Source organism: Erpetoichthys calabaricus, chromosome 3, assembly GCF_900747795.2.
Source record: "Erpetoichthys calabaricus chromosome 3, fErpCal1.3, whole genome shotgun sequence".
Taxonomy (NCBI): domain Eukaryota; kingdom Metazoa; phylum Chordata; class Cladistia; order Polypteriformes; family Polypteridae; genus Erpetoichthys; species Erpetoichthys calabaricus.
This window is the reverse complement of record NC_041396.2, coordinates 240,357,842-240,429,930: the sequence shown is the minus strand read 5'-3', so window position 1 is coordinate 240,429,930 and position 72,089 is coordinate 240,357,842. Positions and strand designations below refer to the sequence as shown.

The following is a 72,089-nucleotide window of genomic DNA, read 5'->3' as shown; positions in this document are numbered from 1 at the left end:
TTCCAAAAACTTATAGTAGGTGAGTTGTTATTGAGACCTTTGACATTCCAGCTTACAAAGTTTGATGTTTGGTTAGAGAGACACTGCTTTTAAACATTTGAGGACATTTTGTAATCTTAAGTAAAAGTAGTGTGTTGTTCCATAAATTAGCTTTAACCTTGATTTCGTATTACTGCCAGGTATTATATCTAAGAAGATTATTGTTATGTTGGCTCTTACAATTTTGCCATACTTAGTGCTATGATTACTAGGTATACTAGGTATGCTAATTGTAGGCTGATACTCCATTAAGCATCAGAAGTTAAAATTCACATGAAAATTTACACTATAAGATGCCAAGAGATGGCAATAGTGCTATATAAATAACATTTATTATTATTATTATTAATATTAATTGTCACACACATGCGCATGGGGGACAGTTTAAAGGCTTAAATAGTGTTATTTGTCAGGCAGACCAGATGTTGGTGCTCTCACCTGATCCACTCTCCTCTTAACCCTCTGCAGCCCAGCCAAAGACCCTGATTCTTAATGACATCACCATTGATCCACCCACTGTTAACATAACTTCTGGCCAACCCCGATGACATAATTTCTGCTACCCAGAATTCCCCTTCCTGCCACATCAGTTCCTGTTCCGGCTGTCCTGACTCCACCTTTTCCTTCTACCCACCATATTTATAGAGCAGTCTCAATCTGTTAGTCATTTCAGTTGTGAACTTCGTTTTGTAAAACGTGTTTTCTTTCCTTTACTGTTTTTGCAGTATACTGGGTGGCCATCCCCAAACCTTTTTCGGTCAGCTGCCTGGTATTTTATCACATGTTATTATTATTATTACTATTATTATTATTATTATTAAAAATGTCACTGGGAGATACTTTCCACAATTGCAACAAATTGATGATGGATCTTTGCTTTTAATAGCTGATTAAAAATTATCCACCTCTTATTTTATGGTGTCTAGGGTAGTTACTACAATCTAATCCTTGAATACTTTTTACTAGCCTTCTGACATGAAGAACTGTTTAGTGGAAAAGGCTTATTAAAAGTGGGTTGCTGTTCCTGATCAGCAACATCGTTCAGACATACACACCTTGTACCAAAGGATCTAAATGTGTCATTAAAAACCTGCTTTAATATTAATGTGTATTGCAACCAACATCAACATTGATATTGAACTCCTGGATTTTTTTTCATTTTATTGCCCTTTCTTTAGCTTAAATCAGCATCCATCAAACTAGGTCATGTTATTCCAGCCTTTTAGTGTTTGAATGTTTTGGATTACACAAAAATATTATTCTCTTTTTGCAGTTATAAAGTATGACCAATCTATGTCTTCTTATGTCTTTTTTTAGCAAATCCATTACACTTTTTCTTAACTTTTAGCAGAGTGGCTGTTGCCTGTCTTAACACAAGTGGTGCTAATCATTCCAATTATCAGTGGTCTATTTCTAACAGTCTTTTAATCAATGGTCCATTTTCATTCACAGAATATCTAGAATATATTACAGTAGAAGTGGCATTTTTGTGCATGAAAACAAAGATATTGTTGCTTTTCTGGTGTCCATCACTTTGCCAAGTTAATTTACATTTACTTATTTGGTTGATGCCTTTATCTTAACAGTAGAAGCACCACTAATGGCACCAATTGCCGTGTTTTTAAATCTTTAATTATTTTATTTGCGTACGTGTCCTGAACTGTTGCACTTGGTGTTGTTGTAACTCTGTAATTCTATACAGAAAATGTGATTGCTGATATTTTCCTTTGTGTTTTTTTAACATGAAACACCTCCTATTGCCACCACAAGCAGTGCCGTGGGATATTATGCCGAACAGGTTTGCAACCCTGAAAAGTTTTTTTTTTTTTTTTTAAAATGCAGGCTAACATAGAAAGTAAAAATATACGTGAACAATATATTTTTGTGTTCACTCAGACTGTACTATTTATGCAGGGTATATATAATTTTTGGGGGTAGGGATAAGTTACAAGGATGCTGGGCTAATGGTTCCAATGGTGAGAACAAAATGATTCAGATGTCACTTGGCGTAGCCTTGACAATCTCAAAAAGTGTGTCGTGGTTCTATTGTTGCATCTTTAGTTGTATCTATTTTTCCTCTCAATTAAATACACATATTCAAATTGCCATCCTATTTTTTAAAATAGAGGCAATTTTATATACTGTGATATATGGCCGGCTTGTCATCCCGGCCAATACCCCCCGGCCACCAGATGGAGCTCTCCCTGCAGCATGGAGGTGCCCCAGATACCAGCAGGGAATCATGGACGATGGAATTTTCCTTTACAACCCTGCTGGATACCACAGGGGCCAACAGAGGACGCTGCAGGGAGATTCAGAGAGTCGTTTGTGCCCTATAACCCGGAAGTACGTGTTAGTCACAGCGACAATGGAGATGACATACTTCTGGGATGAAGAAGAACAGTTTTTATCTGACCCGGAAGTGTTCCTAGTCACATGGACAGACAGAGTGAAACACTTCCGGGTCAAGGACTATAAAGGATTGTGGGAAATCTCAGAGCGTTGAGCTGAGCTGGATGGAATGGTGGCAACGTATCTGGGAGTGTGGAGGACTGATTGATTAGTGTTTGATTATTGTTATTGTGTATGAGTATTGTGGAGAGGTGGGTGCTTGGTGCACATTATTATTATAAAATAAATAAGTATTGGACTTTTACCTGGTGTCTGGTGTGGTGTCCGAGGGTTCAAGGGAGCGATAGCACCCCCTACATGTCACAATACCCAAACAGTCAGTTTAATCAGAGCGGTGCTTAAAAAAGTTTCCATTATGTGTGTAATTTCAATAAAACTTTTATGTTATTATATTACAGCATGCCATATACAGTATTGCTGTAAATGATAGATTGCCATGATATCTAAAACATTCATAGGGTTATCTGTTTGATTATTTTCTTTGTTGAAAAAAATAAATAAATAAGAGTGCAAAAAACTAGGTAATAAATGTAAATCCCCCTTGCAACTTATCAACTCAATCTCTGTTAATGAATAGTACTTCTCTTTCCAAGGGGAAATGTATCCCTTGAGATACTTTATAATATATAACTTTACTAAGTAAAATAAATGAGCAATCCATCACTTACATTGGTGGTCAAGTCATACAGACAAACAATGCAATCCAAGCTTACCATTATGGATAGACATCAAACTGAGGTATTTTTTTTTCAGTAAAATAGCCAGGAAGATTAAACTATCAGTTGTTTATACAGTATGATATTGGAAATGTTTTATATCAAATAATTTATATTGTGTTTATTGCAGTCTAATAAATTAGAATTTACAGGTCTGTTACAGGTCTTCTACTCTGATGTATTTCATCCTAATTTTACTAAATTCATTTTGTAAATAAATATAATAATATCAACACTTTAAAGAATTAATGTACCATGCAAAAAAAAAGCAATTTAGTATCTGTTTTCAAAAATAAAATGGTTGGCTTTTTTATAAATTCTTTTGCTGAAAGTTTCAATATGCATTTATTTCTAATAGCTTGCAATTTTGGTGGAAAATGTAACACTATATTATTAGACAGTATATGCTGAAATACTGGACCACCCTATATATAAATGCTTGGAGAGTTTACAAATACTGAGATAAAAAATCATTGTGTTTGATCAAATGGGAAGGACAACAAATGTTGCAAAAAAATTACTTTAATTTGACAGTATGCACACTTAAACAGGTCATTCTCTGCCTCTCTATTAAATCCACATAAGTAAATTCAGTATTAAATTTTAAATAGTTTAATTGATTATTTGCCAATAAAAAGTAATGATGTGGACAAACTTTATACACACAAGCAAAATGACTAAAGACATATGAGGCAGATATGAAATAGTGGGCAAGAATTAATTAAAAAAAGAAGTGATCTTTGTAATATGTTGCATGTGTATGAACATAAATAACCAATTTAAATGTTTGAATTAAAAAAATGTATAAATAAAGGAAAGTATAGTTTTTTAGGTACACATTTCAAGATTGCCCTAAGATATCCGTGGGTTGTGGTACAGTATCACTGACTGATATTTACTCGACTATGTTGACCTGTTTTGTAGAACACTTTGGATAAAAACATCTACTAAGAGAATAAAGGTAAATATACATATCAGTACATACACACAGACTGAAGAAGATATTAAACATGCAGGCAATCATGGACATATTTATCACATTGTATTTTTACAGCTTTGACCTGCACAGAGCAAACTAACTGGAAGAATACAAGCTATAAATTCAGTCTATGATCAGTGAAAAGTCAAAATAGCAGGTAGTAAGTTTATTATATAAATGGAAAATTTCATGAAAACGTTCCTCAGGGTCCTGAAAATGATAAAATGAGTCAAAAAGTCACACAGAAGCAAGGAAAAAAAACCCATCAAACAGGCACAGTACACACACAATTCTTATTACAGCTGTGCTGGGTCTGGCAACACAACTGGTTACATTTATTTCACATCAGTTCTTCAGTAGTAGGGTGTTGTACCGTGTTAGCCATGATAGATGCAGTGAGAAGTCAAGAAAAAGGACACCTTTTTATGGCTAACTGAACACATTACAATATGTAAGCTTTCTAGGTGATTGGGGCCTTCTTCAGGCATTGATGTTTTATATAAAGCATTTTAAATTACTCACAGTTAAACTTTTAACTTTTGCAATTAAAAAACATTTCTTCAGACAGAATCAGTGGTAAAAAAAAACAGTACACCAGCACTTTTAGGGACAGGGTATGCTCTCATTTTGTTTGCCTTTTCACATTTTGCAGACTGCCTTGAGAGGTTTTAAAAAAATCACTTTTTAAATATTTAAGATTTTTTAAAAATAATTTCCTCTCACTAGTTTCTTTTCTGTCATTTTCTGAACATATTTTAAATTGATCTGCCATCCACTGTTAAATTTCCCTTTGTTCTATAGCTGGATGATTTCAGCATTATTTATTGCCATATACCTAATCACACAGGTTCTCATTGCCACTGAGTCTCTGATATATAAAACAGCTAGAGCATCAAGTTTATGGAAAGCCCCAATAAAAAATCCACCTATTGTCACTGACGAAATTCTATACTCATCACTGTAGTGCAACATAGAACTAGGATTCAATTAAAGTGAAAGTAAAGTAAATTATACTGCTTTAACTTCCCGCTTCAGGTATTTTAATATAACTGATACCCAGTCATTAGTGACTCTGTAATGCACTGAAACAGTTTAGAAAATAAATAACCTAGTGAAGTTTGCTATTCAAACTTTGTTTTTAGAAATATTATACTTGCACCCAACATCTTTTCAACCTTGTTATAACTTTATGTTCTTGTAAAAATGAAAAAAAAAATCAGTTTGACCTAGATTGAATTAGAATTTAGCAGATGCTTAACAGTATGGAATTCTAGTCACGTTTAAATATCTTTAACATATTACATGGGTATTTTAATATAAAATTAAAATCACATAATGGAATTATTCATAGTATGTAGTTAGTTATAAGGAAACTCACTAGCAAACATTATTATTTTTAACAGATACTATAATCTGTAAAAAAAAATGATATGATGTATAATTTTACTTGTAAATGATTTTAATATCTAGCTACTATTTTCTCATTTGTACCACAGGGCAAGAGAATAGAAACAGTGGACTACAACAAAATGAATATCAGCTACATTTTACCTCCAGATATTGTTTATTTTTGCTATGAGTCCATAAATAACTCATGTTATAAAGAATTACGTCCTCCCTACTTTCCAACTTTGCTATATACGGTCATGTGGACAGTAATCTTGCTGACTATTTTTGGAAACCTCCTGGTCATCATTTCTATTTCACATTTCAAGCAGCTTCACTCACCGACAAACTATCTGATCCTTTCTTTGGCTGTAACAGACTTATTAATGGGTGGATTTGTAATGCCACCCACTATGTCCCAACTTATTGACGGCTGCTGGTACTATGGAGAATTTTTTTGCAAATTTTATTTTGGTACTGTCATTATGCTCTGCACAGCATCAATTATTCATCTTTCTGTTATATCTCTTGACCGCTATTACGCAGTATGTCATCCCTTGAGTTACAAAGCTGTAATTACTGTATCAGTCACACTTCATGTTATTTTAATTAGCTGGATTTTGTCAGCTTTGACAGGATATATAATTATATTTTTAGAATTAAACATGAAAGGCATAGAACACATATACCGCAATAGGTGCATAGGCAGTTGTATTCTAGTGCAAAATGAAGCTTCCGGACTTGTTTCTTCTTTGCTGTCTTTTTACATTCCTGGATTCATTATGATATGTATTTATCTTAAAATTTTTAAAGTAGCAAAAAGACAAGCTAAGTCTATTAAGGATTTGTCTCAACACATCCAAACAAATGAACAAAAGAAGGATGCAGCTTTGCAAAAAAAAGAAACAAAAGCAGCCAAGACACTTGCCATAGTTCTTGGGGTTTTCCTCGTTTGTTGGCTCCCATTCTTTTTGTGCAACATAATTAATCCAATTTTAAACCACCCTGCTCCACCAACTATGACAGATGTGCTAGCGTGGATTGGTTATATGAACTCTACATTTAATCCACTTGTTTATGGTTTTTTTTATACCTGGTTTAGAAAATGTTTGAAAATAATTGCATTAGGAAAAATCTTCAAAGCCGATTCATCCAGGACAAAACTGTTTGCCGACTAAAACAATTAAAATAAATATTATTTCATGATGTAGTCTTGAGTAGAAAAATGCAAAATTCAGTTATTTATTCTTTTTCTAATGTTCAAAAACAAAACTTAGCAAAATATAATACAGTGATGTCTAAAACTAATACATAATACACATTAATATTTATTTGAATATTATGCTGAAGTATTATAAATAATCTCATAAACACCACGTTATTGTCTTATATTCTGTCTGAATGGTTTAGCTTACTTTTTGTCTAGTATTGTAAAAGTCATTACTTCAAAGGTGTAACATGTTTCCATATCTGTTAAAAATTGAGATAATTCTTCATGACATATACAGAGAAAATTATGTTAAAATGTTACTTATAATCTTGTCATAAAATGAACTCTACAACAATGAAAAATGTATCTTTTATAAATTAAATACATATAGTTAAATAATAATAAAACCAAAGTAAACAGATGTCCTTTACAATAATGCATGCTTCTTCATAATGCTATCGTCAGTGTGGTGCTAATCCTTGAATCTTGCCCTTTGTGAAAGGATAAACTCTGGTTCACAGCAGCCATACAATTGACAAGTAGGCTTAGAAAGGACAGGACAATGTCAAATCTCGGTCAGAGTGCTGGCATGTAATCAAGAGTGACATGAAGAAGATTGAGGTGTTCCGCGATAACTGCCTCAGTAGAATTTGCCATATCTTCTGGCCAGTGAAGATCTCAAATATTGAGTTATATAAGAAGATAAGAAGATCAACTCGCACAGTGTGGTGATGGAGAAATGGCTTGGACATGTCTTTCAGATGGACCAGAACCGTATCCCAAAAGTAGTTATAAGTTGGACACCACCTGAGAAAAGGAAGCAAGGAAAGCTGAAAACAAACTGGAGAAGGACTGCAGAAGCTGAACTGAAAGAATTACACCTGCCACGGGGCAAAGCACAATATGCTGCCAATGATAGAACAAGATGGAAGCAGAAACAAAATAAAAGCAGAAAAACAAAGGCAAGAAAATAAATGCAGCAGATTAGAGAATTCCCTGATTGGGATAAATATGCTAGCAAGAAAGTGTTTCCTTCTGTTTTTTCCATCTATTTAAGGAGAATTACAGACTTAGGAATGGTTTAACAAATGCCTTTCACTGGTGTGAAGAGCATGCAAGACTCTCAATGGCTCACTCAAAAAATTCTCACCGCTTCTGCGAGGTGGTGAGAAGCTTTCAATATAGTCTCATTGTGTTGACAGACATCGAAATACTGCTCAACAGAGACAAAGACACATCACAGAAGCACATTAATGTGAAAGTAAGTAAGGAGGAAGTAGTAAAATATTTTGTTTAAAAAAATGAGACAGTTACATTTATGGCAAAAAAAGAAAACAGAAGGTATGGCATGAAGGCACATGAGAACTGTGACCCTGATTAAAAAGGAAGAGCAACATCTTCCAGGGTTAACAGCAGCAGAAGATCAGGTTCCTTTCTTAAAGAGACAATGATTGGTATTTTCATGATTAGATACTAATCATGCTACCATAATGACGAATATGCAGTTTTTACCTACTGTTTCTGTCTCATTGACATTGCTTTAACCCCTTTACAACTCATTAGAAAAGTATCCTGGGGCAATTCCACTTTTGTTGTTATAGACATTGCATGTTCCTCATACTGTTGCCATTATGTCATTTCCCTTTTCCCTTAATACAGTTTTTTTACACATATGTAATGCAAACATCAATAATTTAATTACTGTAGTTATGATTTGCATCTAGAGACTGGAGGTTAAATTTCATGTGGATTTTAAAGGTACTTAATTTACTACAATTTCCCTGAATTTATATTTTGAATGCCCTTATCATTCTCTACTCTAACTTTCATTGTTTCTCATTAGATCCCTGTTTTAAACTGCTGCTTTAATCAAAACTTTACACAACATACCCCTCTTAAAGGGAAGGCTTTTTGAGGTGTGGTTTTCTTTTACTGGTGAGAGATTCCAGATTCTCAGCAGTCTTCTCACAAGCCTCTGAAAAACAGACAAAAGATCTGAAGAGAGAGACTAGTGAGCAAAGCACATATATGACTCTCTTTGTTCATTATCAGGAATCTGATCCATAATCTATTACCTCTCATAGCTCTTGAAAACCTCCTTGAACCGTGGTGGAGGGGTTTGCGTGTTCCAATGATCCTAGGAGCTCTGTTGTCCGGGGATTATGCCCCTGGTAGGGCCACCCAAGGCAAACTGGTCCTAGGTGAGGGATGAGACAAAGAGCGGTTCAACAAACCTTCTTTGATGAATGAAAACTTTGGATGGCCTTTTCTCTCGCCCGGACGTGGGATATCTTCTTAAAATTTTAATTTTTTGGTGTTACTGACATTCATTTAATATGTAAGTATAACAATAAATTATACAGTTTTCTTCTTACATACACCAACAAAACATACTATTACATAAAACAAAATAATCAATACTAACTGATGCCCGCCATAGCATACGGCGGTGTAAGAATAGGAATGCAAAACGGTGAGAAAGAAATTCAGAAATCAAGAAGAAATAAATACTTCTTGAAAGACACAGTGTGCATGTAGAATTTCCGGCCAAGCAGGATTACATGTGAAAGTGATAAATAAATCAGGCTTTCCGAATTTACGTACTATGGCCATGGCATCCTGATAGTTTTGTTGCATGTATCTTGGACTTCCTGGAAATGTGGATGGTAATATGATAATTTTGCCTACACGTACGTTATTTTCAGCGTTTGCTTGCAGTGCGTCTGAAAGTCCTTTGTATTCTTCCACACGCAGATCTTGTTGATGTAATCTGAGATAGTTGAGACGCGCACCCTCTGTTTTAACATACGCATCTACGACGTACTGTTGGAATAGTTTGCCGTTGGAGTGCAAAATACTAAATGTATTCCTCATTGCTAATCTGTATGCGTAAAATTGGCATTGAGTAAGCCTTATTTGCTTGGTGGTTCTTTTATCAGGAACATGTAAATCTTTGTGCCAGCCAATGTCTCCGCAAGGGAATAAAAGTGGGTAAACCATGGGATCGCAGTTCATATTGAGCGTTGAAATCTGTTTACAGGAGTTGCCTATGGAATAGATGCAAATGTCCCTTTTGGAAGGCTGTTCGCCATCTTCTCCGACAAAAATCGCTGCAACATCGGTGTGACATGTCGGGGCATTGTATCATCATAAATCCTGCCTAGGGTTTTCCTTGAAAACCATTCATACAGTTGCTGTTGGATTGGACTGAGTGATTTCATGCATGTGTTTGTATGATTTAGTGAAGGGGATGATGGTTCTGAGCATGGAATCTAGCTGGAGAAGTAAATTTTCGCTGCATACAGAGTTTGCTTTATTTTGTAATCGTACTTCAGTAGCTTGCGCTGAGTCAAAAACATACAACTGTCCATATCCTGGAGAGGTAGAAGTGTTAGTGTGTAGTGGAGAGTTTTGGTGATAAATTTGTCCATGTATTTTAAAACAGTATGGTCTGTGGCCAGGAGGTTGAGTTATCTGTGCACCCATGGAAGCAAACGCTAAAGAAGAGTTGTATTCTTGAATGTGTTCACGACAATTTTTAGCTTCTGATGTTTGCTGTGTAAGAAGCTGTTGTAAAGACACAGGTGGCTCCCGCAAAGGTGGTAAAGCTACTTTACCGTTGTGGCAACACCTCGAGTACTTGTTGGATGTATTACGCTCAGCAGGCCAGTATTGTGCATGACATGGAAAAAGACGAATTGGAATCGAGAAATGCTGTGTCAGGTGCGTGTGGGCGGGACCGGTTTTGAAGTGGAAGCAGGATGAACCAGAAGAGAAATATATAAGTTAATAAAGAGCTCATATTAGAGAATATACTGAAATGGGATGGTGATGTTAGTAACAAAACACTCCCTTCATAACAAAACTATAATGTGTTTTTTTCCATCTATAAAAATAGAATTTCAGTCATAATCCATTACTTCCTTGTAGCTCTTGAAATATTTAACAGCATTTTGCCATCTCCCAATTACTAAATATTCTTAACAATGGCATCTCAAAGACAGGTGAAATAAAATATAATAATAATAAAGCAAAATGAAAGAGAACGCACACAGATGAGTACAGCTTTTAAAATACAAAATGTACATTAATTTCATATTGAAGGTCCAAACTTTATCCCACCTAGAAATGATCTCAAAGGCTAGCAATATTACAAGGTAATATCATTGTGATTGTCTTAATCTTCAACTTCTTTTTTTCAGCCACTACCCAGTTTCAAAATAAAATTTTACTGTGTATAGTAGTATTTACAGCATGCGGTATACCATCCCAAGGTCCTTTTGAAAGAAAACAACAATACACAGTACAATACAAAATCATTCAATACATGGTCAAGAACAAGGAAGCAAGCTTACAATAATTTAAATACTGTATGTACAGATTAGTTGATAGTACATGAGCTGAGATGTACTTTTTTAAATAATAATATAGCAAAATCATAATCAGTACATGTGGTAAAAAAAAGAAATCTGCATTGTTGTCTGCATATTGATCTGGCAAAATTTTACACTGGATCTCCTTCCTGATTTATCCCTCCCCTCCCCATTTATCCAGGCTTGGGACCAGCACAAAGAAACACAATTGGTTTGTACATTCCCTGTGGCAGTAAAAAATATTCAGGCTATAAAAATTAGAAAGATGTTTGATTTGTAAAAGATCACTGCTGCAGGATAGAATAAAGTATCTAAACCTATCCTTCAAATGATAAAAAGCCTTTTCTGCATCTAGAGATATAAGTGCTTCAGAGATCTCCACTTTTCAGGAGTAATATGCCTTCTGAAACAAAGTGTCTTCAGAAACAGTTATACTAAGTTAAGAAAAGCCAGAACAGTAACATTTGGCTCTCACATCTAGAATTTATTTCTATTAAGAGGCAGATTACTTAGTTCAATTTTAACTAACATGGTCGGCACAAATAATGTTCCAAAGCAGAGGGCTTAGTTTCAATCATTGAAACTCCATTTTCTTTTTTCATGGTTTATATGGAAATAAATGTTAATTTTTATGATTAATTTTACTATGTCTCATAGTATATAATGTTTTTAAACCTACAAGAAATACTACAAACAATCGATTCTTCATATATATTGAATTTTGAATTAGGGTTTGGATTTTGGGTAGTTCATTCTACTTGTAGTGTAATAAGTTCATTTCAGATTTATTGTCACGTGTGTTATCGATCAACCAGTGTTCTTCTCCTGGATGGAGATTCATATTTTTCCATTTGTTATTTATTTGCATTATTTTGCTTTTTATTAGTTTTATGTATGATGTATGCACTCATGACGGTATTACCATGTTTCATGTAGTTTTTATCTGTATACAGGGCCATGTGTCCATTTCCACCAAAGGACTGCCCGCAACACTGCGGACCTAAAAACTGCGGAAACAAGCAGCTCCTTGTGGTTCACTTGAATGTGCTTACTCGTATTGTTGAGTTCTCTTGTGTTAATTACATTATGTTGATTCTATGGATTTTTTGACAATTTTGCTCTGCATTTTGATCTCTGTACCGGATTGTGTTTTTGGACTGGTTTACGTAGGAAATGGCTATTTTTAGGCCCTTGTTTGGTATCTTTGTGCCCCTTTTATTTTATGCAGAAGTACATTTTTGGTTAATAAATCTTTAAGTTATTAAGATTCTATGATTTCCTTTGATTTCGTGATTTCCTTCCTATCATTAGAAGTAGTTTCTTGGAGTCTGTAAAGATTTTACATATACAGTCTCAAACCCATTTAATCAAATTTAGGTTTTTGGGAGGACTTAGTTCTAAAATTAACCATATACTTCCTAATATCTACAGTACATTCTGAGTAAAAACTTCCAGTTTTCTATTAATTTCCTAAATACCTGAAAATTGCATAACCTTTTATGCAAAACAACCAACAAAAACAATCCTGCTATGTACTACTGCCTAACTACGTTAAATGTAAAAAAATGTAAAAAAATGATAATCCTGACATAAAAAATGGGTGGTGTACAAAGCAATCAAACTGAATGCACTGTATCATATGGAAAGAAGAACATGAAATTCATCCATCCATCCATTATCCAACCCGCTATATCCTAACTACAGGGTCACTGGGGTCTGCTGGAGCCAATCCCAGCCAACACTGGGTGCAAAGCAGGTAACAAACCCCAGGCAGGGCACACACACACACACACATCAAGCACACACTAGGGACAATTTAGAATCACTAATGCACTTAACCTGCATGTCTTTGGACTGTGGAAGGAAACTGGAGTACCCAGATGAAACCCACACAGACACGGGGAGAACATGCAAACTCCACACAGGGAGGACCCAGGAAGCGTACCCAGGTCTCCTAACTACGAGGCAGCAGAACTACTCACAGTGCCACCGTGCCGCCCAACATGAAATTCAATTGCAAATAATAAATAAATCATTCACATTGAAATACTTTTTTTTAGACTGAGTACTCGAAGTGTTATATTAACAAAAAAAAAAAACTATTTCTTCATCCACAATTGAATCTTGTGGAGTGATTACTGCTGACTACTGACTGACTGTTATAAGCTGTGTTCATAGCCAAGTTGACTTAATGAAAATACATTTTTCTGTACTGACATTCACGTCAATGCATGCAAATATATAAAACAGTGGCTTGTACAGAGGGGTACTAGAGTTGTACAGAGTACAGAGTTGGCCATTATGTGTGTAATCTAATCTGTCTGACTACTTTACACGTTAATCATTGTCCAACATTTATATATTACACTGTGCAATAGTTTAAGTTATGTTTCAATACAACTTTCATATCAACACTTGACTGTGTGCCTTATGTTATTGTTAAAAAACATTGCCACGACATTTAAAACTGTTACAAGTTTATCTTATTTTGTTTTTTATATTTGAAAAATACAGAATGCAAACTTCAGGTAGTACATTTAAACCACATTGCATCTGACCACCATAATCTTTGTTCATTTCCCAGGGGAAATAAAACCCTCAAGATACTCTATGATATACAGAGTATATTAGAGAGTGAAATTATTAGCAATGTATCACTTCAGTTTGGTACTTAAGTCATATAGCCAAACAATGCAGTTCATTCTTCCCATTATGGAAAGACATCAAATTGAGGTATGATAGTTTTTTTTCCTTTAGTTAAATAACTACTGAGTTTCCTAGAATTACATTTTTTGCAAATTAGTATATCTAAAATATATTACAAAAATAACACAGTTTATTGTAATGTAACAAAATTAAATAAAACTAGAAAAAAGTACAATTCTGCTTCTCTGATGTATTTCATCCTACATAAATTTCACTAATTTAACTAAATCCTGTTTTTAAATAAATTTGAGATCTAAAATTTAAAGCAGTAAAGTACCTTGTATTGTATATAATATATTATAAATCATCCTTCGAAATATGACACTAAGCAAACTTGAATAATTAAAATAATGTTATTCTAGATATAGATTTGAATTTTTGAAAAGGCTTTATCTACTTTTAAATTATAAACCTGTCATTCCTCATTGCTTTAGACTCAATAGGAAAAGCAAATCATATGACTTTTGAGTTATCTGTTTTTTAAAAATGCAGTATGACTTTTTTCTAAATTAATTTAATAAAATTTTAAGCATGCATGTATTTCGTATCTGCGGTGGGTTGGCATCCTGCCCAGGATTGGTTCCTGCCTTGTGCCCTATGTTGACTGGGATTGGCTGCAGCAGACCCCCGTGACCCTGTGTTTGGATTCAGCGGGTTGGAAAATGGATGGATGGATGTATTTCTTATAGGTTGTAATACTAAAGAAAAAAGTTAAAACTGTAAATTTAGTCAATATATGCTGAAATACTGTATTTAAATATTTCGGCAGTTTCTAAATAATGAGTAAAATATCATTGTGTCTGATCAAAACTATGGGAAGCACAAAACAAATATTTTAAATTGACAGTTTGCACACTCTAATGGGTCATTGCTGCCCCTCTGTCTTTAATGCAGCAGGGTAGAGGTTAATAAAATAAAACTTATGAATAAATTTCGGTAGTATATTTAAAATAGTTTAATAGATTATTTATCAATAAAAACTCATCATGTGGGTACATTTTTCCAAAAACATGCACCATGTTTATCTATGTTAACCATATCTGGAATTGTGGGCAAGAATTAAGGAAAAAAAGTGACCGTTGCAATTTAATGTATGTGTATGAACAATCACAAAAAAAATAATGTTGAAAAATTAATTGCTAAAGGAAAGTATCGTTTTATGGCACACATTTTCAGGATCGCCGAAGAAACCTGCAAATATGTAGACGCAGACTGAAAAATGTATTGAACATGCAAGAAATTAAGGAAATATGCAGTACATTGAATTTGTACTGAATAAAGTATCAACCTACACAGATCAAACTAAATGGAATGAATACAGACTATAAATGTTGTCTGGTTTTCAGGTCAGAATGATAGAAAGCAATTTTTTTTTACACTGGAGACAGTAGTGTTGTATTGAAACAGTCAAAAATACTATCTCTTGAATATTTTAGACTAATCATATTAGTAGGCAAAGAAAGCAAATGTGTGAAATTGTCTTAATTTGTATTTATCACACAACAGTTTTTCATAAGATGTACTGTTAATATGCAGAATGTAGTAAACAATTTCTCAGTGAATGGTGCAACTTATTGAAGTGACAGTAAGAAAATTACATCACCCTTCTGATGTTTCACTCAAAGCTCTTTGTATTATAACTCATTGCTAAATTTTTAACATTTCCAATTAAATACAATGTGTTTAGAAGGAATGCACCCAGTGCTCATTTCTTTAACTGTTTATATGAGGCATACTACACTGAGAATTTTAATAAACAATGTTTTTTTAAACATTTAAGTTAATTTTCAAAACAATTCCTTCTAGCTAACTTATTTTAAACTTATATTTAGCTGTGATTAACTCTCAAGGTTTCCTTTTCTTCTGCAGTCAGATTATTTCAGCATTTTGTATTGCCAGATTCCTGAGCTAATCACACAAATTCAACTTTGTGCTTCCTCTCGCTCTCATAGAGGTGGCATAGAGGTGGTTGACTTTCTTTTTATAAATATTATTCTACCACCCAACATGTTGTGTACTTCTTTGTAATGTTAAATTCTTCTAAAGAGAAAAAATGCTCAATTTAAAATAAATTACATTAGAACTTAGTAAATGCTTAACACTATGGAATGCAACTTAGATAGCTTCATGATTAATACACAACATAGTAGTCCATATTTAAAAAAACATTATCTATAATGTTATAATTAAAATCACATTACTGAACTATTTAAAGTATGTAGCTAGTCACAATGAAACTCGCCCTGAGACAAAATATTATTATTAATAAATACGTTAGTGTGTAATTAGGACAGGACATAAAGTGTAATCTTACTTGTAAATGATTTTTAATAACATGCTACTATTTTCTCATTTGTACTGCAGGGGAAGAGCATACAAACAATGGACTGCAACTCCAGCTGCACCTCAGCTCCACAAACCATCCAGTTCTGCTACAATTCAGTAAATAACTCATGTTATAAAGAAAGCCGTCCTGCCTATTTTCGGCCCTTATTATATACCATTACATGGACAGTAATCTTGCTGACTATCATTGGAAACCTCCTGGTCATCATTTCTATTTCACATTTCAAGCAGCTTCACACACCAACAAACTACCTGATCCTTTCTTTGGCTATAACAGACTTATTAATGGGTGGTTTTATAATGCCACAAAAAATGTCCCAAATTATTGATACCTGCTGGTATTATGGAGATTTTTTTTGTAAATTTTATCTTGGTACTGTTATCATGCTCTGCACAGCATCAATTATTCATCTTTCTGTTATATCTCTTGACCGTTATTACGCAGTATGTCATCCCCTGAGTTACAAAGTTGTAGTTACTGTGTCAGTGACAGTTTATTTTATTTTAATTAGCTGGATTTTGTCAGCTTTAACAGGATATACAATTATATTTTTAGAATTAAACATGAAAGGCATAGAATACATATACCGCAATAGGTGCATAGGCAGTTGCATTCTAGTGCAAAATGAAGCTTCTGGACTGGTTTCCTCTTTGCTATCTTTTTACATTCCTGGATTCATTATGATATGTATTTATCTTAAAATTTTTACAGTAGCAAAAAGACAAGCTAAGTCTATCCAGGATATATCTCAGCACCTCCAAACAAATGAACAAAAGAAGGATGCAGCTTTTCAAAAGAAAGAAACAAAAGCAGCCAAGACACTTGCCATAGTTCTTGGGGTTTTTCTGCTTTGTTGGCTTCCATTCTTTTTGTGCAACATCATTAATCCAATTTTAAATCATCCTGCTCCACCAGCTCTGACAAATGTTCTTGCATGGATTGGTTATATGAACTCTACGTTTAATCCACTCGTTTATGGGTTTTTTTATACCTGGTTTAGAAAATGTTTGAAAATAATTGTATCGGGGAAAATCTTCAAAGCTGATTCCTCCAGGACAAAACTGTTTGTTGACTAAATAAAATAAAGCAAATACTATTTTGAAATGTAATATGGAGTAAAAAATGTTAAATTCAGTAATTTATGCCTTTTTTCCTATTTACATTTAGTAATACAGAATTTAGTAAAGTATAATACAAGGATGTATAATCGTAATAAATAATGAAAATAGTGTAGGAAGTTCTGTGTATTAACAGTAATTTGAATATTTTGCTTGAGTATTATAAATAATATAATCTTATAAACACCACATATTTTCTTACATGCTCTCTGTGTGGATTAGCTTACTTTTTGTCTACTATTTTACAAGTAATTATTTCAAAAGCATAGCATGTTTTCATACATTTTAATGATTAATTTTTCTTCATAGCATATATGTATAAAATTTTGTTAATCTTCCTTATGATCTTGATATAAAGTAAGCTCTACAAGAAAAAGAACTGTACCTTTTATAAATTAAATACGTTTAGTTAAATAGTAATAAAAGCATGATTAGCAGATATCCTTTACATTAGTTCATACTTCTTTATAATCTCAATGGCAATCTAGGGCTAATCATTGCATTGTGCCTTTGGGGCAGGAGAAATTCAGGCTCACTGTGGCTCTAAACTTGATAGGTCTTTGAGAAAATGGAAGGTGAAGGGTTGTTTGAAATTTTATTTAATAAGAAGCCTATATTATTTTTTTCTTCATATGTGTATCTTCTTAAAATGTTTCATTTTTTGGTGTTACTGACATTCATTTAATATGTAAGTATAACCATAAATTATACAGTTTTCTTCTTACATACACCAACAAAACATACTATTATATAAAACAGAATAATCAATATAAATTAATAAAGAGCTCATATTAGAGAATACACTGAAATGGGATGGTGATGTTAGTAACAAAACACCCCCTTCATAACAAAACTATAATGTGTATTTTCCATCTATAAAAAGAGAATTACAGTCATAATCCATTACTTCCTTGTAGCTCTTGAAATATTTAACAGCATTTTGCCATCTCTCAATTACTAAATATTCTTAACAATGGCATCTCAAAGACAGGTGAAATAAAATATAATAATAATAAAGCAAAATGAAAGTGAACGCACACAGACGAGTACAGCTTTTAAAATACAAACTGTATATTAATTTCATATTGAAGGTCCAAACTTTATCACACCTAGAAATGATCTCAAAGGCTAGCAATATTACAAGGGAATGTCATTGTGATTGTCTTAATCTTCAGCTTCATTTTTTCAACCTCTACCCACAGATTCAAAATAAAATTTTACTGTGTATAGTAGTATTTACATCATGCGGTATACCATCCCAAGGTCCTTTAGAAAGAATACAACAATACACAGTACAATACAAAATCATTCAATACATGGTCAAGAACACGAAAGCAAGCTTACATTAATCTAAATACTGTATGTACAGATTAGTTGATAGTACATGAGCCGAGATGTACCGTTTAAAATAATAATATAGCAAAATCAGCATCAGTACATGTGGTAAAAAAAGAAATCTGTATTGTTGTCTGCATATTGATCTGGCAAAATTTTACACCGGATCTCCTTCCTGATGTAACCCTCCCCATTTATCCAGGCTTGGGACCAGCACAAAGAAACACAATGGTTTGTACATTCGCTGTGGCAGTAAAAAAGATTCAGGCTATAAAAATTAGAACGATGTTTGATTTGTAAAAGATCACTGCTGCAGGAGAGGATAAAGTATCTAAACCTATCCTTCAAATGATAAAGATCCTTTTCTGCATCTAGAGATATAAGTGCTTCAGAGATCTCCACTTTCCAGGAGTAATATGCCTTCTGAAACAAAGTGTCTTCAGAAATAGTTATATTAAGTTAAGAAAAGCCAGAACAGTAACATTTGGCTCTCACATCTAGAATTTATTTCTATTAAGAGGCAGATTATTTAGTTTAATTTTAACTAACAAATGTTCCAAAGCAGAGAGCTTCGTTTCAATCATTGAAACTCCATTTTCTTTTTTCATGGTTTGTATGGAAATAAATGTTAATTTTTATGATTCATTTTACTATGTCTCATAGTATATAATGTTTTCAAATCGAGTCAGCATTAAAGATGATGCATTTTTAAATGTATAATGTTCACAGTAAACTGAATGTTTGAGAATTATGTTTTTAAATGTATATTTTTTAATGGTTTATATGGGAATCAAGGTTAATTTTTATAATAGTTTTACAATTACATTTATTTGTTTAGCAGATGCTTTTGTCCAAAGCAATTTACAAAAGAGGTCAACATATTTGAGTAAACATCATCCTGGTGGAATGTTTTGGAACGAATGTTATAGGACAAGTTTACAAAATTGATCACCATAAGTGAAGAGCTCAGAACAAAATACAAGCTAGTTATCATTCCTTGCTTATGACACCAAATAGCTAATATCAGTTAGACAGAAATACTCTAAACAAGAGATTCTTCATATATATAGAATTTTGAATTAGGGTTTGAATTTTGGGTAGTTCATTCTACTTATAGTGTAATAAGTTCATTTCAGATTTATTGTCACGTATGTTATCCATCAACCAGTGTTCCTCTCCTGGATGGAGTTTAAATTCCTGTTTTACATCTTTTTTCAGTTTTCCATTCATATTTTTCCATTTGTTATTTATTTGCATTATTTTGTTTTTTATTAATAATAATAATTCATTACATTTATATAGCGCTTTTCTCAGTACTCAAAGCGCTATCCACACAGGGAGGAACCGGGAAGCGAACCCACAATCTTCCACAGTCTCCTTACTGCAAAGCAGCAGCACTACCACTGCGCCACCTGTGAGGATTATTATTATTATTAGTTTTATGTATGATGTTATTGCTATGTATCCATGCTGGTATTACCATGTTTCATGTAGTTTTTATCTGTATACAGGACCATGTGTCCATTTCCACCAAAGGACTGCCCTAAACCCTGCGGACCTAAAAACTGCGGAAACAAGCAGCCCCTTGTGGTTCACTTGACTGTGCTTACTCGTATTGTTGAGTTCTTTTGTGTTAATTATATTTTGTTGATTCTATGGATTTTTTGACAATTTTGCTCTGCATTTTGATCTCTGTACCGGATTGTGTTTTTGGACTGGTTTACGTAGGAAATGGCTATTTTTAGACCCCTGTTTGGTATCTTTGTGCCCCTTGGATTTTATGCAGAAGTACATTTTTGGTTAATAAATCTTTAAGTTATTAAGATTCTTTGATTTCCTTTGATTTCTTTGATTTTGTGATTTCCTTCCCATCACTAGAAGTAGTTTCTTGGAGTCTGTAAAGATTTTAGGTGGGACAGAAAGAAAAAATATTGGTCACTAATGGCTTGATAACACTGTACATCAATTTTGAACCCATGAGTTTCTCATAAAAAGGACCAAATGGCTAAACACAACTCATAATAGAGAGAAGTAGTTCAGTGAAGCAGTGATATTGTTACCCAAAGGTGCTGAGGAAATATATGCTGCAGTTGTAGTGTTCTTATTTAAACTTTGTGAATGGTGTTCTAGTCAAGGTGTCATCCTATTAGCCACAGTGCAGTTATTCTGTCCAATGGGAATTGTAGTCCCTGGGTTGGCACTGTCAAAAGGTTGCATTCTCTTCTCCTATTATACCTTGCTGTGCTGAGGTCTTGTGTCATTGATTATATTTTTTTTCTATCTTTTTCCAGGATCGTCACTTGTTCCATCATCATTGTTCTCTTTCTGGCTGCTTCTTTGACATTTTCTTCCCATCATTTCTGGCTCTTCCCCTGTGTCCTTTTCCTCCACCCTTTATTTCAAACACCTTTTTAGGATACATTGTTTCACAGATGATTGTTATATGTCAATATTAGTGTAGCTGTTTTATTTCTATGGTTTCTACGACTGGGTGGATGTCCAGTTCTTCATGGATTCTTTGTATTTCTTATCCTATATTTTTTTGTTTTTGCTGTCACTCACCTTAAATACTCCATTTCAACTGCATTTATTTTACATCTTTGTTTATCCAGTATTGCCCAAGATTCTGCAGCATATAATATTGTTGGTACAAATATGTTTTTGATTAATACTTTTAATAATCCTTTTTATTTTTTTTTTGCACCTACATTTCATTTAATTCTTTCCATAGAGATCTTTGCATTACAGCATTAAGTACTACTTTTAAATCAAGAATTCTTGGTATACTTTTTTGTAGATGGGATCAAAATCCGGAAAAAGTGGTTGTTTTTGGCGAACACTGTTCATCTTTTACTGAAACAAAACAAAAAGTAACATTCCTCAAATTACTAGTTCATTACTAATAAATACAGTGATCTTTACCTCAGGGGCATTAAAAGATTCTGACTCAACAAAAATTATAGTAGCAAATTAGAACTTAAACACAAAATCATTCAGCCATTTTTTTAAAAGGAAGTATATATACATGGAATGGTAGGATCAGAGCCAAAACAAATTCAGCTGGGGATACTTGCATTTACTGTAAATGGGTGGAGGGATTGTATTTATGATATACACCATTCATCACAACATTAAAAAGTACAAAGGGCTCATTCATACAAAAGATCAACACACCACTCTGATTACAATTGAATACACATCTCTGTATAATGGGAGATTAAAAATGAGATCCCAGGCTGCTACTTTGCATACCAAGGGAAGGCAGATCCTTACCCGTATTCAACACAGTGAGATCACCTGTTCACACCCCCCCCCCATAAAGTGATCTGAGCAGCTTGCATTTGCATATCATTTAGTGCTTTATTATATATTAATTCATTTAGATAAAATTTCATTGTTCTTTGATTTAAACATAGTTTCTTATATTTTAGTATCCATGCCTATTTTGCACTTTGCTGTAACAGACACTTGTCATACTTAATTTTTGCCTGATATCACCACATCAATAGCAATGTCTGAGAACCTGCTATTGTTGTTATATACATATATAGTTTCAAACCTGCTTAATTCAGTTTGGTCTCACTGGAGGATTTAGTCCTAATCAAATACTTTCTGATAAGCTCATATGTGTTGAGTGTTGTGACATTTCCATCATTATCAGCATACGGGGCCGTTCTGCACATGTTAGAGTTTGATGTGAGCAAAACTTTAAACAAGTCAAATTCTTCAAAGTTGCCAACCCAGATGGCATCTATTTACATGTCCTGAAGGCATGTGCCATGCAGCTGACACAGGTGTACGCTGACACCTTCAATTTGTCCATGTCTTTGTGTCACTATGTTTCATGATTTTTCAAGAAAACCACATTCATGCCCATGCCAAAGAAATTTGCTATTCAATGCCTGAATGACTATCAACCCATTACCTTAACTTCTGTGATGATGAAATGCTTTGAGAAACTGGTCATGATTCACATTAGCAACAACATACCTGGAATCCAATAGTTTGCATTCTGGCACGACCAGATCTGTGAATGTAGCCTTCTGGAAAGCATTACGACCTATTTATGAATGTTGTTTATCACATATAGCTCTCCCTTTAACACTGTTGTGCACCCAGCCTGTGTTGGAGCTCAAAGTCCTTGGTCTGAGGAGCTCCAGCAGACTGGGTGACTTTTTGACAAATAAGCCCCAGTCAGTGAGGACTGGCAATAGAAACTCCTCTACACTGTTCACCAACATCAGTATTTCTTAAGCCTTAGTCCACTTCTATGGAAACTTTTCACATATGACCATATAGCAAAGCATGAGGGGAACAGCATTATCAAGTCTGTAGATGACAGCACCGTGATTACCATCTACTCCACCATTTGGCCTGAGGAAGGCCAAATCCATCTTCTCTGATGCCAGCCATTGAGCTCATCCCTTATTTTCACTTTTGCCTTGTAGAAAAGACAGGAATTGTCAATTTTTCCAGGCTGGAACTCAAGTTCTAATTCAGCAAGATGCTGTCAGATGATCTTAATAATCACCTCTTTTTCACTGGGCTTACTTTGGAATTCCACCTCTGCGGCTTATCTTATGAGAAAATCGATACCAGACCTTTTAATATCACAGGGATGTCTATCAAAGTCACAATACAATACAATACAATTTATTTTTATATAGCACAAAATCACACAAGAAGTGCCACAATGGGCTTTAACCAACCCAGCCTTTAGATAGACCCTCAACCTTGACTCTCTAAGAAGACAAGGAAAAACTCCCAAAAAAACCCTTGTAGGGGAAAAAATGGAAGAAACCTTGGGAAAGGCAGTTCAAAGAGAGACCCCTTTCCAGGTAGGTTGGGCATGCAGTGGGTGTCAAGAAAAGGGGGTAAATACAATACAATACACAGAACAGAACACAAATAATCCTCAATACAACAGTCCAAAATAAATATTACAAATACAAAGCAGAATTCAACATTAGATGATATTACATAATACGATTTGGATTTGTTCAGAGTCTTGGAGACCTTGCCTATCAAGCTGCCTCCCTCTATTGGCTATTCCACGGCTGAGTCATTGCTGGACCAGCCAATCCTATGAAATAATTCCCCTGCCCGATGATTCCTGCAATCCTCCATCAAAGATGACTTTACCTTAGGCAAGCAAAACAACTTGACAGGTGGGCATTAGAGTATCTAGAAGAGAAACAGAATAGGTAAGGGTTAGTAACAAATTATAACTATCATATTACTTATGTTTTAGTACTAATAACTAACAACAGAGATGCAGTCTGTATAGTTAATGAGCAGCTCTAGTCAGGATATGCTAAACTGAAGTAGTGAGTCTTCAGCCAGGATTTGAAAGCATAGACTGAAGGAGCATTTCTTATAGTAGCAGGCAGACCATTCCACAGTTTAGGGGCCCTGTAACTAAAAGCTCGACCTCCCACTGTTATTTTATTAATCCTTGGAATCATAAGCATCTTAATGTGCGCTCTGGTTTGTAAGTCATGATAAGTTCAGACGAGTAAGCCAGTGTAAGGATTTAAGAACAGGTTTATGTGTATTTTCCTGTTCTTGTAATATGTCATGAGCTGGACACTAAAGTTCTGAACAAAGGATCATAAATCAAGGATGAGTAACATTGATGGACAGAATTTTGCACCAGTGGTCAACAAAGAGGATGAGCTTATGAGCACCATACAGACTAATGACAAGATCACTACAACTTCCTTTAAAAACACTTGCAAGATCCTAAATAATTGCTTCCTTCAACAAGTTCACTGCTCAACCTGGCTGAATGTTCTGCTGTACTGCATAGACCACAGTGTGGCCATGACAAAAGTTTAGGGAATCCCTTCTACTTTAATGGCTAACCAGGGATGGACTGAAAAAAACAGAATACTGTCCATAACCAGAGTTGGACCAGGGGTGCCATTTGTCCAGACAAAGCCAGCTAATATATCATGGTGCTGGTGTCAATGTAACTGAAATCCTAACTTTGTGAATGATAAGTTCTAGCACTGTGTTATAAGTTTGTTTCTAAATCCTGGCTGAAAGCGCATAGTCTCATCTCACAGATGCACACTGTCTCACACACACAATTCTGTGTATGTGGGAGTGGAAAACCACAGCAGAGTCTGATTATGAGTAAATGAATGCCACTTGCAAAAAAACAGAAGTAGCAGGTTACAACTAGCTAAACGGCTTATCTGCCATAACATCATGAACTGATAAGTCAGAATTCATAAATTATGTGCCTTTTTCTATAAGACTGAAAAAGGTCTATCAAAGCGATAGAATCAATAAGTATTGTGCCTTTTTCTATTGGAGGGAAAAAGTCCAACTAAACATTTTTAATTTTATGTTTTGTGCTGTTTGTTGTTGTTTTTCTGTTATAAAAAAAAATCCTGGGAAAGAAAGACTAGGGAGATGAGACGTGATCTTCCCGTGAAGATCACGGAAGAAACTTAAAAGACCCGTGAGATGAAAGAGATTGGCCACGGAGCGTCTCACAGGGACCTTAAACATGAGACTTTGTGCCAAGAGATTAACCCAGGACCGTCTTGCGGGGACGTAGAACATGAGATTCTTGCAAGACACGCCCTACTTACAACCAATATCAAATAAGACCACGGGCAACAAAACACTCAGTTGTGAAAAGGCTTTGAGCACACACAGTTCCAGGGCTCTCAGTGCATATAAAGCGTATAAGGACAATATACATTACAGATGAAACATCGATGACTAAGCGAAGAAGAAAGAGCAGAGCGGAGAAAAGAGACTCAAAAGCACTGGAGAGAAAAAAATGCAAAAAAGAAAAAGAATAATCTAGATGCAAATTCAGAAAATAAGGAAAGTAATAATCAGCCCGGAACAAGTGGAATTGAAAAAAATGCATGTCCAATCAGGCTCAGAATTAAAAGACAAAGTAGAACTTCATAAAGACGTTCAAAAACGTTGGTGCGATACACATGCAGAGTAGGTTAGAGATTATGAAAGCAGTGGAATTAGAAAGGCTCAAAAAAAACGTTGCCGCAATACAAATGCAGAGAAAGTTAAAGAAAATGAAAGCAGGAAAATTAGAAAGTAGTGCAAACAAACAGAAATTATTACTTGAAAAAAGCGAAAATAATCGGCATGGACCAGGTGTCATTGAAAAAAATGTGACAAAGTGAGGTCAGAAATAAAAGACAAGGAGTAGAAAACAAAGTAAAACATCATAAAGATGTTAAAATACTAGGGGGCCAAACACATACAGTGCAGGTTATAGATAATGAAAACAGTGGAATTCAAAACACTCAGAAAAAACGTAGGCGCGAAACACATGCAGTGCAAGATACAGAATATGAAAGCAGAAAATAACGAAAGTGTAAAAACAAAGAAAGTAAACATCATATTAGCGCAAACAAAGAGAAATTATTACTCAGAGAAATAATGAAAAGGCGAATAGAGATCGAATATATATGGACATAGGTGATATGTCAGAAGTATGTAAATATTGTAAGGCTTTGAAGTTTAAATCACAGGATTTCACATACATTTATTGGTTACTTTGCAAAAAAAATTATTAACTGCTGATGATGTAGATCGTTGTGTCTGTGCTGAAATTCCAAACAGAGAAACCTATCCTGAATTATGGTACAAAGTCATTAAACATATGTCTCACGGACCTCATTTAAAAGATTCAGCATGTTGGGACTCGAAAGATTCCAAATATTGTTTTTAACCCCTTAACCACCCTCTGCCAGATATATCCGGCATCGTTGTTTTATTGCTAACGCCATACTGCCGGAATTATCCGGCACATTTGCCTATTGTTATATGAATGCCTGGCGCGTAGTATAACTGATGGTTTGGCGTGGGTATTATTACTACATTGTATTTCGACAACTCTGTGATTGTTTTGGCCGGTTATGTGACGTGATTCGGAAGTGACAGCTGTGAATATGGCGAAACGTAAACTGACTTCAAGTGAGGCTTTGCAGGCGATTTTGGACAATTCTGATCATGATTGTAGCAGTTCTGACGAAGATTTTAGCGACAATGATGAGCAGCAATGTGCGCTGCATGATACTGTGAATGAAGACGCATTGGATGACGGCGATGAGTGGGTGTATCCCCAGCATCTCAACTGGACTGCTGCCCGTGGTGAACTACCTTTTCTGCATCCGTTTGAGGCAACGTGTGACTTTACTGTTGATGTAAACAATTACACTGCTGAGCAGTTTTATGAGCTGTTTGTGTCACCTGATTTGATCAGACATTTTGTTCATCAGACAAATCTGTATGCAGCACAGTTTATTGGGAAAAATCCCAATTTACCGCCACATTCCCGTGTTCGTGCTTGGGTAGACACTGATGAAAACGAAATGAAAAAATTCATTGGGATTTTGATGTTGATGGGAATAATCAGAAAACCAGATATTGAGATGTACTGGTCTACAGATCCTATGTATGCAACACCTATTTTTGCAGCTATCATGAAACGTAACCGATTCTCTTTGCTGCTGAAATTCTTTCATTTGAATGACAACAGAAATGAGCCAGATAAGTAAGATCCAAACCGCGACCGCTTGTTCAAGCTACGTCCTTTGATTGACCATTTATTTGAAACATTTCAGTTGCCCTACATGCCAGGACCGTCAGTTGCAGTTGATGAAAGTTTATTGTTGTGGAAGGGCCGCTTACAGTTTCGACAGTATCTACCATTGAAAAGGGCACGGTTTGGTATCAAGATGTTTTGCTTAGCTGAGAATTCAGGTTACATTTATAGATTTCGTGTATACACTGGCAAAGAGGATCCTATGAGTAGTATTTCAGCAGTGTTGCCAGATGAATGTAAGGACTTTGGACTTTCAGAGAAAATTGTTGTGTACCTTGCCCTACCACTATTGGACAATGGGTACACCATTTGGATGGATAACTGATACTCCAGTTGTATGTGTTTGGCCATTTCTAGAGCTTGCACAACATTTAGTGGTCAATACTGCTTGAATAAATGTAAAAAAGTAAAAAAATGAAAATTGTTCAGATTTCGCCTGGCGTGGGGAATATTTAGGGAGTTGGCGGTTAAAGGGTTAATGAAGTTCTAAAATAAAAGTGAAACTAATGAAATAGCAACAATTCAAAGAAAAAAAAAAATCTTAAAAATGTATATCCGGTTGGCGAGCGAAGCGAGCAGGGGGAGAAATATCCCTAGTATATATATATATATATATATATATATATATATATATATATATATATATATATATCCATCCATCCATTTTCCAACCCGCTGAATCCGAACACAGGGTCACGGGGGTCTGCCGGAGCCAATCCCAGCCAACACAGGGCACAAGGCAGGAACCAATCCCGGGCAGGGTGCCAACCCACCGCAGATATATATATATATATATATATATATATATATATATATATTTGCATATATCCATTTTCTTTTATCATTATATTAGAAATAAATTGTATTGTTTTGTTTATTTCTACAAATTTATTTGGGTTATTTGTGAAAGTAAGTCTTTCGCCCACTTCTGAACCACAACAGAGAAGGTGAAAGTGTTAAGGTAGACTTTTCACTGATTTATAAACCTTGTTTATAAATTGTACAGATCTTTTCGGAAAATGAAACAGAGATCCCTCACTCAACCTACACTTAACTTGGCATCCCTTTTGGGAGGAGGGTTTGTTGATTATTTTAATTAATAACCAGTATCGCCAATGGTAAAACTAATAATCAATGAATATTAAGCTATTCTTCTACTACTATTATTTTTTATATTGATTTATTTATACCTCATATTATTGTTTTATTGCCTGTATCTACTTCACTGTACCCCCCCCCCCCCCATTACCCCTGCAACTGTGGCACAAGAATTTTTCTATATTCCTATAGTGTATGTGGCGATAAAGATCTAATCTAAATGACAGTGTGTTTTGAGTAAAAACTTTACTTGAGTTTTCTTCTAATTTCCCTTGCAACCGTGCCTGAATAAATGAAAATTTGCTAACATTTTGCAATATCTCCAATAAAAGGAATCATGCTATGTACTACTGCCTAACTACAATATATGAAATTGTGATAACAATAGAAATTAAATTAAAAAATTATGGATGTACAAAGCATGCAACTGGATGCATTGTAGTATTTGAATCATGTTAAATAAGTACAAGTAGACAGTGAAATGCAATTGCAAATTATTAATCAATCATGCACATTGAAATGTTTATTTTTTTAGCCTGAGAAACATTGGAAGAGTTATTTTGGAAAAATGATTGCTTCTTCCAGAATGTATTGTTGTGGTGTGATTACTGCTGACTACTGACTGACTGTTACAGTATGACCTGTGCTCATTGTTGGCAGCAGCCAAGTTGACTCACTACAAATGAATTTTTCCTTACTGACATTCACTTCAAAGCACTCACATCTATAACACATTTGTGACAGAGAAATACTTAAGAAATCAGTCACTGTGTGTGTAATCTAGAGTACTCTGTCTTTCTACTTCATATATTAATCATTTTGCATTTATATTGTACACTGGAAAATATTTTAAGTTATATTTTTACTGTACATAACGTTTATATTATTTGACTGCATTCCATGTTTTGCTGTAAAAAGTGGAAATTGACAAGGCACCCAAAACCTTCATAAAGTTATCTATGTTTTTTTTTCTGTGTTTGAAAAAACACAGAATTTAAAACTCCAGATAATTAAAGTAAACAACCTTGTAAATTAACACTGTTGATTTTGTTCATGATCATTATTATGCTTTCCAAAGGGAAATGTAACCCTTGAGATGCGCTATGATATATAACTTTAGAGAGTGAAAGTATTAAGCAAATTATCACTTACATTTGGTGCTTATAGTCATACAGACCAAAATACAATTCATGCTTACCATTATGGAAACACATCAAACTGAGGTATGAAAATTTCTTTTTCTTTTGCTTATTGTAGTCAAAACTAACAAAAGCACAGATCTGTACTCTGCTGTATTTCATCCTAATACAGTTTCACAAATTTTACTAAATCCTATTTGTAAGTAAATATAAAGAGAATTAAACTTTAAAGCATTAGTGTACCTTGTATGGTATATAATGTACCATAAATCATCCTTCTAAATATGTCACTTGTCAAACCTGAAAAATGAAAATAATGTTATTCCAAATACTGATTTTAACTTTTCAAGACTTTATCAATTTTTAAATTAATTTTAATTTGCCAAGCTTTACACTCTAAAAAATCATGTAACTTTTTAGTATCTGTTTTTAAAAATAAAGTTAGTCTTTTTTCATAACTTAGTTTAATGACATTTTAAATATATTATTTCTTATAGGTCGCAATACTACAGAAACAGTAAAGTATACACCAAAATACTAGTTATAAATATTTGGACAGTTTATAAACACTGAGCGAAACATCATTTTGTTTGATCAAAACTAGGGGAAGTATAAAAAAATGTTACAAAAAATGACTTTAAATTGACCATTTGTGTACTCCAATGGGTCATTCCTGCCCCTCTGTCTTTAATCTGCCTGGGAAAAGGTTACTGAAATGAAAGTTAAGAACCTATTTCAGCATCATATTTAAAATAGTTTATTTGACTATGCATCAATGAAATGTCATGAAATGGGCAAAGACCTGCAAAATGACTAAAGACAAATAAACTAGATATGGAATTGTGGACAAGAATTAGTAAAAAAAGTCACCTTCGAAATTTACTCTGTGTATAAACATTTACATACAAAATAATGCAAAAAGTAGATTGATAAATTAAAGTATAATTTTCTGGCACACATTTTTAGGATTGGCAGAAGATATCTGAGAATTGTGCTATGTATCAATTATGTACACACAAACTGAAGAAGATATTGAATATGCAAGTGCTCAAGGGACTATACTGTATATATTGAATTTGTACTGAACAAAGCACTCACCTACACAGAACATACTCAATAAATAAATAAACATTCTAAATGAATAATTTGATTACATCTTGCCTGAAGAAGGGGCCTGAGTTGCCTTGAAAGCTTGCATATTGTAATCTTTTTAGTTAGCCAATAAAAGGTGAAATTTTGCTTGGCTTTTCTCTAAATGAATAAATAAATACATTTCTTCACATTACACAGTTATTTAAAGCATGTGTTTAGTCTGAAAGAAACTCACCCACAAACAAAGTATTATTATTAACAAATATTACTGTCTATAATCACAAAATTATATAATGTGTAATTTTACTTGTCAGTGATTTTAATAAATAGCTACTATTTTCTCATTTGTACCGCAGGGGAAGAGCATACAAACGGTGGACAACAACAAAATGAATTTCAGCTACACTTCAGTTCAAGATGCTGTATATTTCTGCTACGAGTCCATAAATAATTCATGCTACAAAGAAACACGTCCTGCATATTTTCCACCTTTATTATATACCGTTACATTGACAGTAATCTTGATGACTATTTTTGGAAACCTCCTGGTCATCATTTCTATTTCACATTTCAAACAGCTTCACACACCAACAAACTATCTGATCCTTTCTTTGGCCATAACAGACTTATTAATGGGCGGTTTTGTAATGCCACCCATTATGTCCCAATTTATTGACAGCTGCTGGTACTATGGAGAATTTTTCTGCAAATTTTATCTTGGTACTGTCATCATGCTCTGCACAGCATCAGTTATTCATCTTTCTGTAATATCTCTTGATCGTTATTATGCAGTATGTTTTCCCTTAAGTTACAAAGCTTTTGTTACTATGTCAGTCACAGTTTATTTCATTTTATCTAGCTGGATTTTGTCAGCTTTGACTGGATATATAATTATATTTTTTGAATTAAACATTAAAGGTATAGAACACATATACCGCAATAGGTGCATAGGAAATTGTATTCTAGTACAAAATGAAGCTTCCGGACTTGTTTCCTCTTTGCTGTCTTTTTACATTCCTGGATTCATTATGATATGTATTTATGTTAAAATTTTCAGAGTAGCAAAAAGACAAGCTAAGTCTATTAAGGATTTATCTCAACATGTTCAAACAAATGAACAAAAGAAGGATGCAGCTTCGCAAAGAAAAGAAACAAAAGCCGCTAAGACGCTTGCCATAGTTCTTGGAGTTTTTCTCTTTTGTTGGCTTCCATTCTTTTTGTGCAACATCATTAATCCAATTTTAAACCACCCTGCTCCACCAATTACGACAGACATTCTTGCATGGATTGGTTATATGAACTCTACGTTTAATCCACTTGTTTACGGGTTTTTTTATAGCTGGTTTAGAAAATGTTTAAAAATAATTGCATTAGGAAAAATCTTCAAAGCTGATTCCTCCAGAACAAAATTGTTTGCTGACTAAAAAGGTTAAAAAAATTATTTTAAGATGTAATCTTGAATAGAAAAATTCTAAATTAAATTATGTGTACATTTAGTAACACAGTAACTAGGAAAGTATAATATAGTGATGTCTAGATATAGTACATAAGAAAATGAATGTAGCAAATTGTGTTAGCAGTAATTTTAGTATTTTGTTTGAGTATTTTACATAATATCTCAAACATCACATAATCTTTTCTTACATGCTCTGTTAGTGGTTTAGCATGTTTACTTTTAGTGAGGTATTTTAAAAGTAATTATTTCAAAGGAATAATGTTTTCATATCTGTCATGAAATGAAAAATATTTCTAAGTAGCATATATCTAGAAAATTCGGTTAATTATACATGCTTCTAATCATGTCATAAAATAAACTCTACAAGAAAGACAACTGTACATTTTATACATTAATTTAATATAGTTAATCTTTAAAATAAATTAAGCAGATTTCTTTTACAATGAAACATGTTTTTCATAATCTTATTCTTAATCTGGTACTTTGCAAACAGGAGAAGAGCAGGTTCACGGTGGCTCTACACTTGAAAAGGGGATTAAGAAAATGGAAGGGTGAATGGTTATTGCTGTTTTCCTAATGCCTAATTCATGGAAGTATTTACTTATCATGCAGCTTAATATCTTTACGTTTTCTAATTTCTGAATAATAAATGTTTGTTCATTCATAAATACAGGTAAGTAAACAAATAACGTTGATTGGAAACTTCTGTAATGGTTAGAGATGCTAATAACAAAACTGTTTAATGTCACTCCTAAACAAAACGTGTTGCTTCCATATGAAGAGAATTACAAATATAACCCATTATTGCCTTGCAACACTTGAAAAATTTAACAGTGAGCATTTTGTTATCTTCAAGTTACAATGTGCTTTCAACTATGTATCTGAAAGGTACCTAAAATAAAAATTAATTAACACAAAACGAGGACATTAATTTTAAAGGCTAATGACGTTACATAGGATCTTCGGTTTGATTGTGTAAACCTTCATCATAATTTTTTTCAGCCACTACCCAAAGTTTTAAAACAATATTTTATTGTGTATAGCACTATTACAGCATACAGTATACTAAGTGTCTATAGATACAGTTCAAGCAGCATAGTACAAGATTATTTAATGCACGACAAAGTTTACAATAATCTAAATATATTAAAAGCTGATAGAACGTTGGAGGAGATTTACTTTATCAGACAAGAATATACAGTAGTTGAATATAGTAGAATCAACATCAATACAAGTGGTAGAAATATTCAAATTATAAGTTAGAAAGGAATGAAGTCAGTTTCTTAATGATCACTGCTGGAGTAGGGGATATAGTGTCTTAACCTTAGTGTAGTTATCACCAAGATTTAAACAATCAAAATGCTTTTCAGAATCCAGATATATTAGTACTCAAGGAGTCTCCACTTCCTAGCAGAAAAGTACATTCAGAAGTTGGATGTTTTGTTAAAAGGAAAAAGGTTTGGAGTGCTAATTTCTTGCTGTTACATAGTACAACAGGATTTTTTTTATTAAGAAGCAAATTTCGCTCTATTTCACCAATATGGGTTTTACATTAAAGGCTCTGATTCATAAATGTTCCAAAGTAGATAGCTCAGTTTAAACATTGTAATCTGTTTTATTTTACTGTGGTTTAGGTGGGAATTAATGTTTATTTGTATAAATAATGATACTGTATCCCATAGCACACAATGTTTCCATGCATAACCAGCTTTTTTATTATTAAAGTTCATAAAAGTAAACTGAATGTTGGAAAATGATGTTATTGAATCTCTATTTAATCTTCAAATCTCGACTAGAACGAAGCAATTGAAATTATGTTTAGTAGAAACACTTGTGACATACATATGTATCAATCTTGGCTTCCCAACCACCTATTTCAAACCCACATTCCCCCATTCTACTAAGTACAACCACCACATAAACTGCATATCAATGTGAAACCTCAAATATATGATGCAAACATTTACAATGTAATACTGCATCACAAAATTTGAAGCATCCTTATCCCTTTGGTACAGGAATGTTCTTTAAAAATCTAACTCCAACCACTGTCAGCACAAAAACATAATAAATTAGTTGAGAACCCCAGTGTGCATGACAGTAATATCATATTGTCACAGGTGTCTGGTCACACTTATAAGTAATCTAACTTAGACACCATTAAAATATCCGACTACGCCACCCAGTTTTATTAAGAGACTGGGAACTCCTGAAATTTACCAATAATAGCACACAGGTTTCTTTAAATTGGGCGGTGAGTAAACACACAATGAAAGACACAACAGTAATTTCTGGAAAAGGCAACAGTAAGTTCTATTGTACAAGACAATATAAGGTACATTAAAAAGATAAACGAACCTAACAGAACCTAAACATATCAGGAATTATTTTCCTTTTTTGTAAAAGGAAAATACACAGTCCACACTCTAAAAGTCCGTAAAAACAAGAATTGGAGGATACAACCTTTAGTGATGCAGAGTCCAGTTTGGGCACTGTGTTACCCCAACACTTAATTGTTCACAGAAGTTGTGTGAAATTGTTGACTCCCTGTCAGCGTCTCTTCGTTGTCCCTTTTTCTTCCACTCTGGGCTCCTTGTGTTGCTGGGACCTAAGCACGCCTCATTTCTCGTCTGTCAGCTTTACTGGGTCCTTTCATGCAGATTCCCTCTCTCGCTGAACCCACATCTGGCGTCTCTTTGTGGAGCTGTCTCTTCCTCCCTGGAAGTGTTGCCGTCCTTGTGCCTCACGTTGTGCCAGACAGGTACCCTAGTCTGCCTGCGAGCCCCTGTGCCCTGTCCGAGTGTCTTGGCAGCGTTTCCTGTGGACTCTCCCTCTTGACTTCTGCTGGCCAGCAGTATATATTTACTTCACCCCTCTGTTGTCAGTCCTGGACAACAGTTAATCAATTGCACATCTAAATTGCCTGGGTTTAACAATTAATAAAAACACAAACAAAATGTATGGTTACCAAACATTATAAGTACAGATATGCTGATTCGGAACCAATATTTCCAAGCCAGGTAAATACAGACATTCTACCAAGGCCAGACTTCAAAGCAGTGATTCTCTTGCAGGACAGCAAATACCATTAATAAGTACAGATAGCCTTTTAACTTCTCACCCCCCAGTCCCAACAGTGGGTGCCTAATGGAGCCACCCAGTGCACAAAAAAAATGCAAAAGTATCCCCCTCTGACATCCCCCCAGACTTAACCATTGTCAGTCCCGGACAATCAGTTTAATCTTCTTATTCTCTATAACGGGCTGGGGGTCTCCCCAAATTTTCCCTCCTCGATCGGCGCAACTCCACAGCTCCCCTCTCTGGGACATCACTATTTTCTCTAGAGGCTGGGTTTCCCATTGTCCAAAACCCATATATGGGAAGTCCAGGTGGAGATGGTTCAGCCATTGGGGTAGCTGAAGCACTTAGTGGAGACAAACAACAAGGCTTTAAAGCATTACGGTGCACATTTTTCTCTCTACCTCCCCCTTCTGGTCTCACTTTATACACCACCCCAGAATCCCCTACCTGGCACAGCACCACATAGGGTTCTTGGTTCCCCCAACCTGTCAGCTTCCCTTCTCCTTGTCTACCTCTATTTCTCAGCCATACCCTTTCTCCAGGAAGCAATGTAATAGCCTGAGCTTTCTTATGCCGAGCTGTATTATGTTGTACTGCCTTATCCATCCTCCCCTTAGCAGTTTGACATGTATTGGGGAGATTCTGCAGACGTCCCTTCACCCATTCTTCCCTCGTGCCCACTCTGGCAGGGACCCTCACACTATGGCAGAAGGCTGGTTGTTTGTATCTGCTGAATCCATCATTTTTCCGGCGTGCCTTGGCATGTCGACACACAGCAGACCTGTTAGACCCTGCTTCCTGCGTACTGGGGGCTGCTCGAGACAGTACAACTGGTGACTCTGGAGCCTGAAAAACACCCTGCCAACAAGCAGAGATTACATTCATTCCAATCAGCAATGGGCTTGTCTGGACCTCGTCTCTCACAATTACAACCCCTCTGGCTGGTAACTTCACAGTAGCCACCTCAAAATCCATGGTGGCATACCCTGTATAGGGGATATCCAACCCATTGGCAGCTTTCAGGGTTAGAAGAAACGGGGCCTGCCCAACTTCTATGTTATCTGCAAAATGCTGCTTGAAAAAGCTCTCTTGCATCAGGGTAACCTGGGATCCAGTGTCTAACAGTCCATTTAAGGTTTTCCCTTCAATGGTGACCTGTACCACGGCACATTCACCAATAAGAGGGGATATTGCCTTTCGGGTTTCACTGTCCAACCCTGCTATCTGGCCCACAGCTGCAGGGTTCACAAGTTCAAAAGTAGGGCGCCCACTAGAGGATGGACAGTTCCGTGCCAAATGACCTGCTTGTCTGCACTGATTACAAATGGGCCTACCTTGTGAATCCCAGGCATAACGGCTGTTAGTGCGAGGCCTCCTATCTGGCTGAGAGTGTGCGAATGGCTGGGCAGCATCAACCTGTGGAACTGCTGGCCTCAGTTCCTTCAGCAGCTCCTGAGTCCATTCCTTCATCTGTGTTTTCAGGTCACCCAGAATCTCAGCCTTGAATGCTAGTCTCCAGTCTGCCTGTGAATGAGAGTTAGTTGCGGACAACTCACCAATAGCTCCGCAAGTTGCTTCCCTGTGTCCCGTATAATTACATTCCCCTTCCAGCAGCAGGGCCTCTTGATGCACTTCCCCAAAAGTTTTATGTGGACTATGGCGCACAAATGTCCGTAGTGCTTGTCGCAGTCCACTGTCATGGAGACCCAACAAGAGCTGATCTCGCAGCTGTATATCGGAGAGGGCTTGGGCTGGGCTACGCTGTTGTAACCTGCAATGAAGTTCTCTCAATCTAAGGACAAAAGCCCTGAAAGGTTCATTAGTCCTTTGTGCACAACTGTAAAATTGGGACATCAGAGTAGCTAACGGGACTTGGTCACCATATAATCCATCTAGAAAAAGAAAAATCTTTGTAACCCTACAATCTCTTTCTTCCACACTCAACACACTGACTTCCCGTTTGGCATCCCCAGTCAATGCTCCCATCACAATACTGACCTTTTGAGACTCCCCATATTCAGAACCCCTGCATCTGTTCTTTCCACTCAACATATTTCAAATCACCTTTTTCCCCACTAAACTTGGCAATCCAAGGTGCACCGGCAAAAATAGGCATCATCATGATGAAAATAAAAAAACACAATAAAACTACCCCATAAAATCAATAACTAAATAAAAATGATTTAAAAAAAATGCCTAGTACTTCAAGTGTGTTACTCACAAGCCCAATCCTGCCGACTACTGCCAAAATTATGTCACAGGTGTCTGGTCACACTTATAAGTAATCTAACTTAGACACCATTAAAATATCCGACTACGCCACCCAGTTTTATTAAGAGACTGGGAACTCCTGAAATTTACCAATAATAGCACACAGGTTTCTTTAAATTGGGCGGTGAGTAAACACACAATGAAAGACACAACAGTAATTTCTGGAAAAGGCAACAGTAAGTTCTATTGTACAAGACAATATAAGGTACATTAAAAAGATAAACGAACCTAACAGAACCTAAACATATCAGGAATTATTTTCCTTTTTTGTAAAAGGAAAATACACAGTCCACACTCTAAAAGTCCGTAAAAACAAGAATTGGAGGATACAACCTTTAGTGATGCAGAGTCCAGTTTGGGCACTGTGTTACCCCAACACTTAATTGTTCACAGAAGTTGTGTGAAATTGTTGACTCCCTGTCAGCGTCTCTTCGTTGTCCCTTTTTCTTCCACTCTGGGCTCCTTGTGTTGCTGGGACCTAAGCACGCCTCATTTCTCGTCTGTCAGCTTTACTGGGTCCTTTCATGTAGATTCCCTCTCTCGCTGAACCCACATCCGGCGTCTCTTTGTGGAGCTGTCTCTTCCTCCCTGGAAGTGTTGCCGTCCTTGTGCCTCACTTTGTGCCAGACAGGTACCCTAGTCTGCCTGCGAGCCCCTGTGCCCTGTCCGAGTGTCTTGGCAGCGTCTCCTGTGGACTCTCCCTCTTGACTTCTGCTGGCCAGCAGTTTATATTTACTTCACCCCTCTGTTGTCAGTCCTGGACAACAGTTAATCAATTGCACATCTAAATTGCCTGGGTTTAACAATTAATAAAAACACAAACAAAATGTATGGTTACCAAACATTATAAGTACAGATATGCTGATTCGGAACCAATATTTCCAAGCCAGGTAAATACAGACATTCTACCAAGGCCAGACTTCAAAGCAGTGATTCTCTTGCAGGACAGCAAATACCACTAATAAGTACAGATAGCCTTTTAACTTCTCACCCCCCAGTCCCAACAGTGGGTGCCTAATGGAGCCACCCAGTGCACAAAAAAAATGTAAAAGTATCCCCCTCTGACATCATGACTTGTTTTATTCACTCAAACTTTATTAATAGACTTTTTCCGTTACGAGCTGCAGTGCAGTGACTAAGCTAGATAGCCCAACCTACCCTGTTCCCATCAAAATGTTCCAAATCTCCTGGGAAATTCGGAGGCAGACTGAAATGTATAAATTGCAGTTTAGAGACCTAAATCAGAGGGAGGTCCAGCCTTGCCATATTTTATAAACTACTCAGACTTTTAAAATTGGGAATATGCCAGGAAGATGAAGCATTTGTCCCTCTTTATATGCTCTACTTCAAGCGCTCATCAAGAAACTACCAAAAAACACAGTTTAAATATGTTGACTCTGATCTACCTGAAAATTTGGTGTCAGTGGAAACAAAATATCATATAAGAAGTGTATTCTAAGTAACAGTTTTATAAACCAAGATGTTTTTTACCATATTAAAGTATCCAGCATTGAATATATGACAAAATTATAGTATTATGACCTTAATGAACATTTTCATTGATATGAATTACATTGTAATTATCTGATTAGCCATGGATATAATAAAAAGAGAAGTTTGTACATCTCCAGAGCCTACCAACAAAGGCCAATTTCTTTCTAACCTGTGAGTACTACTATCTTGTACACAACATACTGTAGCTAGGAAAAATAAGTTAGAAAATGTACATGTGGTATAACATTCAGGTGCATTCAGTGACTTATTTAACTGATATGAAAGTTAGAGCATTTCACGTTTTTAACTTAGTTAATTTAACTAATTAGTATGCGGTTAATTTCAGTGTATTTGATAAAGCCACGTCAGGGATATGGATGTAAAAAAGAAAGGAAACCACACTGGAACAAGAGCACTGCTTTGACGCTGGGTGCCGGCAGTTTGCAAAACCATGCAGAGAACTTGTGTAAGCCAAGGATTGAGCTAGCGTGAAAATGTGTGTGGATTTACGCCAAGTTTAGTTTTTATACATTGTAATGTGAGCATGAAAACAGGCGTACACAACATTTTTCTGCGTACACAGCATTTATACATGAGACCCCTGGTCTTTACCATGAAGATAACTTTTAAGGCTGAGTTGTAGGAGCTCAGATCAAGCATAGACCAGGGATTTTGATGATTCCCTGACTTTTTTTTTTTAAAAGAAAATCTAATGCTATTTTTACTGCTTAATTAATAAGGTGTATATGTAACATTTTAGGCACATCCTGTGGCTGTATTATCTAACACTTGCCACAATTGCAGAAGAGTTACTTAGAAAAAGGTGGTACAGCAATGCAGCAAGTTTCAATAGGTTGTTCAATAGAGAAAGTTGGTATTATTCCTAAACTAGATGACACTGGTAATTTCCCAAACATGTACGAGATGACTTTATTCCCACAACACAGCATTGGACCCTTCAGTCAGTGGGGAGGGTTTATGCCCTCAAAGAGAGTAGGTCAGGTTTGAGAGCATGCACTGGTACAGTACGTTGCCGCACCCAATACACAACAAAACAGCTCGGGATCCTAGTTGGAAATCTCCCAGGTAGACCCGTGATCCAGACCCACCCTCCAGAAATGACTATCTGTCTGCTGCAGCCAGGTGTTACGTGGACATCTGCTTGGCCTGGTCCTGTCGCTTGGGTCGTCAACAATGAGGATCCTGCGAGCTAGATCATCCTTGGGGAATTGCGCCACATGGCCATAGTGCCGTAACTGATGCTCCCTCACAATGCAGGTAATGTGCCTAATTTGACACAAAGTCAAACCAGCGGTACCCAAGGATTCTCTGAAGAGACACAGTACCGATGGAGTCAGGTCTTCATTTCAGGTTACTGGATTGCATCCATGTCTCGCAACCATATAGTAAGACATGAAGCATCAGCACTTTAATGGCTTGGATCCTTTGTCCTTTACATAAAACTCATGCTCTCCCAATCCATCTACTGACTTCATAGGAAGAGTCACCAGAGCCACTTTGACCATGGTCACCAGACCCATGGGGACTGACACAATCCTCATGGCCAGCCCTGTCAGTGCCAGTGGTTGCATTGAAGTCACCCATGACCAGAGAAGTGTCACCTTGCGGGCACCCATCAACCACCCAGTGAAGTTGTGAATAAAATTTCTCCCTCACAGAGCCATCACTCACTGTGGTCGGAGCATACACTGAGACAACAGACGAGGCACCCAGAGAGTGCCTTAATCTGAGTGTCTCATAGTGCACTTGTTGAAAACAGTTACATCAGACACCATCGGAAGGAATCAATCCACCACCGCAACAGCTACTCCCTGAGTATGACAGCCATCAGAGCAACTAGACCAATAAAAGGTGTACCCACCTACAGAAATCTTCCCAGTCCCAGATCTGTGCACCTCAGAGAGTACCACCACTGAAATGCGAAGTTTACGAAGCCTCTCCAACAGCAGAGGAAGATGATCATTATGCCGGAGAGACAAGACGTTCCACATGCCTACCCGGATGGGCAGCATCAAATTGGGACCCAAGTGCTGCCATGCAGCAGGTGATGCCTCAGCACCACACTAGTTCTGATCCTGAACAGGCCAAATGTAACCAAAACACAAAGCACATATTTGTGAAGTGTGACTGTCTTCTTTCTTTAGCAAAATAACTATTTAATTCTTTGGTAACTCATTGAGTTTGGATTAATAGGAAGTGCATGGCGCTGCCCTTATAGATTTGCATTGGTGTGCATTTCTGTTTGATTTCTCCCAGCAACATAGTGGTATCCACTAAATACTTTTAGTTGTTAAAAATGATAATGAAATGAAAATTGAATATCAAATTATTCAACTACACCAAAAACAATGGTAAAAACATTTTTAACAGATTTGTAATAATGTGAAGGAAAATTTAAAAAAAGCGTAATTTATTTACAACAATTAGGTGCTGGGGAGAACAATATAGAGCTTGGAAGCATAGGAGCACTAGGACCATTAGAGGTTGCTCTAAGAGTATTGTCCCAGGCCTTCCATGGAAAGAGTTTTCAAGGTATACCAAGAAGTAGATGCTGGCATGGGCTTGAAAGAGACAGTCATTCTGGAGTCGGGAGTGTAGTAGTAGATATAGGCTCAGTTTGCCAGGATCCACTCAAATGTCGAAGATGTTCAAAAAGAAACTGATTTTTAATGTTTGAAGTTGGACTAGCTCTATGGCAGTAAAGGTCTACTATATTTATAGAAATTGTACTTTGTGTTCTCCCTGTTGTGTTTATTCCTTTTTAAATAAAACACTTCTTATTTTTATACTATTGGATCTCATTGACACTTTTTTGGTTTCAAGGATTGTTTTTGAGTGTCCACTACAGTCCATAATAAGTTGACTTATGTACCACCAAAATACAATAAATGCATTTTTATATATAACCCAAAAAAGAATTTGATTTGAAAAGTTAGTTTAAGATTATTTTTCAATATATAGTCAAGTATTTAAATGAACTAATTTACCTCAAGTGTCACATTCATTACAAAAATAGATAATATTTTGATAAAAAATGAAAAGCCAAATGAATGTATTAATTGAGGAGTTGTTTATTATAACTGTATCCAGGTGGAAACATTCATATGTGCCAGATAAAATGACATGAGAGGTGTGTTAATGATCAGTCCTGAGATTAACTGACCAGTGGGAAATATACCCCCTTAGCTCATTAATACCTTGAACTGTCCAGGACTGACTCTCCATAGATATTAAAATTAGAAAAACACTCCAGCTATTCAAAGCCTATAAAGATGGGCAGTACAAAGCCAAATTAGACTTTGAGAAAAGGTAGGAGTTCAGTTATTTACTTTTTAGTGTCACTTTCCTTAAAAAACATTTCTATAAAACTGTCTTTTTAGAGTACAGTGTTTTTATTTACTTACATAATAATATTAATTCTGTTATGGAGTGATTGTAATTAATGATTTGTATTTATGATATGTCAAATGCAAAATAAAACAACAGTAAAAATGAACTGTATGTTTAAAGAATACAATAGCTATCATGATTACATGCAGTAACACTATAACTAATAATATTTTAAATATATTAATGATTTTTATACTTAATTGTATTTGTTAACATAACAATCACCAAAAAATAAAATTGTACAATAGATTTTAGAAATCCTACTTGTAACTCTTTAGATAAAAATGCTAGACTGACAACATACCAAGAAGGACTAAGTAAGTCTTGAGTAACGTTGTGTGTACTCAATATACAGTATGAGATTTATGATTACTACTGTTTTACATAAAAAAATGTGTATTTAAGTTGGGAGTCTTATTTTAAGTGGGAAAGCGATATATTCGTCATGAGGCAAATAATTGACAGGGAATGAATGCCATACTGTGATGGTTCATTACAAAAGTAGGGAATGAATCAAATAAACTGTAATGGAAACACAATAAAAGCAGGGGGCTTTGAAGATAATAATATTACAAGGATGTTAACCTGAAAAGAAATAACATGAGAAAATGAAAACCATAATTTACTGTAGGGCGGCATGTTGGCGCAGTGGGTAGCGCTGCTGCCTTGCAGTCAGGAGACCCAGGTTCACTCCATCAGACCCCCGTGACCCTGTACTTAGGATATAGCGGGTTGGATAATGGATGGATGGAAGGATAATCTACTGTGAACTTCATGCATATGCTATCAATTATGCTCAATTGGCAAAAAACATTGTAAATATTTTTTTAAGTAGCACAATACCTTTGTGTTTGCAGTTCTGAGGCACTGATTGTTTTAAAATTTTTGTAACAACCTTTATTTTTATTTTTTATAGGAGGTAAATATTCTGACATCAGAGGAAGTAATATGAATTTCAGTGAGGGAGAGGTCTCTGAAAGCAGTCATGTGTGTTTTACATTTATAAATAATTCCTGTACAAGGCAGATTGTTTCAATTGCGACTCGTGCTCCAATGTATATACTTCTGTTGGTAACAGTTGCTGTGACTGTTTGTGGAAATCTGCTCGTCATCATTTCAATATCACATTTTAAACAGCTTCATACGCCAACAAATTACCTTACCCTCTCTTTGGCAGTAGTTGATTTTCTCTTAGGAGGGTTTATAATGCCACCAAGCATGATAAGAACTATTGAAACCTGCTGGTATTTTGGGGAGTTGTTTTGCAAGATTCATACCAGCACAGATGTCATGCTTAGCACAGCTTCTATTCTTCATCTTTCTTTCATTTCAGTCGATCGTTATTATGCTGTATGTCATCCTTTAAACTACCAAACAAAGATAACTGTGTTTGTCACACTGAACATGATTTTAGTTAGTTGGATTCTGTCAGCAATGGTTGGGTTTGGCATGATATTTCTTGGCTTGAATATCAAAGGAATTGAAGATTTCTACTACAAAAATCTTAACTGTGTAGGGAGTTGCACATTAATTCAAAGTGAAGCGTCAAGCATGGTTTCATCTTTGCTTTCTTTCTATATACCAGGACTTGTTATGATAGGTATTTATGTAAAGATTTTCAAAGTGGCAAAGCGACAGGCTCGATCAATTAGAGATTTGTCTGAACAAAGAGCTACAGCTACTGACAACAAGAATATGGCCTCGAGCAAGAGAGAGAGAAAAGCTGCAAAGACACTGGCAACAGTCATGGGAGTTTTTCTCGTTTGCTGGCTGCCTTTCTTTGTGTGCAACATTATAGATCCAATTTTAGCATTCTCAACACCGCCGTCACTGGTGGATGCACTTGTTTGGTTCGGCTACTTGAATTCAACCTTTAATCCTCTTGTTTATGGATTCTTTTACAGCTGGTTCAGAAAAGCCCTGAAAATAATTGCATATGGTAAAATATTTCAAAATAATTCTTCCAGAACTAGACTTTTTATTGAATGAAGAACGGTAATTACATGAACTATTATAGTCTATGCAAAAACGTAAACTCTGCTATATGTTTGTTCTACATCCATTTTTATAATAAAACTGTTAAATTACTATGTAATTATTCTTTAAATATTGTTATGAGGTGAATAAATATAACAAAAATGTTTTTGGTCAGTGCCACTGCCTTGAAGGTTATAATTATGTGTGTACATTTCCCTGCCTTTTGACTGTATGTGGGGAGCTTGCACATTCTCATCATATGAGTGTGAGTGTCCTCTGGGCAAACATTCAGAAGATTTGTATGATGTGAAGTGGCCTGGTGTGAGTGTATGTTATTAGTCAGCATCCTGTTTATCAAGTGAAATTACATTTATTGTTATTTTCTAATTACAACACAATCCACAAAGGAAAATGTTAAAAACAAATAATGGTTTCATTTTATTTCATTGTTACTTTATGTTCCTACTCATATAAAAGTTTTTTCATCTACCACAAACAAAGTAAAACAAAATAATTTCAAACACAAGAGAGTGTCTACTACCTCCCACTCCATTAGGACAGGATTTTCTGGCCACACTGTCCATTTAAAAAAGTTGGTTTTAAAAATGTCTCCTCCCATAATTTTGCACATTTTAATATGCACATCAATATAAATATCACCTTCCATTCAGCGTTATGTTAAAAGATAATGGCAAAAGCATGTGAAAAAAATTATTTCAGCGAATGCGAAGTGGAGGCAAGAAAAAACATACTATTTATTGGATTGAGCGGTGGTATAAACAACAAAAGGACGTTGATCGATTGACACAGAGTGGCTAAGAAACTCGAAAGTTCAAGTTCAAAAAGACTCAAAATGCCCAAAATAAAAAAGAAGTGGTCAGATATTAAAGTCACAGTGAAAAGGCAAGTCACAGCCCATCTCTTATATTAGTAGGAAGATCAGATTTGTGCTTTGTGGCCCTGTAACTAAAAGCTAGAATTCCCACTTTTATTTTATCAATCCTTGGAGTCTTTGGAGTCATAAGCAGTCTGATATCTTGATGTGCACTCAGGGTGGTAAGTAATACTAAGATCAGATAAGTAAGCAGCACAGTATGTAATGATTCTTACAGTAGCATTTTGAATTAATTGAAACCTGCATAAAAACTAATTTGAACAGCCAGTGAATAACACAGTGCAGTAGTCAATCCACTTAGAAATACATAAATACATCCATCCATCCATTATCCAACCCGCTATATCCTAACTACAGGGTCACGGGTGTCTGCTGGAGCCACATGAATTATTTAATAAGCTCCTAGTGGCTTGTGTGAGCTGATTTTTACAATGCATAAGGCAGGGTGGCAGAACACAATCCAGCCACTAAACTTTACCCTGTAAGCCTCTGGAGCCTTGAGCCACTGTAGTAAATCAAGAGTGGAGCAAATATTGAGGTTCAGAGAAGTAAAATAGCCAGTGTTTTCATACATGTTATTCCCACATGCCCATAAAAAATAAAAAAGTAGTTTATTTCATCATAAGGGTGAATACTGAGGTAAGAGTAAAATTTTGCTAGTAGACAAAGGAGGGAGTAAATGAGGTACAAGTACAGTGTGCAGATGAGGCAGAGCATGTATGTATAAATACCATTGACCCATCCTTACATCTTCTGAACCTGTTAATTCAGAGCTGGGTACTTTTTTCTCATCCATATCAGAAACACAATTCTTCAGTCTTAAAAATGGAAGTCTATTATCTAAGGCACCACAGGCTCATCCACCTGCATATCTCTGAGTTTACCCCTTAACAGGAATGGCTGGATGGTATTGCAGGCACTAGAGAAATCAAAAACATAATTCTCACAGTGCTGCCAGCTTTGTCCAGGTGGGAATAAGCTTTGTGGAGCAGTTAGATAACTGCATCCTCTATTCCGTTCTTTGTCCAACAGGAAAACTGCAGTAGGTCCAGATGGTCTACCACAAGAGAACTCAGATAGATAGATAGATAGATAGATAGATAGATAGATAGATAGATAGATAGATAGATAGATAGATAGATAGATAGATAGATAGATAGATACTTTATTAATCCCAAGGGGAAATTCACATACTCCAGCAGCAGCATACTGATAAAGAACAATATTAAATTATTAAAGAGTGATAACAATGCAGGTATACAGACAGACAATAACTTTGTATAATTTTAACGTTTACCCCCGCGGGTGGAATTGAAGAGTCGCATAGTGTGGGGGAGGAACGATCTCCTCAGTCTGTTAGTGGAGCAGGAAAGTGACAGCAGTCTGTCGCTGAAGCTGCTCCTCTGTCTGGAGATAAATATAGTCCAGGACCAGTCTCTCAAAGGGCTTCATGATGTGAGCTGTAAGTGCCATTGGTCTGTAATGATTAGTTGCATTATTTGGTTGCAGGATGTTTTCCACAGCAGCAGAACTTTCTGGAACCTTGGGGACAGACTGAATGGGTGACAGAAGACACACAAAGTTGGTCATTACAGGTCTTAAGAGCTCGAGGACTGATTCCATTTATTTATTATGGATAGCCCCTACTGATAATCAGATGTGGACTCGTCACTGGCCATTTCAGTTGACATATTAGGTGTTGTTGATGTACTAGGGAAGGTGTGGGGAAACTGGCAATTATAAGAAGGAGGCAGTGGAAGGGAAAATCTATTTATAAATGGGTTTAGAGCATTAGCTTTGTCTCCACATCCTCTTCTGGCACCTGAGCCCTGGATTGGACATAATTATGCCCAGTTCGTTCCAGACACCTTTCATGTTATTCTGAATGAGTTAATCTTCTATTTTACCTTACCTTAGCTTCCTTTCCTTCATTCAGATTTTCCTTTAGCATTTGCTGTGCATCTCCCAGAGCCTCTTTATCACTAGATTTGAATGCCCTCTTTTTCTCATTTAGGATACTTTTAGCTATTTAGTATTCCAGAGCTTGTTGTTTGGGAACTCTGAGGGGAGTATAGTGTTGACACAAAAGTTAATAAAGTCTGTGATGCAGACTATGTACATCATTTCAAAGTCTGCCATTTGGCAGCAATTGTTCAGAGCCATTTCAGCCTCCAAGCTTCTCTCTGTTCTAGTAGGTAACAGGTTGCGGTCTAATAACATGCTTGCAGCTGGGAATCAGATGAATCATGTTGTGGTCAGATATGCCCAAATGTACCAGATGTTTACATTTGGAAGCATCTTTAACATTTGAATAGAGCAAGTCCATCTTGTTATTTCCTAGACACAAAATGATAAAAAATTGACATAGTTCCTTCCAATGTCAAATGGTTGAAGTCATCTCATATTTTAACTGCAGCGTCAGAATGAGTTATTAACATTTTGGTGACAGAGTGAATCATTTCCATTGCTGAGTCCCCATTTTCAGATGGAGGAATAGAAAAATTAATGAGGATGATGTACTTTATCTCCCTGAGCAAATATGAATTCCAAAAGCCAAAATTTCAATGTCTGAATTTCAAACTGTAGTTTTAATTATAATATGATAATTTTTACACTTTATTATTTTAGTGTTTAAAACTTCCCTTAACTTTGCCTCTTTAGGCTATTTTTAGCAACTTTCAATCATATGCCCACAAATATATGAAACGGTCTTTATGTTGGGTGCTGCCAACCTATACTGGGTGAACGGCTAGTGCTATTGTCCCTACAGTGTCCTGAATTTACTCTTGGGTGTGAATGTGCATGTGCAACATGAACTGTCCTATTTAGTGATAGGACTTGAAAGGTATAGCCCTTATTTTTGACTTTATTTGTGTATTTAAATATATATGTATGTATGTATGTACAGTGTATGTATGTACTGTGGAGGTCTGAGAAGGAGAACAGGCATCCTGGCCAGGAAGGGGAACAGTTTCTTACCTGGATGGGAGGCCAGAGTGTAAAGACAGATGGGGTTGGCCGGCCGAATGAAGAAACAACTTTGTGTCCAGGCTGGAATAGTATGATGACTGGACCAGCAGAAGTCGAAAGTTCCATTCCCCATACTGCAGGTGACAGCTGTCCTCTTTTAGTGGCCATTTGCAACACCCTCAGAGGTGTTTGGGAGTTGGAGTGCGGAAGTGCAATTCTTTCGGGGTCCCTGGGTGCCAGCAGAGGGTGCTGTTGGTGGGAAAACTCACTACTTTCCATACAACCCAGAAATGCTTCCAAGTGGACACACTGTTGTACCAGAAGCACTCCTGGGTCCAGACTGGAAAGGTGCCTGCCACCCCATATCATGGAGTCAAAGTCAGGAGGCTACTTCAATGGGGCTCTTCTCTAGGGGAAATAATAAGAAGGTACATACCATTGAAGGGCCAAAGTCCCTGAAAAGTGTCAAAAAGACTCTCACAGACTCAAGCTGTGAAAACGGGGAACCTGCAGCAGGTCATCTAATATGTATTTCAGCTCCCTGGCAAGAAGGTAGTGAGAAGCAGAAAAAGCCAACTTCCCTCTCAAAAAACAGACGACTCAATCCGAAAGCTCAGTCAATCTTTGAGAGCTGGAAGAACTGCCTCAGCCCATGAGTGCTTTATGGACCATATTGAAAACCCTGGAAGTTGTAATCAAGGGTTTGAGGATATGGCCAAGGTTCTGCTTGAAGCACAAGACCAGTTTCTGAGAAGTCTGGGAGTCGGACAGCCACCAAAAAGAGCTTTCAACATACAGTTGAGTTAATCAGGTATGATACAACATATAGGAACCACAGTGTGACGTGGTCCCTGAATTAACTGAAGGGAACAAAGTTACACTCGTTCCAATAACTGTATTAGACATGACAGACCTGCCCAGATCGGAGCCTCAAGTCTTGGAGGCGGCTACCCAGAGTATTGATGTATGACTAGGAAGAGGAAAAGGGATGCAGTGCAAAGGTGTACTGTATAAATCTGAAGGGACCCGAGTAGCACTTGCTCCTACAACTGTTAGAAAAGGTGCCACAATAAAGGCCACACAAATGATAAATGGCTCCTTTTTAACTGATAGAGGGTCTCAAACTGTCCAAAGGCCACAAAATAAAATGGGCAGTCTGTCCAAAATTTAAGACTCACCCAACAAATCAGAAGCGACCAATCAAGTATGCAGACATGAGTTGTGTCATATTTTACTCCAGCTTAGCTACTTTGGTTGAGGACCTACCAGAGTGCAGTACGGCACAGCGAGAAAAAGTACCAGAGGCAGCAGACCTTATCCAGTTCCCTGTCTGAAGATTAAGACAGTGATAGGAACTCTTTTTGAGGCTAACAGAAGTAATATATATGACATCCTTTATGTTACAGCCTGAAATCATAATTGCTAACAAATTAGGAAAGGGAAATGGGCAAAACTACAAAATTAAAATAAACTTAAAAAGGGCAGACTAGGGAACAGGGGAAAATGACTATGTATATAATTTATTAAAAATGAAAAACAAATTCCACTATACCTTGGAACCATCTTTCATTCTGGCAGCTAAAAAATTTTACCAAATTTCTTAAGGAAAAATTCTAAGTTAAAAGTGCTGCAGCAATGTTTGACATAAAGGACTGACAGCCATTCAAGAGACTTATGTCTCAGTAATGAGATGAAAAAAAAATTTTAAACTGGTCAGTAAAGACATTGGAAGGCTTTTGATTAGTTAACATTTGCTAACAAAACCTGTAAAATTTGAAGGATATGTGGCTCAGATATAGCAGCAGATTATGTAGAGGAATGAACATCAGAATCAGACCCTGCTGTGTAGTAAGGAACTCCAAGGCAATTTGTTGAAATTAAGCTGCTCCTGAAAGGCTTTCTAGTCATTCTCAGACTGTTTTATTTCAGAAAGTACCCTTTTCATACTACAGTAACTCATGGCTGATTCAAATTTCAGTTGTGAATCACCATGAAAAAGCTAAATATAATTGAAAGTTATCAAAGACATTTAAAAAATACTATAGGTGACAAAAAAATAGAAAAATCAGTATAAAAAAGTGTGTAGCAAAATGTTGTTAACAATAATAGAATTTCAGAAAGATTTAAGAAAGAAACTGCAGGAGTTTTGTATTTATACAAAACTTTATATACTGTCATTATTATGTAGTCATTTAATGTAGCATTTGTGTAGGCATCAGGCATTGTTGTTGCAAATAATGTCGATGTGGCCATAAAAAAATAAGTGCAAAATGGTAGAGCCTACTAATAAAACGTAATTCCAAAATAACAACATGACTACGTCACCATAATAATGATAAAAAAAAAAAAACATTAATGAATATTAGAAGCCAACATTCCAAGAACATAATAAAATAAAAAATTATAAGACATCAGTGTTCCTTTTGTTGATTTTAATAAATTTAAAAAGCCCAAAGGTTTAGTACTAAAGGAGTAGTTTTGTGTTTGTTATGCAAATTAATACAAACTGAAAGGAAAGTCGTAGATTTTGCTAATGGGCTTATTTTCCAGGTTCAAGCCACTGCAAGATTCTCTGAAAAGATATATGTCAGAAGCTGTATGAAAAAAATTACACCACAAAGCACAAACGTGATCCAAACTGTTGTCGAAGTAAACTTAATATGAAGTGAAACAGTTTCCTCTACAGAACTTTAATGAGTAACGTGTTTTGGTTTGTCAATCTGAAAAGTTAAGATCAGGCTTGTGAATGCTTGTGATAAAAATTTTAAGTGAACTGTTTAGATGCATGCACTGTATTTGAGGATATTTGATTTTTATGGAAGTAATTTATGTTCAAAAAATATACTTTTTACAGACATTATGAACTATTTTTATGCAAAACTTTTTTTTTTCCTTTTGATAGTAAAGCTTGGTAAGTTTCTACCTAGGGAGGGATACATAAGCGTTTGTTAAGGTCTCGTGTCTTTTGGGTATTGTAAGTTGTATAAAACAGAGGTAATGCTGCCTTTTTTCTCCTCTGGTCTTTTATCAAATCGCTTTCTATTCCAAGCTCCAAAAGAAACATGATGTTGTATTTTAATTTTGTCTAGAATACTGCAGTAGAATATTCTAAGGTATGTCTGAAACCTTATGTTAAGAAATTTCAAATATTTACTTCAATTAAAATGATGCTGTATTGTGCTTTGTTAGAGATTACATTCACTGCTTATTGAATGTAACAGTTTACAGAAGTAGAAAAATGTAAATCTAATAGATGTAAATATCAAGCATAGCCTAATTTTGTTTTTCACAATTTTAGGAAAGTTACACATTTTCAGAAGGAATTCAGGAATTAATGCTAAAGTTTATTTACATACTCATTTTCCATAGTTTAATATTTAATTCAATATTCCAGTTACCATAATTTAAAGAGTGTAATATTGTGGATTTCTTTTTATCTCTCCTATCTGTAACTCTTTACTCTCATATATTTTTTTCTTTTTATGCAGGAGGAGGTGCATTATGTCTTGTTAAAAGGATAATGATCCAAAATAAAAGTGGGATTTTAGAAGATATTTATTTTTGTTACACATCAGTAGAAAATTCATGTCCTAAAGAGATCTATTCATTTGCTGCCCGTGTTCTTATTTATATAGCATTGTGCTTATTAATTGCATTGACTGTTTCTGGCAATTTAATGGTGATCATCATCATTTCTCATTTCAAGCAACTTCACACTCCAACAAACTATCTCATTCTTTCTTTGGCAGGTGCTGACTTTCTCCTAGGCGGATTTGTAATGCCACCTAGCATGATCAGATCAGTTGAAACATGCTGGTATTTTGGTCAATTTTTTTGCAAGTTTCATACCAGTACAGACATGATGTTGTCCTTAAGTTCCGTTTTGCATCTTGCTTTCATTTCAGTGGATCGCTATTATGCAGTTTGTTTCCCTCTAACATACAATGCTGAGATAACAGTAGTCTTAGTAATTAAAGTGATTCTTATTATCTGGTGTTTCTCAGCACTTTTTGGATTTATAATGGTATTCCAAATATTAACTGTAAAGAAAATAGATTTTTACTATGATCAAAGTTTATTTTGTGTAGGAAGTTGTGTTGTGCTACATACCAAAACAACAACCTTGATTTCATGTTTTGTTGGTTTTATTATTCCAGCACTTGTTATATTAGGCATTTATCTGAAGATCTTCATGGTGGCAAGGAATCAGGTTAGGGCTATCAAAGAAGTAACAGAGAAAAATGAATTATCAAGAAAAAGAGAAAGAAAATCTGCAAAAACCCTGGCAACTGTTATAGGAGTTTATATTATATGCTGGATGCCATTCTTTTTGTGTAACACAGTTTACCCTTTTATAAATAATGTAATCCCTGCTTTGCTGATAGATATTTTAATTTGGTTTGCTTATCTCAATTCAACCTGTAACCCTTTTATTTATGCGTTTTTTTACAAGTGGTTTAGAAAAGCAATTCGAATCATACTACTTGGAAAGATTTTTTATGGCCATTCTTCACTAACTAGACTTTATACTGAGTAAATAATAATAAGTATTTTCTTAAAATGAAATGTAAGAAATACTATTTGGTAATGAATATGGATCTAATACAGTCATTTCTTAAAGCTACATTAGATTCATCATAATTCAAAATTATCACAAATTGCTTACACTTATTCTATTCAACAAGACATTTTATAGAATTTTATGCGTAGATCTATTTCCATGCCTGTGTTGTGGGTGGGGCATAATCTTGGACCAAAGGGATTGGAGAGACAAAGAGTTTAAGTCCAAATGGAAGTCTGCAAAGTTCTTCTAGTTAGCAATGGGTGAGTGACTCAGCAAATGGCAGGAGTCACTGACTCACCTCTAGAGTGAGCAAAGCTGTGCTGGAAATGCAAAAGGTGGCACACACCTTCTGGTTGCTGACACTTATTCTGTTTTTATTGTACATTTTAAAGACTTGTAACCTTAAATGAATTTGTATATGTGATTGCTGCTCAAGAATATAACTTGAAAAAAAAAATTTGCTAAATGTTCTAGTGCTGTACAGTACAGCTGTAAAAAAGGAAAAAAGATGATAAGCATCAGAGTTCTTAATTATATTAGTGCTATATGACACAATTTAAGGAAAGAGATTTGGAAGTTTGCATTGTTTATTAAGTACAAACACAAGCACATCGACTAGTACTGAAATTCTGTCTTACCTCAAATTTGTATACTGTAATCAAAAGATCTTTCACTTCTGTTGTCACAAATCTCTTGGCCTCACACATTTGTTTGGGGAATGATACACTAGATAAATATTAAAGTATAAATACCATTGCTTAGGGCTTAGCCAAAAAGTAAAATTGGATCATTAATTTGCATCAGTATGAAAAATAACATCATCTAGGACTAAAAAACTGATTAATTAATTAAGCTGTCCCCAATGTAGTTATATTCTGCTGTATGTCATGAGTCTGCTGAGTGAAAGTTTTGGTAACACTTTTATTTAGGTGCTGCAAAAATGTATCTATTACTCATTTACTGTTACGTAGCAAAACCTTAAAAAAATGGCTACTTTTGGTCTTCATAGCACTTACAAAGCATAAGTAAAGTGTTTATTCATATCTGTGCAGTGCAGCATTTGAAATTCTGGTAAAATTACTTATGAATATGAAGGATTCACAGATCTTGTAATTAAGTATTCAATATCAAGATAACTTAAACTTAAACCAATTCTGACCACTCCAAAGTGAAACAATTTTAGTAGGTTACATTGCACAGATGAATAGCCACTGTACTGATGCTTTGTAAGTGCCATTAATACCAAAAGAAACCTTTGTTAAGGTCTCATTATAAAAGATTAAATGAGTAATGGATGCATTTTTGCAGTACCTAAACTAAAGTGTTACCCAAGCCTTACTAATCAATTTACTTGACTTTCCTTGCTGTAATTTTGATAATGTACAGTTCACACTCTTTTTTGTAGATGATTTATATATTATTGTATTTTTATGTGCCAGGTAACCTGATGTATTTTATAATATTATATGTCATGTGATCCTGTGTTTAACCATTTTACTTTGAGGTGTGAGCTCTGTGTGATGATTTATTGAATATGCTATGAGCTGAATGAAATAAAAACTGATTGATACTATACGCATGTTTATAATATGTACTTTCAGTATTTAAGCCATTATTTTTCCTTAGTCTTTACATCTTTAAAACAGCTGGCATGGTTGTTTACCACTTCTTCAGAAGGCACACAGATTTTGTACATTCTCATATTGTCTATTCAAGGAAATTCATTTTTTCCTTTCACATTCCAAATATAGGTTAGACAGGTTAACTGCCAAATCAAAACTGGCCTAACATAAATGACTATGGACATTTGTGCAAAAGTATGCACTACAGTGGATTTCTGTACCATTAAGGATTGGTTTTCTCCTTCTGCTCAAAGCTGCCAGGATAAACTTCTACATCCCTTCAACATTAAACTGTATGGGTGGAAGGCTGGATGAATGAATGGGTAAAAACAATTGCAAACTCGATAAATTTGTCTGTTCCCAAACTTTTATAATTTTATCTGGTAAGAAATGAACAGTGAAATTGTTTTAGTTAAATATATTAGACAGCTATGCACATAGATTTACAATAGCAAATGAGATAAAAATATTTATCTAGAAGAATGGTTTTCATTTCCAATTTCATTTTATTACTTACTCTAATGTTACTATGTATGTAGAATTAATTCCTTCCTTTGTAAAAGTAACTGCAGAAAATCAACATATTGAAAATAGTACAAGGGAAATCATTCTGAAAAGCACATCATTGTTTTACAGTGGATTAAAGGATTTATCTTTATGTTGTCTAATTAATACAGTATACTTTGCTTTGTTAGGAAATATCTCATTATCAACATGTACCTATAGATGCAAAGTGTGTGCAAATGGCTGTAAAATATTGCCTAACTGCTATATTTATGGATGTCAGATTTAGAAATAAAAATACTTTTTCATTCCACAGTATTCATGAGTTAATCTATCCTATTAATTTCAAACATTTTGGTAGATTATATTATTATATAATAATTATTAAATAATTCTTGTCTATAGTAGTAGGGCATTGTACCATGTTAGCCATTATGCATGCAATGAGAAGTCAAGCAAAATGACACCTTTTATCGACTAACTGAACGGATTACAATAGGCAAGCTTTCGAGGCAACTGATGCCCCTTCTTCAGGCAGGGTATAATCCATATGTCTTATGATTATATTATATATTATATGTCTATATATTTATATCCATCTGTCTATAGATAGATAGGATATATACACACAATTATAAATTTTAGAGCATCCCCATTTTCCCAGTTTTTATGGAAATGTAAGCAATGCAAGTCCATTGAATAACCTAAAAGGGTACAAGGGTAAGTGGTAAACTGCCACAATTTAAAAAGGAAAGAAAAAAAAATTTAGGTTACCAAATAATAAAAAAAAATGTAATTTTTAGAGTTAAACAAAAATGCTTTTTCCATGGAACAAGTAATGGGTCAATGCTTGCAGGTTTTCTGCAGCAATAAAACTTAATTAATTCATATATATATATGTTACATAAGTTTTATATATATATATATATATATGTATACTGTATATATATATATATGTATATATATATATATACATATATATATATATATATATATATATATATATATACATATATATATATATATATATATATATATATACATATATATATATATATATATATATACATATATATATATATATACATATATATATATATATATATATATATATACATATATATATATATATATATATATATATATATATATATACATATATATATATATATATATATATCAACATGCTTCTATTATTCTTTCCCTATTCTTGTGTGGGTATAACCATATGTATATAGTGAAAGAATAATATAAGCATGTTGATAGACCAATTGGAACTGCAAGACCAACTGAGTACAAAGTTGGATTCATTAGGAAACTACTGCATTATCCAGGTAACTACAGAGTAATGATAAGAGAACCCGGCAGAGTTTGCTTTGCTGTGATGATCAATGAAGTTATGAATCATGAAATCAAGTTCAAGAACTTCACCAAACTCCACAAAATACATTAAAGTAAGTCTGGACAAAAATGTGACCTGAACCGTGAGACAGCAATGCTAAGCCCTCCTCCACCTTGCCTCGAACAGCAAAAGAGGGAGATGGAACCATAGTCACAATACAATATACAAGAAATAAAATACAAGAAATTCCCACAAACCAGCAAAAACTAAAGAACTAATGCAAAACTGTGAAGAGGTGACTTTGTGCTGCAGGATTTATAGGGTGAGTGGCAGTAAGAAAGCCATTCCTCAAAGAACAAAATAAGGCCTTGGAATACCGGCTGTGGACTACTGCAGACTGGACAAAGTCTCCTCTTCTCAGTAGAAACTAAGACTTGCTTTTTTCAACCACTGTTAAGCTGTGCTTGAAGCTGTTATACTGTGAGGTGCCTGTGATCACACAAGCTGGTCATCCTCAGAAACTTGTCTTCTGATTGGGTTGTAACTTTGGGTCCACCAGGTCTCTTCCTATCAGAGTCTCTTCCAGTTGCCAATTGCCTTTAGATTGTGTAAAACACCGTACTCAATGACACTTTTTTTTTTTGCAATTTCTCTAAATGAAAGTCCTACAGTTCATAGGGTAATAATGCTTTGTCTCATTTAATTTGTTAATTGTTTTTACCTTGCTATTATCACCAGAATATTGTACTTCAGAGGGTGTAGTAATACAGTCTGTTCCAACTGTGATTTAAGAAAGAGGGTTTTTAAGTAATCAATAGAAGTTGGAACACCTATGCAAAATGTTTGCTTCAATTTGCAAGCCTTAATTTACTTTGATTACTGTAGAACATCTGTACCCTGAAGAAAGCCCATCTGTAATATTGTGATATTTCCTGTTTTTCAGTTTTACCTAACCTAAACTAAATTTAAACCTCTGTCAGTTTACTTTTTACTTTTTAACTTTTTTAGATCATTCATTGCATTTCGAGTGATTAAATATGAAGAAAGACTGGAACAACTGAGGTGTTCTAAAACTTTTGACTGGTAGTTTATATACAGTGCATCTAGAAAGTATTCACAGCGCATCACTTTTTTCACATTTTGTTATGTTACAGCCTTATTCCAAAATGGATTAAATTCATTTTTTTCCTCAGAATTCTGCACACAACACCCCATAATGACAACGTGAAAAAAGTTTACTTGAGGTTTTTGCAAATTTATTAAAAATAAAAAAACGGAGAAATCACATGTACATAAGTATTCACAGCCTTTGCTTTGTCGATGCACCTTTGGCAGCAATTACAGCCTCAAGTCTTGTTGAATATGATGCCACAAGCTTGGCACACCTATCCTTGGCCAGTTTCACCCATTCCTCTTTGCAGCACCTCTCAGGCTCCATCAGGTTGGATGGGAAGCGTTTGTGCACAGCCATTTTAAGATCTCTCCAGAGATGTTCAATCGGATTCAAGTCTGCGCTCTGGCTGGGCCACTCAAGGACATTCACAGAGTTGTCCTGAAGCCACTCCTTTGATATCTTGGCTGTATGCTTAGGGTTGTTGTCCTGCTGAAGGATGAACCGTCGCCCCAGTCTGAGGTCAAGAGCGCTCTGGAGCAGGTTTTCATCCAGGATGTCTCTGTACATTGCTGCAGTCATCTTTCCCTTTATCCTGACTAGTCTCACAGTTTCTGCCGCTGAAAAACATCCCCACAGCATGATGCTGCCACCACCATGCTTCACTGTAGGGATGGTGCCAGGTTTCCTCCAAACGTGATGCCTGGCATTCACACCAAAGAGTTCAATCTTTGTCTCATCAGACCAGAGAATTTTCTTTCTCATGGTCTGAGAGTACTTCAGGTGCCTTTTGGCAAACTCCAGGTGGGCTGCCATGTGCCTTTTACTAAGGAGTGGCTTCCGTCTGGCCACTCTACCATACAGGCCTGATTGGTGGATTGCTGCAGAGATGGTTGTTCTTCTGGAAGGTTCTCCTCTCTCCACAGAGGACCTCTGGAGCTCTGACAGAGTGACCATCGGGTTCTTGGTAACCTCCCTGACTAAGGCCCTTCTCCCCCGATCGCTCAGTTTAGATGGCCGGCTAGCTCTAGGAAGAATCCTGGTGGTTTCGAACTTCTTCCACTTACGGATGATGGAGGCTACTGTGCTCATTGGGAAATTCAAAGTAGCAGAAATTGTTCTGTAACCTTCCCCAGATATGTGCCTCGAGACAATCCTGTCTCGGAGGTCTACAGACAATTCCTTTGCCTTCATGCTTGGTTTGTGCTCTGACATGAACTGTCAGCTGTGGGACCTTATATAGACAGGTGTGTGCCTTTCCAAATCATGTCCAATCAACTGAATTTACCACAGGTGGACTCCAATTAAGCTGCAGAAACATCTCAAGGATGATCAGGGGAAACAGGATGCACCTGAGCTCGATTTTGAGCTTCATGGCAAAGGCTGTGAATACTTATGTACATGTGATTTATCAGTTTTTTTATTTTTAATAAATTTGCAAAAACCTCAAGTAAACTTTTTTCACATTGTCATTATGGGGTGTTGTGTGTAGAATTCTGAGGAAAAAAATGAATTTAATCCATTTTGGAATAAGACTGTAACATAACAAAATGTGAAAAATGTGATGCGCTGTGAATACTTTCCGGATGCACTGTATATACAGTATCATTGTGTTCGTAGAGTTCCATCTTGGGGCACAGTTGCATGAATGTTCTGCACATTGCTGTTATAGATCTGTGCTGTAATGCTGGCCTTGCAAAGCATTATGGGGGACTGGGAAAAAAAATGTTTATCTAAGCCAGCCACAAGGCAAATTTCCAGGAAAATATTCCACAAATATGGTCATTAGTGAATACAGCAATTTTGCTGCAATAAACGCTATTGTGAATTTTGCTGATCAATATCTACTACGGAATACTGCTAGGCACTGTCAAGAGTCTGATATTAGGAGGCAGTGATGTTCAGTGATCTCATCACTTGAAATAATAAAGGAAAGATTTTGTTTAACTATCTTGGTTCAATGGACAGTCTCATGATTCCTTTCAATGTGCTATTCATGCTGGATCAAAATTTATTTATCAACTCTGGGTCTGTAGAAACATTTTAATAAATGCAGGTCTCATTTAGAAGATACAAGTGCCAAAAACACCTTTAAAAATCAACCTAAGTATTACAATCGGTTCTGGTGCAGTAAATTGCATAACTTTTTGTGTTTTAGAAACCATTGAAAGTTATTCTAGGTTATCTGTGGCTTCATAAGGACTCTCCACTTTTAATTATCTTCCAAGGAGTTATTGAATGAGGAGAAAAGTTTTTTGAGATTTGTTTAAGGGAGATGCACCCCTCTTCCATTTTCTGTAATTGGTGAGTTTGTTTTTTATTCTTTGCTGATTTCTTCAGGTAACAGAAAGTAAGTTGAATTTATTCCATATTGCAGTTATGATTATGTGTCATGTGCCAGTGTCCTCAACCTTGAAAAGATCTGAGCAAATAAGCACAGATGCCTTAATCTATTTAAACACTTCTTGAAGGAGCTTCAGGTGTTCCTACAAAGACTTGCTGTATACCACTATATTACCTATATATGCTCTGGAATAAGCCTTGGCTCTAGTAAGCACGTTATCCTTTATAAACTGAAAATTTGCAGCAGCTCCGTGCAATCCAAATGACATCACAATAAAATGATAAGAGTCCACCTGGTATTCTCAATACAGTCAAAGGCTTTGACACTTCTACCAAGGGCACTTGCCAATACCCCTTACACAAGTTTAAGGTGGTTAAGAATTGCGTAGGCCCTAAACATTCAATGAGCTTATCTACCTTGGGCATTGGATAAACTGTCAAAAGCAAATATTGCATTTACCTTGGAGAAGTCAATACAAAAGCATAAGCTACAACTCTTCTTTTATACCAAAACAACCAGATTGCACCACTCACTGTATGATGGTTTGAAGATACCTGGTTGCACCTTCTACTGCAATTCTTCACAGAGTGCCTCCTGGAGCCTGGCTGGCACACTTCCTCCTGAAGGCTGTACTGAAATAAGAAATATTTTGTGCTCAGTTAAGTTAGTCCTACCCAGTATGCACCGAAATAGTCAATTAGGTATAATCTTCCTTCTTTTATCTTTCAGAGAAATGGTCCAATGTTAGCGCTGGCAGGTACTGTTCCTCATTTTAATTCTTCTCAGGGACTCTATGAAAAAGTAACTGCAGGAACAGATCATCTCTCTAATGCCCCACTTTAAGTACATTTACATGAAAAGTCTGTCTTTTGGATTGGTATGGCACATAATGTAAATCTCATAGGTGACAGTGCCTTGCTGGGCCACCACTTCATAAGGTCCACTTGTCTAATAGCTTATTCTCACATTTAGTTAATACCAACAATACTTTTTTGTCCTGCCTCTCTGGCAGCCTTATTAAACCGAATCTTTTGATTTGGAAGGGCGTTCTCCATATTTTCCCCTGCTATTTCAGCAGTCTGGGTCAGTGATTATTATTTTCTTATATGGCACCTAGCAGTATAAATATACAGGAAAACAGGCAGTTACTGCTCACAGCAGATGAATATAGGATCTACAGATTTTTAAAAAACATACTACTATAGTAATTTGCCTATTTCAAAATTAATCTTGATGACAAAGGGAGTGAATAGTTGAATAAATATACAATTCATAATGAGCACATTAATATAAATTTTTCAGTATTCAAGATCATAAATCTGGGTAATGTATTCTGTATTACACATAAGAACATGACCTGTAATGCAGAGGGATGACTGAGTGTACTGACATTATATATTCTTAAACGGATTTCAGATTTGAGCTTGTCCAACCAAGAGACATTAAAATAGTAATGGATAATTCGGATTCTTCATTAAGAAATAGGCAGGGGTCTGGAATACCATAAAGTCAGCCAAAGAAATCAGTATCAGAAAATCAATCACAAAAGCCAGTGTAAGAGTTGAATTTGAACCCTAGTCCAACGTGCACCAAGCATGTGTCTGAGGGTCATATTCTTCTGAGATTATGCTTAAAGGCTGAAGCTGTTATTTTATTATTCACTATGATAAATGCATTTTAGTTATTCCATAGTAAAAAGAATGTTATATTTTAAGGTCTGATCATTGTTCTGTTGTTATGCACTAAAAGTTTCCTGTTGTGGGAAACTTAGAAAACATATAGTTCAGAACATAAAGTAAACATACTTCCAGTGCCCAAACTGTACTTTTTTTCTCGTGTGAAGTCACATATTCCCAAATCAACCTACTGGGTGGGATTAATTGTGGTTCTTTAAGGTATCAACATTTGTTATGTCCTGTTAGAAACTGGGTGTAACCTATCATGTTAAAAGTTTTCTGATTATGTAATGTATTCCTTGGAGTTGTGATCTAATCAATGAATTATATAAATACAGTTCAGAGGACACTCTTTTCCAATTCCAACACTTGCTAATAAGATATGCTGTTGCCTCTTGCAAAATTTAGATAAAGAATAATGATTGACGCCTTCTCCTGCCTGTGTTTTATTGCTTAAACTGGGGCATTCCAGTGGGGTGTATCTGTTAAAAATTTTCTTCCACATCAGTTACACGCAATACAAAACATGTAGATAAAGAAAACCAAGCAGGACTGCTAAAACTAAAGATTCCATTTATCAATAAGTGCTTAAATGATTTTGAATAACGAAAATCCAAATTTTGGACATGGAAACCTGAGTGCTGTCAGTTCTTAAATGTGAATGTGTCATGACGTCAATCATATCATCACGATCATGAGCACTACAAACAACAAGACTGTAGAAAACTGAAAAATGAAAACAAAACCATAAAATGATGTGAAGGTGTTTCTGGCAGATCAATAATAAGAAATATAAACCAAATCCAGAGCAAAAAAAATATAAAAATTAATTCTGCAATCATGATTTATATAATGTGGCAGGAAGGGAGAGATTTTGCATTGTGCACAAAGCAGGAACCAACCTTTGACAGCATATTAGTCCAATCGAGGGTGTAATAATAATAATAATAACAATAATTATTTGCATTTATATAGTACTTTTCTTACTGCTCAAAGTACTTTAGTGAGTGGGGAGCCACTTCAACTACCATTAATGTGTATCATCCACCCAGATGATGTAATGGCAACCATTTTTGCGCCAGTACACTCAACACACATTAGCTATTAGATGGTGAGACGGATAGCTAATTAGAGACAGGGGATGATTAACAGGCCAGAATGAGTAGGCCATGGAAGGCAATTTAGTCTTTCATGACCACAGAGAGACAGGATCTAGTGCTATGGTCCAGGTTGGCCCCATGCTACCGAGTCCATCTAGGGAACCTCTTGAACCCAGATCCTCAATTGTCATGACTGGGATGAGCCAACAGATGAGGACACTCACACAAAGCAAGGAGATTGTGCAAAAGTGCTCCAGTGTTTTTATTAACAAACCAACAGAACAAGTGATCAAAAAATAGCACAGGTTAAAAACTTCTTAAATAAATAAATCCATAAAACGGGAGCAAATACCAAGAGGTTAAAATATCCATAAACTGTTCAGTAAAAATTATGTCAAAAAAGACAGGTAGAACCAAAAACCCTTTTTAAAAGGTGTATCTCTATACACAGATATCTCCCAGGCTCAACCTCAACAGATCAGTCATCCTGTTTAGACATCCCACTGACAGGCATAGCTACCCCTCAATCCAGGCTCTCGACATGATTGCCTCCTTCGGCACATTTTCCGTGCTGCTATGAAGCTTGCCTCACTCCCATTGTCTCTTGCTGCCTCTCCCCAGACTTACATGGGAGCCTGCTATGAGGTAATGGGTTACTCTGGCTACCCGTAGTGCTCAGCCAGGTCAACACTCTTCAGCCCCAAAGAGTGTCCAACCTCCAATCTCCTTGGGCTCTTCTTCCTGGCTGCCTACCTCCAGTCTCTTGCACATCCTCATGCTCCTCCTGCCTCCTCCGTCATTTCTCTGCCTATTTCAACCTCCGTCTTTTTACTATTGATCCTTCTTCAATCTCTCTTATTCTTCTTTAACTGGCCAGTCTCTTTCTTTCCCCAATCTGCTTTCTTTTCCCCTCTAGCACTTGTGATTCCCTTTTAAACCAAGGATGTGGCACAAAGACAGGACAGCAGCAATTATTTATTTAAAATACGCCCACCAGCCAACTTTACCACACCTCGGTTTTACATCATCCTCATCCGGAGGACGTGTGTTTCCCAAAATGATGAAACGTAGTGTATAACAAAGAAACTTAATGATGCATGTACATAATGAATGAAGCGAGTTTTTCGTGCATTTCCCAAAAACCTTCTTAAGCAGCCATTTTACAAACAAGCACAAAGTATTACTTAGTTTACTCTGTCCCTTAAGTCAAATACAAAAAGGCATCACAAGTTGATTGTAAAGCAGTTGATTGACAATACTTTTATGATAAGCTGATGCTTTAATCCTCTTGTAGAAAGAAAAAAATGTTGTGAAATGTAACCTCATAATGTAATAACATGATAAGACAAATCATATAAATAACAAACACAAAAAATTTACAGTAAACTTAAAAATCACAAAAAAACAAAGACGCTATGTTTTTATTTTTTTTTTTTATTTATAAGTCATGAAGTACCCATTCCATCAGTGAGTTAAAACAGAGAAGTGATACAATGTGACTGAAATGTTTCCATTGTGCAGTTTGTATGTTCTCCCTTTCTAAGTTTCATCCAGGTGCTTTACCAGTCCAAAGAAAGACATGCAAGTTAGATAAGTTGGCACTGTTAAATTGGCTCTTATATATGACTTGTGTGTGCACTCTGCAATGGAATAACACCCAGTCCATGGGTTCGTTTGGCCTTATGTCCAGCTTCCCAATGACACTACTCAGGACAAAGCAGGTAAAGAAACTGCATAGATGGATGGATGGATGGAAATGATAGAGTGAAGACAGAGATGTTATTTTTGCTTTGGAGAACAATTGACTCAGCTTGCTGAGGTGAAGGTGCATAACCTAGAATGTGAGGCTATCAAGTAGTACCAAATGGTGGAACCATCCCATGTATTATTGCCATTAAATCCAGATGATGATGATGAAACTTATTTTCTTACCTTTGAGCATACCGCTACCCATTATTGCTGGGAGCGAGCAGAATGGGCACACATCCTGGTGCCATTCCTGAGGTGGCCAGCTCAGTGGGTTTATTATGACCTCAAGGAGCACTCCACCACGGACTCTAGCAAACTAAAAAACTAGGTGCTGCTGAGGTATGGGGTAAATCCAGACTAGCAGGAAAGGGCATGTAAGGAGTGGAGGTCTGACCCACATAGGCCAGACCGTTCCTAAGCTTTTGATTTGTAGGGCAGAGTTGGGCATTGGCTGAAGCCAGTGGAAAATGACACCAAAAAAGTCATGAAGATCACTGCTTGCAACTTCCTCTTGAATGCCCTCCCTGACTTCCTTGCCCGGCCAATCTGACAGCTGATCCAAAGATGATCTCATAGCAGCCCGTAAATGACACTGAGCAGCCTCGCAAATCAAGCGTTCAGAACCATGAGGTTTGACCCAAGGAGGACCTCTTGCCTTACAGGTTTACTGTTCCCTGCATGCTAATGCCGAGGCTATTTCTTGCATTCACAACATCACGATTCGCTGGGCTGCGGGTAGGGTACTGTCACACACATGAGCCTTGCAGATAGCTGAAAGGCTCTGGTGATGGTAATTCAATGCCAATCCACAAGGTGGTGGTGTCTACTAAGACCTCTTCTCTTCCTCCCTCTACAGACCAGATAACTGACAGCCCGGCCACCTCAGACATCACTTCTAGTGTTCGTCCTCCTGAACCTTACCAGGAAGGGTCATCATCCTTGTCAGTCTAATCTGAGACTCATGTTGTAAGGGACCTTATTTTGCTGAAAAGGATTTATTATTTTTGCATTTATAATATTCTGAGTTGTGGTGTAGCCCCAACTCTTTTTCTTTGTCTTTGTCATATTTTACACATGTCTTTCATAAACAATGGAATGATTATTATGCACGCACAGAACAATGTTAATGTAAAGGTGCTGTAGTTCCATAAAACTGCATGCAAGGACAAAACACAGCTGATTGCAATATTATTTAATGTATCATGCTATTCCACGCCTTTTCATACTAAATTAATTCTTCTTTAGACAAATCAGTCTTACACAAATCAGTCCATTTATAGTATGGTTACTATTAGGATGTCTTTTGGAAGAAGTTTGTGAAGCATTTTCATTTTCTTGCTTTTAAGTGAGATCATGAGGCCAAAAGGTGAGAGACTGTGTAGGGGGTGGTTTGTGATGATGTTCTGTGGTCCTGTTGTGTACAGCATAGGTAAACAAACTTTATGGAAACTTGTTTTGCTAACAGGATTATATGACAAATTGAAGCCACCAAATGATTCTGTAATTAAAGATGCAAATATTGGAAGTCCAGTTCAGTCTGATTTCACCCTTATTTTCTGTTAATCTACCAAGCAAAAAAAATGATAAAAAAAGTTAAGATCCAACTAAAATTAGTATGAAATGCACACGTTAAAGGGTACCATGTTTTGATGTGTCATTTAGTTATTTCCAAAATGAACATTAGGGATTATTGGTGACAAAAGTGAAATTATTGCCTAGTGGGGGCTCTGCAGTCTTGTGGCCTCGGAACACCTGCGGATTTTTTTTTCTTCAGCCCTCACCCTAACCCTAACCCTAACCCTCTGGAGTTTTTTTATTTTCTGTCCTCCCAGCTATCGGACCTTACTTTATCCTTTGTTATTTAGTAATCTTATTTTTATATTTTTATTTTTTACAAACTTTTCTTTATTCACCTTATAGAGCACTTTGAACTACACCATTTGTATGAGAATCTGCTATAGGAATAAATGTTTTTGTTGTAGTTGTTAACTGAGAAGCATCCAATGTTTTCAATGATGATTTCAATTTATTTTAAAAAATATGACAAAAAAATTAATATTTACAAACATTATGAACTGTTATTAAGCAAAACATTTTTTTTCTTTAAATAGTAAGGCTTGGTTATTATTTTGTTTTGGTTTGAGGGGGAGCACATAAGCATTTGTTATGGTTTCATGTCTTTAGGGCATTGGAGGTTGTATAAAACAGAGGTAGCTGGTGTTCTTTTCATCTTTTCTTTGCTATCTTATTGCTTTTCATTCTGTGTTTCAAAAAAAAATGATTTGTTTAAATTTGTCTGCTATTCTGTAGCAGAACTTCAACTATTCTAAGGTAAGTTTAAAATCATTTGATAAAAATGTAAATATGTACTTCAATTAAAATTATGCTTTATGCTGTAGAGTTAGAATATATTAAGTGTTTATTGAATGTACTTCCATGGATGCAAAAAATCACTCGTCTTCATAGACTTAAATGCATCAAGCAGGGTTTTAGTTTGTTAATCAGTTTTCAAAGCTATTATGAAAAAAAATAATATTGTCAAATGCCACTTGTCCAAATTTGCTTAGAAATAATACAACAGAAGCAACACAAAAATTATATGACATTAAAATTATATTCAACATTTGTAACACTGCATTTTTATGTATTTTTTCCTTGCAGGAGGTGATGCATCATATTTTGTTAAAGAGATAATGATCAAAAATCAAAGCTGGATTTTAGAAGATATTCACTTCTGTTACACATCAACTGAAAACGCATGTCCTAAACAGATCTATTCATTTGCTGCCCGTGTTCTTATGTATATAGCATTGTGCTTATTAATCACTTTGACTGTTTGTGGCAATTTATTGGTGATCATCATCATTTCTCATTTCAGGCAGCTTCACACTCCAACAAACTATCTCATTCTTTCTTTGGCAGGTGCTGACTTTCTCCTAGGCGGATTTGTAATGCCACCCAGCATGATCAGATCAGTTGAAACATGTTGGTATTTTGGTCATTTTTTCTGCAAGTTTCATACAAGTACTGACATTATGCTGTCCTTATGCTCCATTTTGCATCTTGCTTTCATTTCCATGGATCGCTTTTATGCGATTTGTTTCCCTCTAACATACAATGCCAAGATTACAGTGGACTTTATTGTTAAAGTGATCATTATCATCTGGTGTTCTTCAGCAGTGTATGGATTTATGATGGTATTCCAATTATTACTTATAAGAAATACTGATTTTTCTTATGATCAGAGTTTATTTTGTGTTGGAAGTTGCTTGGTGATGCATACCCAAACAACAATCTTGATTTCATTCTTAGTTGGTTTTGTTTTTCCGGCACTTGTTATACTAGCCATTTACCTGAAGATATTCATGGTAGCACAGAAACAAATTAAGACTATCAAAGAAACAACAGACAAAACAGAATCATCAAGGAAAAGAGAAAGAAGATCTGCAAAAACACTGGCAACAGTTATAGGTGTGTATATTACGTGCTGGATGCCATTCTTTTTGTGTAGCACTCTTTATCCTTTTGTAAATAACTCGATCCCTGCTTTATTAATAGACATTTTAATTTGGTTTGCATATATGAACTCAACTTGTAACCCTTTCATTTATGCTTTTTTTTATAACTGGTTCAGAAAAGCAGTTCGAATCATACTATTTGGAAATATTTTTAATGGGCACTCTTCGCTAACCAAACTTTATGCTGACTAAATACTAATGAGTCTTCTCTTGGAAATGTAATGTTAAATGCAATAAAGAATTAAATATTTAGTTATGATCATAACTTTAGTATATCATAGAAGGTATGTGTGTAGCATCAAAACTCAGAATTATTCATCATATCTGGCATATATTCCATTTTTAAAGTACATTTTACAAAACTTAAGAAATTTTAAAGCTGATTGTCCCTGAAATGTATAATGAAAACAAAAATCTAAAATGTTCCAGTGATGTACTCTACATTGCTAAACATAAAAAAAGATTATTTGCATCAGGGCTCTCAACTGATTTTGTTCTTTACTTTTCACAGGAACCTGGTTCATTGAGTTGCACGGGTAGCATGCAAAATACATAAATTAGTATCAATATTCTGTTAAATGAAGTAGAAAATGATACTCTAAATAAATTTTAAAGGACATATACACAAAATGCATAGCACGATGGCATAGTGGTACTGCTGCTACCTCACAGTAAGGAGACTAGGGTCCATGTACCACATGTTCTCCGTGTGTTCGCGTGGGTTTCCTCCAGGTGCTTCGATTTGCTCCCACTGACCAAAGTCATGCAGATTAGGTGGACTGGCAATACTAAATTAATGCATGTTTGATGTGTGTGTGTATTCACCCTCATTTTACTTTGCGGTGTAAGCTCTTTGTGATGATTTACGGCTGTGTTATGAGCCATACAAAATAAAAACTGATTGATGCTAGCAACATATTTATCGCTTATGATTTCAAAATGTATGCCATTTAATTTGTTTATCAGTTTTAAGTCTTTATGTGTTTAGAATATTTGAGATACAATTAACTAGGGACACTAGCATGGTGGTGCAGTGGTTAGCACTGTTGTCTCAGAGCTCACGTGTCCAGGTTCAAGCTGCATGGAGTTTGCAAATTCTTCTTCTGTTTCAGCTTGTATTGGGGTTCTCCAATCTTTATCTATGGTGGATGGATAAGAACAAATGGATAATACATTTGTCCATTTAAAAAATAAACATATTTTATTCTGGTAAATGAAAAACTAAACAGTCAAGTAAGCAATTGTAGGTAATAATATATTATTTGATTATTTGATGTGATCTATATACACCTAGAATAACGATTTTCAGACAAAGAGTTATTTATAGTGTAGTATTGTTAGCAAATATGTTATTGCCAGCATGCATCTGTGGATGCAAGGTGCATGAGAACATCTTTAAAATAAGACTTGTTATTTATATGTACAGATTTCAATCTCTGCTTTATAATAATATACTACTAGTAATATAATAATAAAATGCTATATAATAATAACAATTTGGTATTCCACAGTATGTGTTCTACTACCTTACTCAAGCATTTAAAAACCTCAGTTCCAAAAATGTTTAGGAAGGGATGTTAAAAATGCTATTAAAAAAGGAAAGATATGATTTTTAAATCTATTTTAACCTATATTAAATTAAAAAGTGTAAAACAACAAGAGCTGCTTTTCACAAATTTGGTGCTTGCAACAGGTTCCAAAAATATTGGACAGGGACAATATAAGATTACAAAACATTCCGGAATGCTTGAGAAATATCCTTAAAAAGAGACACTATGGTATGTTGGTATAACATGAAGATACCATATGTGGAGCTGGATGTGTGATTGAGAGCATAATGTCACAAAGGTATGCTGAGCTTCGTATTTCACAAACCCCTGGGGTAGACACGTTACATTTTACAAACCTAGGAAAGTCCAAGAAGGCAGATGCAGACTCCAGTGACATTTTATAAATACTGCTACACATAAGATAAGGTCATGAAGAGGGACAAAGCACTTGAATCAGGAAGAGGATTGCAAACACTGGAGTTCAGACACAGCACCAGACCGGACTAGGTTCAATATGTTATGAAGCTTTTCCTGTGGCTTTAACAGAGGGAATGTGATTCTTCTAAAAGTACAGCTATGGATAATTCATGTTTAAATAAATGTGCCTGTTATCGGGCTTTTCTCTCATTTGGTGTGTGAGTCTGAGTTTTTCCATCTTAGTACTCATTACAGTATTGTTCTTGATGTTGTTGCGAATTTGCAACAGTTATGTACAGTATTAGTGAAACATTCTACCTTAGTATTTTTTCCTTCTTCTATTTTGAATGTTATTATTATTATATTTGTGGTAATACTTTAGCATTATTTTCAGAAAACTTCAAATCATTTGTATGATTTCCAAGGAAGCCACAACGTGCTTTTATGAGTGCTGGTTTGTGGCTCAGGTTGCTATAAAATTGTGATGTCATTCATTGTCAAATATGAACTCCTACTCCTAGCTGGAAGTACTGTAAGTGTAGGACACTGCACAATTACTTCTCATGTCCTGTTCTTTACTAATCAGACTTAAAGTGCAATTCCTAGGAGTAATTCTCAGGTGCTTGATAAATACAGGCAGTAGTGTCATCAGCCAATTTAATGATGGAATTGGGGTTATGTTTGGCCACACAGTCATGTGATGGTGCTAATCCACACAAGCTGAAGTCTGTTGGTTGGAATGTCCAAAATCCAATTGCAGAGGGTCCTAAGTACTAAATTGAGAAGTTTGGTGGTCAATTTTCTAGTATAAAAGTGTTAAATGATGAGTTGTAGTCTATAAACAGGATTCTGGCATAACAATTTGTAATTTCCAAATGTGCCAGTTTGGTATGAAGTTGAAGGGATATGGCATTGTTTGTTTGTGATGATATGCAAACTGGAAATGATAATGACTATCTAAAATATACTGTTTAATGTGTAAGCTATCAAAACATTTCATCACAATTTCTTAGGTACAGGGATAAGCAGGCAGGGACCACAGATTCTCTCAGAGAAATATTAAAAATATGACTGAAGATGTCAGTTAAATGATTTGCTGCAGGTATCTAAAACATGCACTGAAGGTCCATCGGGTCAGGATGCCTTTAGGGACATTAATCCACTTAGATGTTCTTAACTGCTGTGCTAATTTACGTCATGTACAGCATTAAAGAAAGATGTATGTGATACTGTTTTGCTGCAGGCAATTGAATGGTAAGTTGCTTATTATCATGTTTAAACCAGGTGAAGAATGTATCATGTTCATAAGAATATATTTAGAGTATAAAATTAAATAAAATATATATTATGCTATAAAATAAAACAAAATATATTTAATAAATAGTTTATCACTAATGTAACTTTGCCAATTTCCATATACTTTGGTGTTATTTAAACAAAAATAGATGGCACTCGTGGGGCTGGTAACAGTTAAAAAAATTTTCCACTTAAATTATAATTAAATGTTAGTAGTACATCACAATTGGGTTTACAGGAATGAATTAACTTCATAAAGTGGGGGAAGTTGGTGCTAATAATGTCTGTAACCTAGTACTGTACAGTATTACTGGTCAAAATTTTAACTAACATTATTTGTTTGTACCTTGTGATTGGCTGGTATTGATACGCTTTTAACTGCAATGCTGGCAAACCAACAAAAGATTTTAAAGGGCAAACCTGGCAGGAGACATGAAACAGAAATGGTTAAAACTGAGACATTGATTAGAACTGTAACAACATAGCCAAAGCACTGGGCAAAAATCAAGAAGAACAAAGTGAAATTCAGGAATTTGTAAGATCAATTCAAAAGCAACAAATTCTCAAGAAGGGTTTAGCAAAGGTGTGTTATCCGCAGCTCAGATAAAGACACTGTGAAAAGCGTGAATTTTTAAACCCACTGCTGCAATATCAACAAGTTATGACCTTGGGAGACATGCCCCCAAAAGATGGGAAAAGCTACCCAGGAAACAGGAACAAAACTGTACCACTCCCAAAAACACAATAGATAGCTTCCAGAATTAAACAAAATTAGGGTAAACATTAATTATGTTTGCCGATTTATATAAAATAACACATAGAAGAGGCAGTACAGTGAACCATTTCTATTTGGAAAATATGGTATTGTATTTATTGCTGTTTCTAACCTTGGTGCTATAGAATGTTCTGGATCAAACAGATAAGAAACAATCCTTTTAGAAGTCAACAAAACATTATTAATTTCAAGAGGATTTTGGTAATAATTTCATCTTTCAATTTGATAGCTGAAATGAGAATATAGAAAAACATTTATAATAATAATAATAATAATAAATTTTATTTATATTGCATTCTGACTGCTAACAGTTTGTTTGGTTTTGCTTTGTGAGTATAATATTCTGCCCTGGTATGATGTACTCAATATTCAGCTTATTGCAAAACAAGCCCATTGAGTCCTTCCTTGGTCTGAGAAATGACA

The 72,089-nt window shown here is 35.5% G+C and overlaps 6 protein-coding genes across 6 annotated transcripts; all 6 read left to right on the top strand.

The window, feature by feature from the left end:
• The first annotated feature begins 5,646 nt into the window (after positions 1–5,646).
• On the top strand, positions 5,647–6,757 carry LOC114649498 (trace amine-associated receptor 1-like). The gene has a single exon (XM_028798988.2). The coding sequence runs from the start codon at positions 5,676–5,678 to the stop codon at positions 6,708–6,710; it is 1,035 nt and encodes a 344-aa protein (XP_028654821.1). The 5' UTR covers positions 5,647–5,675; the 3' UTR covers positions 6,711–6,757.
• Positions 6,758–13,791: 7,034 nt separating this feature from the next.
• Positions 13,792–17,354, top strand: LOC114649497 (trace amine-associated receptor 1-like). Its single transcript, XM_051924160.1, has 2 exons — positions 13,792–13,848; positions 16,186–17,354. Exons 1-2 carry the CDS (start codon positions 13,807–13,809, stop codon positions 17,242–17,244), a joined length of 1,101 nt encoding a protein of 366 aa, XP_051780120.1. The 5' UTR covers positions 13,792–13,806; the 3' UTR covers positions 17,245–17,354.
• A 12,122-nt stretch (positions 17,355–29,476) lies between these two features.
• Positions 29,477–31,969, top strand: LOC114649496 (trace amine-associated receptor 1-like). The gene is made up of 2 exons (XM_028798985.2): positions 29,477–29,535; positions 30,900–31,969. The coding sequence occupies exons 1-2, from the start codon at positions 29,503–29,505 to the stop codon at positions 31,965–31,967; spliced, it is 1,101 nt and encodes a 366-aa protein (XP_028654818.2). The 5' UTR covers positions 29,477–29,502; the 3' UTR covers positions 31,968–31,969.
• Positions 31,970–43,292: 11,323 nt separating this feature from the next.
• LOC114647567 (trace amine-associated receptor 1-like) lies at positions 43,293–44,245 on the top strand. The gene has a single exon (XM_028796187.2). It carries the CDS (start codon positions 43,310–43,312, stop codon positions 44,243–44,245), a length of 936 nt encoding a protein of 311 aa, XP_028652020.2. The 5' UTR covers positions 43,293–43,309.
• Positions 44,246–48,388: 4,143 nt separating this feature from the next.
• Positions 48,389–52,635, top strand: LOC114649495 (trace amine-associated receptor 1-like). Its single transcript, XM_028798984.1, has 3 exons — positions 48,389–48,650; positions 51,001–51,009; positions 51,587–52,635. Exons 1-3 carry the CDS (start codon positions 48,389–48,391, stop codon positions 52,633–52,635), a joined length of 1,320 nt encoding a protein of 439 aa, XP_028654817.1.
• Positions 52,636–66,803: 14,168 nt separating this feature from the next.
• On the top strand, positions 66,804–67,820 carry LOC127527120 (trace amine-associated receptor 1-like). The gene has a single exon (XM_051924757.1). The coding sequence runs from the start codon at positions 66,804–66,806 to the stop codon at positions 67,818–67,820; it is 1,017 nt and encodes a 338-aa protein (XP_051780717.1).
• Positions 67,821–72,089: the final 4,269 nt, after the last annotated feature.

Coding starts and splice junctions, on each gene's coding strand:
- LOC114649498 (XM_028798988.2), top strand. CDS start 5,676: ATGAATATCAGCTACATTTTACCTCCAGATATTGTTTATTTTTGCTAT.
- LOC114649497 (XM_051924160.1), top strand. CDS start 13,807: ATGCAGTTCATTCTTCCCATTATGGAAAGACATCAAATTGAG. Junction 13,849..16,185: donor TGGAAAGACATCAAATTGAG/GTATGATAGTTT, acceptor TTTGTACTGCAG/GGGAAGAGCATACAAACAAT.
- LOC114649496 (XM_028798985.2), top strand. CDS start 29,503: ATGCTTACCATTATGGAAACACATCAAACTGAG. Junction 29,536..30,899: donor TGGAAACACATCAAACTGAG/GTATGAAAATTT, acceptor TTTGTACCGCAG/GGGAAGAGCATACAAACGGT.
- LOC114647567 (XM_028796187.2), top strand. CDS start 43,310: ATGTATATACTTCTGTTGGTAACAGTTGCTGTGACTGTTTGTGGAAAT.
- LOC114649495 (XM_028798984.1), top strand. CDS start 48,389: ATGCTTCCAAGTGGACACACTGTTGTACCAGAAGCACTCCTGGGTCCA.
- LOC127527120 (XM_051924757.1), top strand. CDS start 66,804: ATGATCAAAAATCAAAGCTGGATTTTAGAAGATATTCACTTCTGTTAC.